The sequence below is a fragment of the Oreochromis niloticus genome, linkage group LG12 (assembly GCF_001858045.2).
Source record: "Oreochromis niloticus isolate F11D_XX linkage group LG12, O_niloticus_UMD_NMBU, whole genome shotgun sequence".
NCBI lineage: Eukaryota > Metazoa > Chordata > Actinopteri > Cichliformes > Cichlidae > Oreochromis > Oreochromis niloticus.
The window spans coordinates 36,912,465-36,984,553 of record NC_031977.2 but is presented as its reverse complement, the minus strand read 5'-3'; the positions used below and the strand labels follow the sequence as shown (position 1 = coordinate 36,984,553).

The 72,089-nt window shown below is 42.0% G+C and overlaps 1 protein-coding gene across 1 annotated transcript; it reads left to right on the top strand.

Moving 5' to 3' along the window:
- The first annotated feature begins 18,512 nt into the window (after positions 1–18,512).
- Positions 18,513–38,507, top strand: LOC100712315 (rap guanine nucleotide exchange factor 1). Its single transcript, XM_005460144.4, has 23 exons — positions 18,513–19,173; positions 19,330–19,457; positions 20,731–20,942; positions 21,018–21,174; positions 26,304–26,548; positions 27,954–28,068; positions 28,359–28,425; positions 30,187–30,309; positions 30,388–30,549; positions 30,648–30,871; positions 30,950–30,993; positions 31,251–31,368; positions 31,475–31,550; positions 31,936–32,020; positions 32,330–32,422; positions 33,226–33,414; positions 33,497–33,581; positions 33,909–34,003; positions 34,456–34,534; positions 34,787–34,888; positions 34,967–35,064; positions 35,491–35,631; positions 35,720–38,507. Exons 1-23 carry the CDS (start codon positions 19,146–19,148, stop codon positions 35,853–35,855), a joined length of 2,802 nt encoding a protein of 933 aa, XP_005460201.1. The 5' UTR covers positions 18,513–19,145; the 3' UTR covers positions 35,856–38,507.
- Positions 38,508–72,089: the final 33,582 nt, after the last annotated feature.

Below are 72,089 nucleotides of genomic sequence, written 5' to 3'. Positions count from 1 at the left end.
TTGTTAGGGTCGGTTTCGACCCAGGTATAATATTATGAGTATAATGCAATAATTAAAGCCAAAACTGAAATCATAAGTGAACTGTCAGCTAAAACACTGACACCAAGCTCCTCTCCTAATCATATGAGCTTTAGGGGATTCTTATTTTGCGTGTTTTTCCAGTACACCTGCACAAAAATAAAACAAAATAAAGACGGGCATGTCAAGACATGTGAGGTGAATTCACTCATTTGAGTGGCCATTTGACTTCCAGAGGGCACATTTACAAATTCCAGCATACAAAAATGAGAAGAAGATTCACAGTGAGCCAAGTTCTGGATCATATTTTTGGTGAAAATGAAGGAGAGGACACAAAGCAGCACAGCGATTCAGATCGGCAGGTTTCTAAGGAGGAAGACAATGTGGAGTATCATCCAGAAGACACAGACACATCTGATCAGAGGTGGAGGTCGCTGGTGCTGAAGCTACTCCTGCTGAAAGATACAAGTCCAAAAATGGTACGATCTTTTGGAGCTCAGTACCTCATGATGTACATAGCAGGGCAGCTGCTGCAAATGTAATCAAAATGACCCCTGGAATCACAAGGTTTACTCTGACCAAAGTCAGTGACATCAAGAGATGTTTTGAGCCATTTATGCCATTGTCACTAAAAAGAATCATCATTACTATGATAAACCTTTGAAGGAAAAAAAGTCCATGGCGACATGTGGAAAGATATTGATGAGGAATACCTGGATGTGTTCTTCTTCTTGCTGGAGTGTACAGATACTGCAATGAGACCACTGATAGTTTATGGGACGCATCGACAGGCAGAAATATTTTCTGGGCAACGATGTCACTTCACACATTTGATATCATTTTGATTCAAGAGACCTCAGATTTGACAACAGAGAGACCAGACCGAGGTCTGACAAGCTTGCTCCCATCAGAGATGTCTGGGTGAGATGGGTGCAGCTTCTTCCGCTGATGTTCATCCCAGGGCTAGAGGTGACAGTGGATGAACGTCTTGTCCACTTTTAGAGGAAAATGCCCCTTCCGGCAATACATACCCAGTAAGCCAGGGAAATACGGCAGAAAAATCTGGGAACCCTGTGATGCAAAAACCAACTATGCCTGGAATGTACAGATTTTCAGAGTCAAAGCTGCGAGTGGCATCCCTGAGAAGAACCAATGAAAATGTGTGGTCCTTGATATGACCACTGGACTGCAGGGTCACAATATCAGCTGTGATATTTTATTTTAATTTTAATTTTTTTTTTTACCAGATATGACCTCGGACAAGAACTTCACAAAGGAAACTTCACAAAGGTGTAGCTGTATCACTGGGAAGTGATAAAAAGCCCACAATTACCCATGACTATAACCAAAACAAAGGAGGAGTGGACTTTTTCTTTTTTTTCAGTTTATATTAAAGGTCTACTGCTGAAAAAAAAAACATTTTTTTGTCTTTTCTTGATGTAAATATCTATGGGTCGAAATTGACCCGTAACACCATAGATGTCATTTTAGTTATTAATCTTAAAATGAAAAAATCTATAAAACAGATTTATTTAAGAGATGTGTCCTATACCCCTCAGTAATAGTCAGGTAACACAAAAACCTTTTATTTATTATTATGATTCACTTCAGGTTAATTTTACTATTTTTTTTAATTGAAATCGAGGGGTATTGTGACAAAAAAAGACCCAGAGGCCCACACCAAAGGTATTAAAACCAACATTTTCATGGATGAGGAAGCCTAACAAGGTAACCAAGAGATGAGAAACAAATTGGATGATAACTTATTGTTTTTAGTGTATTTTATAGCTGATTTAATTCACGGGTCAAAACCGACCCGTTAACATAAGAGATGATAACAGAAAGCTAACACAAGAGGAAGGGTAAACCTAATAACTGAATTTGCTTTTGACTCTTATTAGAATGAGGTTTTAACCACTACGGTGCAAAGTTTTTAGATACTGCCCTGATAATGTACAAGAGATACAATCAGTGCTTTGTCAGTGTTTACTCAGCATTCAAGGACAGCAATATTTGCATAGTATTTTTACTGACATATGGTGCACATATGTTTTGGGCAAAAACATTTTTGAATATTAAAATACAAACATTTTTAACATACAATTGCCAAATTAGCCAATGCAAAACTTTATCTGCCTATTAAAAAAAGAAGATGATCTTCTTACAAACTGGTGTTTGATTTTAAAACAGGGAAAAAGTGGGGAAACAAATGAAAAGACTAACATTTGAATGAAACCTGAAAGCAAGTAAATACTTTCTATGCTGCCTTATGGTAAACTTTGGTAATATTGATGTATAAAGAACAACACTGGCTGATGATGAAATACAGTCAACTGGCATGGTGACACTGCCAGTATTAACCTGCAGGGCTGGACTGGTACAAAAAATTGGGCATTTTGACTACAGACCGGCCAACCAGGTATTAAAGCCATAAAGCCTTTGAATGAAAACAAACGCTGTTGTGACAGTGATGTACACGGTCTTTTTGGTATATGTATGATTTCTATCAATTTTACGTCAGATAAAAACTTTGTTCGCAAGATTCAGATAATTGTTTAATAAAAGCTAGATATTTTAAATGAGAATAAGTAAGAAAAGTATTTCTTTGTGCCCCCCTTTCCCTGTTAATGCCCTACCTGGCCCCCTGGCAACACTTTGCTAGACCCGCCCCTGCACAGTTACCAGCTGTCAGCTACATAGAAAAGGATCCTGGTGTTATTTGTCTCTCAGAAACAGTTCATAACTTCCCTTCAACTCATCCATGTCACCTAAAAGGTAAACCTGTTTCTCCATCACCTGTTCAGCTGTGATGATTCAGTAAGGACATCTCCTGGTTTCATCTTCATGTTTCCCTCTCACCACATATCCAAACCGATATCATGACCAGCAGCTTTTACAGCTGTGGCTCCAGCAAACATCAGCTGATACTAGAAATTAATATTAAATAAATTCTAACAACAGCTGATCAAGCTTAAAGGTGCTGCTGTTGTTTAGCGCGACATCCACTGGTTTCCTCTTTCTGGCGCAAAGTGGGCGATAAACTGTCGGGGGAAAATCCCAAACAGAAGGCTGCCAAAGTAAAACAGAGACACAGTGAGACAATATAATCAATCACATGTACATGGGTGAACGTCTCGAGAGAGAGTCACACCAGTACACTTCTTTATTACAGGTTATATAGGCATGTAGGTTACTGAACAGGGCGGAGGCAGTCTCCGCCTGTTCTCAGAATATAGATTGCAAATGCATATCTTGCTAAAGAATATAGATTGCTTAACAGACAAATGCATATCTTGCTAAAACGTTCTGTTCATACTTAGACTAAACATCTGCTTAAGTGGAACTTTCCGTTCCTCTTTACACAGAACCTTGTCTTCACAGGCATATGATAAGCATAGGCAAGGCTTCATGTTTATCAGGGTGAATCGTCATTCAGAGTTTTACACAGTTACAAGCAAAGCATATTTGAATAATAAACAAAATCTTTTCACATTTCCCTCCTGTTGTTTAACTTTCACACTAGTTAAAACACCATTGGTTTATTATCTGTGCATGATTTCTTGCAGCGCATTTTTAATCAGCACGTCATACATTGGTGTATCACAGCATTTCAGTGTCAGGTGGATCATCATCATCTTCGTCCATGGGCAGTGTCAGGTATGCCTGCACATGAACTGCAACAACTTTATTAATCATTGATTGTACACATGGCAAAATACAAGAAGTAAAACAACAGAGTAGGAGTAGAAGAACTCCTACAAAAACCAGTCCTTTTATTAAAAGAGATTTCCAGGAACCACTCAACAGCCAGGTAAGCCAATCTTCAGTGTTCGTGACATAGTCCTGTTGCTGAGCGTCCCTGAGTTGTTTCAGCATGCGTAAGGCGTCGGTCATGTTGGAAGAGTGAACATTATCTGGAATGTACGTACAGCATGTGTTGTTAAAGAGTATACAGAGTCCTCCTTTTTCAGCCAGAATCATGTCCAGTGCGACTCGGTGTTGCATCACAGTTATGCGCAGGGCATCAATCTCTTCATTTTGTTGATTGTTGATTTTGCACGAGGCATTCAGGAACAGTCCAAAGCGGTAGTCCAAAGTTTCAATTCTTAACATGTTCTTTCCGGTGCCCACCCATGGAAACAGTGAGTGGAGGACCTTTTGTCCAGTGGTCCAAAGCTTAAATTCCTCTGGCACATCACTGCCATAGATGGGGTCATGTGGTTGCACTGCGGAGACGTCTCGTCGTCGTCTTGTAGTCTGAGAGCTATTTACAGCTGACATCCTGAAGGTGTGGTCTGAAATGAAGATTGGGGCACAGGTGCCCGTCCATCCGGGTGGTAGTATGAAGTAGGCACGTTGTCCACACAGCCAGGCCATTCCCTGCACCCAGTAGGTGCTGTTGCTGGGCGCGGACATGTTTACAGGTGCGCCCTCTCCGTTGGCTGCGGTTTGGTTACAGTTGGTGGTGTTGCCTAGGGGTCTGTTACCGTTGTCTTGTCGGTAGCACATGGAGTGGTTCTTCCCTGGGGTTTGGTCCAAGAACACTGGGAAGTGAATGGACGTGTTCCGATTCGTCACGTTGAAGTTTATCCAGAAGAGCCGGTCACACGTTCCGTTGTCAAGTCCAGCGTTTTCGACGGTGATTACCTCGTATCGGGGTGGTCCCTGAAAGATACTAAGAAGGTTAAGCGAATAGATGATAGAGCTTGTCTCATCAATGATGATTTTCTTATGTTGATAGCCAATGCCCGCGAAGCTGGCAGCGCACTTGGCTTGTGTTTTATTCATGTAGTTTCCATAAAAAGTGGGATGTGTTGAAGTGCATGGCATGTGGGAGCAGACGTAACATGCAGTGTTATTAGGCTCTCCCTTAGTTCTGTCATGTACGTAGCGGTACCATGCGTTATTCATCCATGGGTGAATGTGGTCTTGTGTCATGTCACGGAGGTGTGAATTGTCATGCGTCCATCTCGTCCGTAGATGGTGCTGTTCGTCTTCTGTACCATCCTCTAGAAACATGAGGAGTCCTGCTGAGAGTAGGAGGACAGCCACGAGGACAACAAGCGTCTTCATGGCGACCAAACACACCTAGGTCCTCAGGTGAGTAGACTACTGGCAAGAAGCAGAGGGCGGGATATACCCAATCAGCCCTCCCTTCACCAGTCAGATCACCTGAGGGTAGGGGTGCCGGCGTCTATGAGTCTGGGCTGTCACTCACTTTCTTGCAGTGGCTTTGGTGAATCCAAGATGGTCTCTCTGCTATCTTACAGGCGGTTGGTGTGGTGATAAGCACTTGGTATGGGCCTTCCCAGCGGGGCGAGCTCCAATTCTTTCTCTGGAGAACTCGAATCAGGACCCAATCACCTGGCTTCAACCTGCAAGATACCGGAGAAGATTCAGAAGGCAATTTATTGTTTAAAACAATATCTTTGTTTTCCAGCAGTTTTGACATCCATTCTGCTAGTGTAGTTTCTCTGATTGATTTATCTAAAGGTTCACTTGTGATTGGCAGTGGAAATGGTCTGCCATGAATGATTTCAAAAGGCGTAAGTTTTTGTGAACCTTGTGTTAATCTCATCCACATTTTTACTAGGCCTATGCACTCTGGCCACGGCCTTCCTGTTTCTTCCATACGTTTTCTAAGTCTCTGTTTTATTGTGCCGTTAGTTCTTTCCGCTAATCCTGCACTTTGCGGGTGATAAGCACAGTGATTTTTGATGCTGAATCCTAGTGCTTCAGAGACTTTGCTGATTACCTCATTGACAAAGTGTGTCCCATTATCTGATCTTATCAGAGTGGGGATGCCATATGTTGGAATAAAATGGTTACATAAGCATTTTGCTGAAGTTTCGAAATTTAGAGTGTAAAAGTGTTTTGGAGATTATATCTCCTATCCCTCCTGTTGACGCATGGAGAGTAACTCCATGTGTCACTAAGGCTGCTGTTTTGTGTAGAGATTTTGGAAGTATTGGTTTTCCTTCACAAATCATCAAGTCATCTCTTAGTTGCGCTCCGCATTTCAGCTTATAATGCACTAAATTGACAGGTCAACAGAAATGCACGTTCAAAAGATTATCACAAAAGAGAATTTCCTCCATACAGTAAATTACTTGTGTTGCATCAATCAAGGAGAAAGCATCTCACAATTTATTGTATTACCAACTAAATTTATTGTCTGATCACTGCTTGGTCATACCAGACACTCTCTGTGTCTGTATTTTTCCTTCTCTGTTTTCACAAACGTTTCACCTATTGTCCTGCAAGCTGGAGAGTTAAATGTCAGTAGTGGGTAAATTCAGCAGTTGATAACAAAACTATTAAGTTTTTCCTGTTTTAACACCAATGTGAGATATAGAGGCGCACATATAGTGTGTGCTCTAGTGTAAGCTGCTCTTCATTGCATGTATGTGTGTTAGTACGCTTGCATGCAGGGCCTCTGGGCCTGTCTCACCCAAAAGGGCATTTTCTTAACAGTTGCCTTTCACTCGCGTGTGTTAAGAAAGGCAAATGTGCTTGTAGCAGTTGTGAGATTATTATGCTGTCATATATTACATTATACCTGTAATCAAAATGAGTGAATCATGATACTGCTGTAGGCCACATCATACTTCTTGTGTAATCAGTATGTAGTTTTAGTTTGCATCACACTTCTTAGTTAAAAGAATTTGAAAATCATTAGATTTATTAGATAGGTTTGTATTATCCTATACTGCTGATTCACTGCTGATTTACTGTGAGTGAGTTACACTGTTTCATGACATTTCATACTGCCGAGTTATGAAGAGAATATTGTATTCATTTCAGAGAGTAGGGGCCTCTCTCCTTTTTTTTCTTCTTTTTTTTTTCAAAACAAGAAACTAAGTTTTAATTTCTCAGCCTTGTCACATAAAACAAAGCAGATAACCCAGCTCTCAGCTGGCTCTGGACTTATCATCATCAAGGACACAAAAAGAAAAAGAAAAAGCTGCTGCCAGAAACAAAGCAGAAGTGTGAGGAAAAAACTGAGCTCACAGACAGCTGCATGTGTGACCTTTAATATGCAGCTTCTGCTCTAAAAAACAAATAAAAATAAAAAAATGTGTAACTTGCTCATCAGCTTGGTAGTGTCCACATATTTAATTCATTTTATTCAGCTTCTCAAACCTGTAGCTTTAGCTGTTGTATACAGGGTTTGGCTTATTAGTTGTTAGTATAGGTTTGCTCTTCATCTCAACAAGGTCTCATCTAGGATGACAGGTTTACAACCAGGTCAAGTGTCTATATGCACCTGATTAGTGTAGTTATTTCCTTATTTTCTTCATCTCCTATATCATTGTACTGAGTTTGAGCAAACCTTAAGCTTGAATCAGACTACTTTTAACAATCTTCCACCTCGCATCATAACTGACTGAGGTGCCTCTTCCTATTAATAGTATGTCATTATTAATGTTATCATTGTATTGTTTTTCCTTTTTTATAACAGCAATAGTATATCACAATACACTACTTTACTACTAATATACAATAGTATATTAGTTTATATTTTATTATGTATCCATCACGGGTCTGTGTGAACCTGCAGCTTCACACCTTCCCAAGCTGGAGACATTTTCCTTGGCTGAACAATGACACAGCCTTAATATGCCTTATGCATCTCTCTTTTTTTATTTGATATATTTTGTGGGAATTATCTGGTTTCACGCATTCTGTTCATTCAGCTTGGTTGTCTTCCCAATTTTGTTTCATTGCTTTAATTTAAGTTAACCTTAATTTAACCTTTTGTTTATTCCACTTCATTCCTCTTTCCATGCTTTAAAATATTACAACTCTTGTGTATGCTTTGATTTCTTTTTAGCTTCCTTTTCAGTATTTATTTCTGCTTGGAGGGTTTCTTTTAATTTAGTCAATGCGGAGGGGCTACATTTTCCCTCTCATGTGGGACATTTAGTTTTCTTTGGATTTCTCCATCTATATGCACTAATTTGTCCGGCGCCTGGACATTTCTTTTCTAGCCACTGCTCGTCAGCAGTGAGTTTTGTTGCTTTATTTCCCATTTTCTTATTTGTTTTATATGTTTATTTCTACTTATTTTATTTCTTTCTTTATGTATTTAGCGCTTAGTAATACACACACACACACCTACGGCGCTTTCACTGGCACGAGAACAGAGAGAGGTGGCTGACACGCCCTTCTACTTTTGAGCTATTCTCAAAAGCGGTGTCGGCTTTATGTGATAAAACACGACCTTCCTCTCAGTTCACCAGTACTTCAGCGACCAACAGTAAACAAATCAGTGGAATAGTTCAGCCTCCTTATTGTGCTGTAAAAATCAACTTATTCCACCACAAAAATAGACAATAAAAGACAGACAGTTTCAACGCGCGTTCACGCTACCAGCTTCCTTAAAGCGAGCGTAGTGCTTCCAGCCTCTCTTGGGCGAGCTTATAGGCCTATTTTTACCCTTTCGGGGAGCTACCAATCATTCTTAGACGAGCTCAATATTTATTTTACTGCTTCCAACCCTCTTAGGGCGAGCTGACTACCAGTCCTCAAGACGAGCTTAATGCTTCCAGTCTCTCTTGGACGAGTCTATTTTCTTTTAAGTTTCGTTTTCGTTTTTGCGCGAACCTTTATTATCTCAAAGTAGTCTGTCTTACCTTGGCGCTGGTTTCTTCAGATGCACCTGATCAGCCCCCGACGGTGCGGACCGCTTGTAAAACGTTGACCAAGACCCGAATTCACGCTCTTGGGTTTTATCACGCACCTAGTGCGTGAGCTGCCGGCAGACTTCAACGTGGGCTTCTCGCACCGACGGGACCTGGTGAGGTGCCTTCTGTGAGAGCTGCTTTAAATAGGCTGTCTCATCCGGCTTCGAAGGACCAAGAAATGTCGGGGGAAAATCCCAAACAGAAGGCTGCCAAAGTAAAACAGAGACACAGTGAGACAATATAATCAATCACATGTACATGGGTGAATGTCTCGAGAGAGAGTCACACCAGTACACTTCTTTATTACAGGTTATATAGGCATGTAGGTTACTGAACAGGGCGGAGGCAGTCTCCGCCTGTTCTCAGAATATAGATTGCAAATGCATATCTTGCTAAAGAATATAGATTGCTTAACAGACAAATGCATATCTTGCTAAAACGTTCTGTTCATACTTAGACTAAACATCTGCTTAAGTGGAACTTTCCGTTCCTCTTTACACAGAACCTTGTCTTCACAGGCATATGATAAGCATAGGCAAGGCTTCATGTTTATCAGGGTGAATCGTCATTCAGAGTTTTACACAGTTACAAGCAAAGCATATTTGAATAATAAACAAAATCTTTTCACATAAACAAACAAAAAAGAAAAGCTGATCAGCTGATCATTGATCAGTTTCATGATTGAAGTAGCAACAGGAGAGAGAGGGGAGAGAATGAGAGAAGAAGTGGCAGCTGTGCAGCAAAGACACAGAATAACTCCAGCTTTGTGTCTTTTTTTCATTATAGCGAAAGTACGGGACAAACTGCGTCTCTTCTCAGCTCAACACAAAACCTGTAATATTTTCTCTGAATGAGGGAGCATTTCATTTTTAAGGAGCCGTTGGCAACTCTACTAACTAACCTTATGAATAAAATAAAGTTCACTATCAGTAACATCACAGCACCCACCCAGCTGTATAGAAACTCTGTCATGCTAGCTAACATGATGCTCATAGCGCAGAAGCCGATGCTGCATTCACTTACACTCGGATATCTGAGCTTCACTGTGAAAACATAATCGTACATTTGATATTTCATTGGATTTTATTGTTTTGCCTTCGGGGTGGCACCTGGGGTGGCCAGTCTGGTTGGGGGGGTGGCCTGTGCCCCCCAGGCCACCCCGCTGGACACGCCACAGCATTACGGCAAGGCTGGGATGGTCCATTTGGTAAAGTAAATCCATTGGGCATCTTTCTTTCCCTTTAGACAATAATTCTGATGGCAAAAGAGCCAAACGGGACAGGCAAAAAAAAAAAGAAAAAAAAAAAGAACAAAAGTGTCAGGCAGGCAGTGGTGCACGGGGCCAGGAACAGAAAAGGAATCTCTTGGGGGACGAAGAGGAAGCACAGAGGTATCGAAACACGGGGCAGGGCTGTCAGGTAAGAAACCTGGCGCAGATGGGACTCGTGCTGGCTCACCGAGCAGCTGGCCACCAATATATCATCCAGGTACACGAAAACGAAAGGCAGCCCACGCAAGACATAGTCCATCAGCCGCTGAAAGGTCTGGGCGGCACCTTTCAGGCCAAACGGCATGCGCAAAAACCCGAACAAGCCAAAGGGGGTAATGACAGCGGTTTTAGGAACGTCTTCGGCGCACCCATGAACCTGGTGATACCCCCGCACCAAGTCAATTTTAGAAAAAATTGAGGTCCCGGCGAGATGGGGCGAAAAATCCTGAATGTAAGGGATGGGGTAACGATTGTTCTCCTTGGCGTTATTTAAACGGCGAAAATCTCCGCATGGCCGCCACTGACCATTCGATTTGGGCACCATGTGAAGCGGAGAGGCCCAGGCACTGTTTGAGCGCTGTACAATGCCAAGCCGCTCCATGGCTACAAACTCTTCCCGAGCGCGCACGAACACTGGGGGCCTGACTGTGGGAATATAATGCTCAATCCTGTTGGCGAGCCCAGCTCTCGCGGGAGCCGGCAGCTGTCGGAGGAAGAGGTGTGCGAAGAGGAATCCTCCATCATCTGGTCCGAGTAAGGACAACATGTTTTCCATGAGCTCCAGGGCTGTGTCACCACCCAGGCCTGAGCGAGAGAGAAGCTTTTCGGCTCGCTCCACGTCAGAGAGGGCATAGCGCCGAAGAAGCAGCCCCTTAAGGGTGGCGTATTTCTCTTGGGTGGGTGGGTCCTGGAGGAGGGTCATCGCGCGACGGGTGGCTAGCGGGTCAAGCGAGGCCACCACATAGTGATACTTTGTGTTGTCAGCCGAGATGCCGTGAAGGGCGAACTGAGCCCCCACTTGCAAGAACCACGACGGGGGATCGTGGAGCCAAAAGTCCGGCAGCTTCAGCGCCACAGCAAACGCAGCTGCAGCAAGAGGTGGAAGACCGGCGGCCGCTGCTGCATCCAGAGCGGAGCCGGCATCATCCTCGACCTGTAGCATGTTCGAGTCTGGGGTCACCAATGTGGAGGTAAACAGACGACACGGAGCTCTTAGTTTTCACTTCTGCTTTATTCCTCTTCTCACATCAACTGAACACATCACGCCACAAAACACATCAACACATTTCCTCAACAGTGGGTGTGAGTGGAGCCCTCTAGTGGTCCGCCAGAATCTCATGAAACACTTCTGCAAACTTCACTGAAACAGATTAAACTGAAACACGATACTTAAACACGTTGTGACCCTACACAAAACTCAGACCACCAGTGTGTTCTTGTTTTTGGTTTCTTTTCCATTATTGCACTTGCACAGTGTTTTCGGTTTCGTACCAACCTTCTGTTCAACTCCTCAGCTTTTCAGCTGACTCTCGCATCACTCCTGGCGTCACTAAAAAGGGAGAGACCTGATTACGTAAGTAGTAGATGCTGGTCTGGACAGATTTAATACTCAGTAATTCATACAGCTCTTTTAGTGTGCGAGACATAAACAACGTGCCCTGGTCAGTCAGTGGCTGTGTCCCAATTCAGGGTATGCATGCTTGAAGTACGCATTTCAAGTGCGAGTACATCACCGCCACGCGACGATGGCTGTCCCAATTCAAAGTGCACTTCAAATGCATACTCCAAATGCGCCGTCGATTTCCCCAAATATCAAGCGTGGTCCAGTGCACGCTTCGTGGCCCCATATATCCCACAATCCATAGCGCGGTGGTGGGTGTGGATAATTTTGCCGCAAAATACGGCAGAAGGGAGCGGCCGAAGAGTGAACTGTCAAAAGTAAGTACTGAATATCATGTCACTTATTTATGTGCGAATGTTTAAGAACATTAAAACATTACTGTTGGCCACATGTCAGCAAAGTTATGTGACATTAGTGATGTTTGTACTTTCAGCGGTAACTTGGTTTTAAAGCCTCTACTTCTAAATATATATATATATGGTTGACTTTAATATTACAGAGAATGTGATGATTTTATGGATAATTAAAGTCAGTCATATATCCACAAACACAACAAGCTGAAAGTCAGTGATGCTGCTCGGTTTGCAGTCCTGAATATGACGGCACAAGCAGGATTCACTGCACTGTTAATGTTAGCTATGTTATATTGCTGCCTCTGTTCGGTGGTGTCGAGTCAAACGGACTTTAACGTGTGTTTGAACGAGCTGACGGTTCACTCGTTAAGCTGAAAGAAAGATGCTTTAATCACAGGAGTCACACATGTGTCCACTGGACCATCTGGGAACTCTTCTTGTTTAGCACTCGTAATAACACAAACACTAAATCCTCCTTCTCTTGTGCTGTTTTGTAGCAGTGTGTACACCTGAGACTGTCACCTGTCTGTCTGTCCTGCACTCTCTCTCTGTTTCTTTCTCTCTGATTGTGGAATAAAAGTATGAACATGTATTTATAAGTTACACTTGTATTTGAATCCTGCAGCTTATCACACATTTGATTTCCATGTGTGACAACTGCAAGTGTCCAGAGTGAGGACAGACTGAGGGACCCACTGCTGCACATCATCTGTGAGGCTTTGCACCCCTGATGATCCACCAGGACAAACTCAGCAGTGTGTGAGGAAGAGGAGGAGGAAGAGCCAGCAGCAGCTGACAGATGGAGAGAATAGACAGACTGTTCCCTGTTTGTGAAGGACTGCTAGGAAAGTTTAACATAACTAATTGTCTGTCCTGAATCAGTCTTATTAGGTAATGTTCAAATAATGTTATCATCCCAGTGTTTTCAGTGTGGGAGAAAGTACTCAGGGCCTTCAAGTTACACACTATGAAAGGCAGCAACAAGTTTAATATTCAGAAACCTAAAGTATGTATCAGCAGCAGAATGGAGCTAACAATAAATGTTTGTTTCAGTTCTATGAAGCTTTGAGTATTTTGGATTAGTAGCACTGCTGTGTTTGTTGCATCATATTGCTGTAATTGTTTATATGCTTTATATATTCTGAGGTAAGTTGATCTATAGTGTTACATCATATTCTATAAGGATGTTATGTGTTTGTATACTTTCTGCCCAGTTTGACCCATTTAGCAGAAGTCGGCCTGTTTAAGGCTCTGATATCTATTCTGTATGACTTAAAGCAGTTATGACATGGTCTGCTTTTATCACCCAATAAATGAATATTTAATATATCAGTCTGCTCTTCATTCTATCAGAAACAGTTATCACAGCTCGTACATTTTCTTTTTCCACATGTATGTAAGCATTGAGCCAAATTTAGTAATGCCAACATATTGAAAGAACAATATTTGTCTCTTATATATAATACATCTGTATATACACTGTCAGAGATACTTGTCTTTGAGTGAAGATTTAAGGTGATAGGAAATATAATTAACTGCTACTTGCATCTTTGACCCAGAGTTCAAGCTCATATATATATATATATATATTTGAATTGAAATTTATTTCAGTCAACAACAACACAACAAATTATAATTTTACATAAAAGTACTCAAATAGTAACCGAAAAAGGAATAGGCTGAAGCCTTGTGGCTTATACTTATCCTATCCCTTACCCCCATAGAAATAATCAAATCCTTAACCAAGAAAATAAATAGCATTGATAAATAAGTTGTATAACAGTTTGAAAAGAAAACAATGATAAATCAAAAAATTTTTCAAACCATCACAAAAAATTTTTAACAAACCAAATTTCTATAACCTTGTGTAATACAAATTTTTAAAATCCTCCTGAAGAATGACAAAGAAAAACACATCTTCAGTTCATCATTAAGTCCATTCCATAATTTAACTCCCAAAACTGACACACATCTATACTTAACATTGGTTCTCACTTTAGGTATTTCAAACTTATAAGACCCCCTCAAATCGTATTTTCCATCTCTTAGTTGAAACATACTTAAAATACAAATGGGAACATTCTTTTTCATCACACGATATATCATTTCTAAAGTTTTAGAATATATAATGTCCATGAATTTTAACATAGATGATCCTACAAAAAACTGGTTGGTGGACTCCCTATATCCAACTTTATTTATTATTCTAATAGCTCTTTTTTGCAATTTAAATATTGAATCCAAATATGTTTTGTAAGTGTTCCCCCAAATTTCTACACAGTAGGTCATATAAGGCAAACAAAGGGAATTATACAATAAATAAAGATAGTTCTTATTCAAAAAATCTTTTGTTTTATAAAGAATAGAAATAGACTTGGATAATTTCCGTTTCACATATTCTATGTGGGGCTTCCAACAAAGTTTATCATCAATAATTACTCCTAAAAATTTTGTCTCATATACTCTTTCAATTTCAACATTATTTAAATTCAATTTTACTTTAATATTACTTTTACTACCTCCAAACAACATAAATTTTGTTTTACTTTCATTCAATGATAGTTTATTAAATACAAACCATCTATTTAACTTCATGAGTTCTGTTTCCACTGTTTTCAGTAATTTCTTTATGTCTTTTCCAGAGCAAAATAAGTTTGTATCATCAGCAAACATCACATATTTTAAAATATCACTAGCTGTACAAATATCATTTATATAAAGTAAAAATAACTTAGGTCCCAAAACAGATCCTTGCGGAACTCCACAAGTTACTTTTCTAAGTTTAGATTTCATGTTATTAATACTCACATATTGGAACCTATTATTCAAGTAACTATTTAACCAAAACTGTACAACACCTCTTAAACCATACCTTTCACACTTCTGTAAAAGTAAAGAATGATCTATCGTATCAAAAGCTTTACGTAAATCAATAAACACACCTATTCCAAACTGTTTTTCATCCACAGCCGTTGCAATATTTTCAATAAATTCCATCACAGCTAGAGATGTTGAGCGATTTCTTCTGAACCCATACTGATGATCATTCAATAAATCATATTTATCAATAAAAGAATCTAATTTGTTTGCAAATAGTTTTTCAAGAATCTTTGAAAACTGAGGCAGTAAAGATACCGGTCTATAGTTTGACACAATCTGTTTATCACCAGTTTTATATAGTGGGATCACTTTGGCAATTTTCATTTTATCTGGAAAAATTCCAGTTTGAAATGATTTATTACAAATATATGTTAAAGGTTGAAGGACACTATGAAGAACTTCTTTAATTAGCGACATGTCAAGGTCATCACAATCCATGGATTTTTTACTCTTGAATTTGCTCACCACTTCTACAATGTCACTCTCACAGACTCCACCAAGAAACATTGAGTTACATTTACAAGAAGTAGAATCTACTTCATCATTTCCTCCTGGTACAGAAATCTCTTTTGCCAAGTTGGGACCTACATTAACAAAGTAATCATTAAATTCATTAACTATGCTCTCAATATTCTCAATCACTACATTACCTCTTTTTACAATACGTGTTGGAGAACATATATTATGTTGATTTTTTATTATCCTATTTAATACACTCCAGGTAGCCTTAATATTATTTTTATGTTTTTGAAGCAGCTGTTCATAATATCTTTTCTTTTCATATCGCATAATAGATGTTAATTTATTTCGATATTTTTTATATTTGTCTTCATTTTCCTTTGTTCTGTGTGTCAACAAAATCCTGTATAACCTATTTTTCTTTTTACAGGCTCTTTCCAGACCTTGTGTAAACCATGGTTTTTTCTTTTTAGAATTTTTGGAAAACTTTTTAATTGGACAATGGCTGTCATAGATTGACAAAAATATATCCAAAAATGCATTGTATGCATCATTAGTGTCTTCCACATAAACTTTTTGCCAGTCATAATTTTCTAAGTCTGTTTTAAAAGCCGCAATTTGTTCTGGTGTTTTTATTCTACCACTGTAATCAATTTGCTTTTCCTCTTGAAAATGAAGTTGATTGTTCATTTCAAACACTGAAAAGACAGGCAAGTGATCACTTACATCTGTGACTAACAGTCCACTAAGTATCTTGCCGTCGATCTTATTAACAAAAATATTGTCGATCAAAGTAGCACTATCCATCATTATTCTGCTCGGCTTTAGAATCAACGGATGGAATCCAAAACTAAACATTGTATCAATAAATTCTGAAGTCTTATTATGGTCGTTTGCCTTCAATAAATCAATGTTAAAATCACCACAAAAAAAAGTCACCTTCTCTTTGTGTTTTTCTAATATTACAGAAATTTCTTTGGTAAACTGATCTATACAGGATGCAGGTGTACGATAAATGCAGCTAACTAATATGTTTTTCGATCTTTCACACTGAATTTCAATGGTTAAACATTCCATCAAGTTATCAATCACAGCAGTCATATTATTAACAACTTTACATTTAAGATACGAAAAAACAAACATAGCAACACCTCCTCCTCTTCTATTCTTCCTATTTTGCCAAAACATTTCATAGCCCTCTAGTCCATCTTGCAATTCTTTGTCGTCATTCAACCATGTTTCTGAAATTGCTACCACTGCAAACTTATTTTGGAATTGATCAAGATACGCTTTAATTTTAGAAAAATTACTGTAAAGACTCCGACTGTTAAAGTGGATTAATGAAAAACCTTTTATCTTGGGATCCAACTCTTCCCCATTATAATATTCACATGTCATATCAACATTCTGATAGAGGTGGATATCTGGATCAATACTACTGTCCAACTCATAAAATTTATAATCATGAGATCCAAAATATATATATATTATATATATATATTCTGACAATACATATAATATTGTCCATATTATATTAACATTACCACAGTGAGATGACTTTAGTCTCATGAATAACATTAGCTAATTATTATTTACTAACTAATCTTGAAATGACTGTTCAGTACAGAAATGAAGCCCAACTATCATGTTTTACAGTCCTGTGGTCTCAACTAATCAAAGTGATGTCATGACAAAAATGAATGAACAACAAAACATTTTTTCTCCTTCATTTCTGTCACACAATGCTGTATGAAATATTTCTCGCGGTTAGTATCATGGTTGCTAGGCAACCTGAACAGCGCGACGAAGGCTAGACCGTCCCATTTCACAAGCCTCTCACTTCCGCACTTCCCGTACTTGTAGTACGCACCGTACGTGTGCGTACTTCAAGCGTGCATACCCTGAATTGGGACACAGCCAGTATCTCTTTCAGAATACCAACTTTGATCATGAACTGAAACATTGCCTGTGCCACACTCTTTGCTGAAATACTGCACAGTGGCACTGCTTCGAGATATCTCATTGCAAAAATCACTGGAACTAATACAAAGTGATATCTATTTGCACTCTGGTGAACAGGCCCAATGGGGTCCATGCCAATGCGCTCAAATGGGTCATCCATTAATGGTAATGGGCAGAAAGGCGTGTTTTTCATGAAACGTGCTTTTACTGAAACATGTATTTACCGAAACAGGTTTGTTACTGAAACACGTTTTTATTGAAACATGTTTTTCCTTAAACATGTTTTTCCTGAAATGCGTTTTTCCTGAAACACATTTTTACTGAAACACATTTTTACTGAAACACATTTTTCCTGAAATACGTTTTTACTGAAACAGGTTTGTTACTGAAACGCATTTTTACTTAAAAACATTTTTTACTGAAACATGTTTTTACTGAAACATGTTTTCACTCAAACATGTTGGTTACTGAAACATGTTTTTAACTTAAACATGTTTGTTACTTACAGGCTAGTTACTGAAACACGTTTTTACTGAAACATATTTTAGTGTAACAGGTTTGTTACTCAATCATGTTTATTACTGAAACATGTTTTTAGTGAAACAGGTTTGTTATTGAAACATGTTTTTAGTGAAACATGTTTCTTACTAAAACAGGTTTGTTACTGAAACACATTTTTGCTGAAACATGTTTTTAGTGAAACATATTTTCAGTGAAAAAGGTTGGTTACTGAAAACATGTTTTTAGTGAAAAAGGTTTGTTATTGAATCACTTTTTTAATGAAACAGGTTTGTTACTGAAACATGTTTTTACCAAAACACGTTTTTACTGAAACATGTTTTTAGTGAAACAGTTTGGTTACTGAAACATGTTTTTACCGAAACACGTTTTTACTGAAACATGGTTTTAGTAAAACAGATTTGTTACTGAAACAGATTTTTACTGAAACAGGTTGGCTACTGAAACAGGTTGGCTACTGAAACAGGTTTGTTACTGAAAGATATTTTTACTGAAAGATGTTTTTTGTGAAACAGGTTTGTTATTGAAACACGTTCTAACTGAAACATGTTTTTAGAGAAACAGGTTTGTTACTGAAACACATTTTTACTGAAACATGTTTTTTACTTAAAAAGGTTTGTTACTAAAACAGGTTTATTACTGAAATACATTTTTACTGAAAAATGTTTGTACTGAAACAGGCTTTTTATTGAAACACATTTTTACTGAAACATTTGTTACTTAAACAGGTTTGTTATAGAAACACGTTTTTTACTGAAACATGTTTGTTACTTAAATAGGTTTGTTACTGAAACACATTTTTACTGAAATACGTTTTTACTGAAACACGTTTTTACTCAGCTCCTGCACTCCGAGGCCCACACAGTAACTGAAGATCAGTTATTATAAACTTATAATAAATGTAACGTGACAGTTCTGTAAAAATACTGCCATAAAGGACAGGAATGATTATAGTGTTGGTACAATAACACAGTCATGAAAACAGTCGTAAAACAGCTCATTTCTTTACTTTATATTTAACACCTTTATAAATCCTGATGAATGCAGTCTGTTTACTAACATAAGCATGCATACTGCCTCTGATATGCTCAGCTCCATCAACAGGCTCAGCTGTGCCATCTGCTCACCACCACCAGGTGGAGGTGCAGGACTACAGAGCTCTGTGACCTCACAGGAACATTATCATCCTCACTGAGAGGTTGAGTTTCATTTAAATGAGGCGAAAGTAGGAAGAAGCAACGAGGAAGGAAGACACACTGAAGCAGAGACAGAGGAAGAGAGAGCAGCCGAGCGGAGGGCTAGCGACAGAAGAGAAACAAACACAGAAGAAGAGCAAGGGTCTGACATGAGAGCAGAGGAGTAAACTGTCTGCAGACATGTCCTCCCGGGCTGAGAGTAAGACAGGTGAGCGTCCTCCTCTTCCTCTTCTGCTCTTTCTCTTCTCACAGGCTAACTGTTAGCCACCGCAGACTAACGGCACTTCCTGCCAGACTTTGTTAGGACTCTTTTTTTCTTTTAATGTAAAGATAATGATGATGATGATGGGGTCCTCTTCCTCAGCCTCCCAGATTGCATATCTCACCATGAGGTTGAAGGATAAGCTCCACCCACAGCGGACGAGACGTCCTGTCAGACTCACCCCATCATTGAGAGTCAAACCACCTGACCTGAACCTGCAGCAGCCCCAGGTACGTACACACACACACACACACACACACACACACACGTCTTTGTGTCTCTGTGAGGACCCGCAGTCACATCAGCACCTTGAACCCCAAACCGTCCTCAGACGTCAGCTGAGGTGACATCGCGTGACGTCAGAATTTATATGTGCACTGCAGGACCTGGACGAACCTGCTGCCAGTTGCTCAAAAACCAACCAGCTGATCGATTGATTGGTTGAGAACATTTTCCAAACAGGACATTAGAATAAAGTTTTTGTAGCTGCAGGCTTCTTTCTGAGCTCCTCTGTAACGCTGTCAAAGCTGAGCAGACCAGCTGCTTCTGGTGTGTTTTTGGTTTCACGAAGCTCCAGTTGTTCCCGTGGGTGGAGGTCCGGCCTGCATTCAGGGCAGGCTGCTGGAGTCTGACCTCAGCAAGGTTTGTTTAAAGATCCGGGTGGATGTCTGGGTGGAGCAGACGTCCTTCAGCATTAATGGTGTTCATAGAGGTCACAGTTACCCATGAATGTGCGCTAATGCCCATCATACCATCATGCTGCTTCGACCTGAGCTCTGAGGACGAGCCAAATGGTCCGTCTCCTCTACAGCTCTCCAAACAGAATGTCAGCTTCTGATTGGTCAGACCACAGGAAGGAAGTCTGAAGACCTCAGAGGAGGTGTGTTTTTAGCTCAGGTCAGCTGACCGCATCTCCTGCACACGCTCAGAAGAGCCTTCTAATGGCAGCAGAAAGGATCAGTGGCTGCTCTCTCTGAGGACGCCTCGGCACAACTGCTGACATCATCACACACTGTAACACTGTAACACACAATAACAATCACAAGCTTATTTATAGCGCACATTTCATCACACGCACCTCTGTGGACTCCACACATAAGATAAAAACATAAAATCATGAAACCCTGTGGAGAGCAAGGGAGTGACAGTAGAACGACAGCACCTGCAGAGTGCACACCTGTGTCTGAGTCTGCATGTTCGCACCTATGTAACTGATCTCAGGTCAGCTCGTTCCAAAGAACAGACCACAGTAACTGAGATCAGCTCCAGTACTGAGATCTGATATTGGAACAGCTCAAAGATCTGCAGCTGATGAAGTTCAACAGATGCTCTTCATCAACTTCCTCTTTAAACAGAGTCCCCTGTGTAAGGTTAACTCCTAACGCCTAACGCCCAACTCCTAACCCTACTTCTCTCAAATTTATCAGCTGATGCTGAAGAACAGTGTTTTTGTGTGTGTGTGTGTGTGTGTGTGTGTGTGTGTGTGTGTGTGCGCATGTGCAGTCGTCAGGTGTGTTCGCGGACCAGCAGCGGGCCGTGGTCAGCTCCCTGCAGTACTTTAAGGCTCTGGTGGACCGACTGGGTGTTGACAAACCTGGCGTGGACAAACCGGTTCTGAACCAGTCTGTGGTCGGTGGTCTGCTGGGTGGGGCTTCTGGGGGGGTCCTGGAGGCGGTCCAGACTCTGGTCCAGCTGGAGCCTCGCCTACACAGCAGGTAGGTGTCACTGACATGGCAGTTTCTGAACAGTTTCTGAACTGTCCTCCATCCGACCCGTGTGTGTCCCTGCAGTAAGACGGTCGCTGCCTGTCTTGCTCGCCTCTACCGCTCTCTGGGTCAGCTGATTCACTGGACTGATCAGGTGATGTTGCAGAGTGTCTCCCACGACAACAAGGAGTCGACAGAGAGTGTTACCAAAGTGATCAGGACCTTGCTGGACAACGTCAAGGTGAGAACCAATCACAGACTAGATTCAGTTTAGCTTTATTTATACAGCATCAAACAGCAGCACCTTGCCCCGAGGTGCTTCACTGCTGTGAGGCTGTAGAACAATACAAACAAACAAACAAAAAGCAAAGATAAAGACAAACAAATGCAAACAAAAACAAACAATAAACCACATCAGTCAATCAAACAACAAAAGAGAAAACAAAACAAACACATACAACAAGAAAGAAAAACAAAAACTAATAAATAAAAACAAACAAATAAACAAACACACACAAACACATACAACAAGAAAGAAAACAGACAAACAAAGAAACTCTCACGGGACATTTGTTAGACTTTTGGTGTTTTGGGTGTTTTTTATGCCAGATTTTTATTTTCACATTCACTGGACGTCTAATTTCGTTTTTTCCAGCTTCTCGAATTCTCAAATCATGAGCCAAAATTGCTCAGTCAGCTGAGAAAGTGAAGGCAGCGGGTTCTGAGAGTCGTCTTTTGACGGCGTGGACCCGGGTCTGTGGGTTCAGACCGAGCAGCAGTGAGGAGCTTGGTGACCTGCCTCTGATCGTCTGTGATCTCACAGAGTGTAATGGTCACCAGCTGTCTGAAATGTGTTTGAAGCTCCTGGAATGTCGTCATGTGTCTCGATGGGCTCGTGTTCGCTGAGTCCGCAGAAATACATTCTCAGTATTCAAACAGATCTTGTGACAAACGGGAACAGAAATCATCTGCGAGGGAAACGTCCTTCTAAAAACAGCTTCTGGTTAGACTCGTCCGCTCGTCATTAAATATTCCTGAGTGCCATTCAGGAGCCCGATGATGACGAACCTCACACCTCTGAACTCTTTTTATTCTTTTTAAGCCAGACTGACCTTGACCTCTGATGACAATCCCACACAGGCATGTCAGCCTGAAGCTCTTTGGCCCAAAAATACACAAACATGAACAACAGCTCTTTATTACGTTTCCACTGAGTTTTGATTATTTTAAATGATTCTTTAATTCTCTGCGTCTAACAAGTTTGAGGTTTGTGGCTCATAAACTGTTTCATGAAGTAAACTGTGCTAAGCCTCGGCAGTGGCTATTTGATGCTGTGTCACAGTTTCAGACGCTCAGAAGTAAGGGGACAAACAAACACCATTTTAAATATGAAGGGTGTTTTTAGTACTTTGATGAAACCTCTGATTGGCTGAACCCAGGTCCACGTGGTGTGTTGGTCCTCCTCCCATCGTCGTTTCGGCCTTCCTGTTCAAGCTTCAGCTGCTCTAGTCTGAAACTCTCCTTTTTTCCTTAATTGTTTCGTTTCTCAGCTGCAGTTTGTTCTATTTATTATTTATTTATTCATAGTCAAAGTTGAGTACTTGAGTCGTGATTTGCACAAACATGCTCAATATTAAATGTGCTAATCGTGTTCTTTTCCCTCCATATTAAAACTTTTGGCTATAAAAATCATGTTATAAATAAAGATGATTCGTTTTAGTGAATGTAAAGCTAAAGCACACGTGTGAGAGTTTTCACTGACGCTGACACACAGAAAACAAAGAGTGAGACGGTCGATAACCGAGACGAGGACGACAGAGGCGTCACATGAGCTTCAGTCAGATGTTTGTGAGGCTTCAGAGTTTGAACTTCTTGAAATATGCACGATGAATAGTGAAACTCATGAAAACTGAAACTAAACATTTTTCAGCATTAAAACCTGAAGTGAAACCAGTGAACTCGCTGTGGGAACCTGAACTCAAACTGCACTGGAAGCACAACGAACCATTTAAATGTTAATTTTCCTTTAATAATCAATTCATATTTCTGATCATTTATCTGGTCCGATGTCACCCAATGGATTCAGATCTCAGTATCTCCACTCAGAGTTGTTCTCATCAACGCTCACATTAAAAATAATGAAGACTTTATGGTAATGGCCTGTATTTGTATAGCACTTTACTAGTCCCGCCTAGGGACCCCAAAGGGCTTTACACATCCAGTCATCCACCCATTCACACACTGGTGGAGGCAAGCTACAGTTGTAGCCACAGCTGCCCTGGGGCAGGCTGACAGAAGCGAGGCTGCCATATTGCGCCATCGGCCCTTCTGGCCAACACCAGTAGGCGACGGGTGAAGTGTCTTGCCCAAGGACACAACGACCGAGACTTTCCGAGCCGGGGCTCGAACTGGCAACCTTCCGATTACAAGGCGAACTCCCAACTCTTCACACTACAACACTTTGCACTTTAACGTGCAGCAACTTATCAATACTAAATGTTTCTGTCCATCTTCTAAATGCTTTTCATTGTTTTGCTCCTGAGCAGCACTAAATAGACCTGATCACTGTTAAAGCTGACTTCCCCCTCTGGATCCTTCTTTCTTCAGCACAGTCGGCTCGTTTCTCCAACATTTCTACTACAGTCAGGTTCAAAAGCTTCTGGACAGCGACTCGGTTTTGATTTTGCCTTGGTACAACAGCTTAGAGGAACTTAAATCATAACATGAGCTTTAATTTAAGCAGTTTAACAAGAGTAATAGTTCAATAATTACAGACATTTTATACACAGTCCACATTTTCAGAAGCTCAAAAGTAATTGGACAACAGTTTCATGATTAGGTGAGGATTATCCCCTCATCATGACTAATGAAGCTGATAAAAGATCTGAAGTTGATTCAAAGCGTTGAACTTCATCATCAACATGAAAGATGTTCGTCCATCCATCTTCTTCCGCTTATCCGGGGCCGGGTAGCAGGGGCAGCAGCCCAAGAAGAGACGCCCAGACCTCCCTCTCCTTGGCCACCTCCTCCCGTTTGTCCGGGGGAACACCAAGGCATTCCCAGGCCATCTCTCCAGTGTGCCCTGGGTCTGCCCCAGGGCCTCCTCCCAGTGGGACTTGCCAGAAACACCTCCCTCAGGACACATCCTTATCAGACACCCGAATCATCTCAACTGGCTCCTTTCGATGTGGAGGAGCAGCAGCTCTACGCTGAGCCCCTCCAGAAACACAGACGATGACGACGACGACGACGACTACTACAACAACAACAACAACAACAACAACAACAACAACAACAAACTTTATTTATATAGCACATTTAAAAACCAGTGGTGTACCAAAGTGCTTAACATGCAAGAGGGTAAGATGAAGTAACAGGGAAGGATGAGGGCTATGGCAAGGTACCAAAACGTGCTAGCAGGTTGAATGGCATTAAAACACACGAAGGCAAAAGAATTGCATATAAAAGCATAAAAGAAAGCTAAGTGTAGAGGATAAAACAATCAAAAAAATTTAAAATGAATTAAAAGTAATTAAGAATAAGCCGAAGATAAGAATAAGCGTTAAGCTAACTATCAAGCAAGCGTTAACTGGTAGAAAAGGCGAGGCTAAATAAGTGGGTTTTTAACTGCGATTTGAAGGAATGGATGGAATCAGACTCGCCTATAGCGATGGGGAGGTTATTCCATAAATCGGGTGCAGCCAAGGCAAACGCGCGGACACCTCTAGTCTTCAGCCGAGATCTCGGCAGTACCAAGAGTGACTCGGAAGATGATCTTAATGCTCTAGTAGGGGTGTATGATCTAAGTAGCTCAATGAGGTAGCTTGGCGCTATATTGTTAATAATTCCGAAGGTAAGCAGCAGGATTTTGAATTGAATGCGGTACTTAACAGGAAGCCAATGCAGATCAGCAAGGACAGGGGTAATAGAGACACGCCGCCCACTACCAGTAAGGAGACGAGCAGCTGCATTCTGAACAATTTGGAGTCTATGGAGGAGAGTAGAGTTAAGACCGAAGTAAAGTGAGTTGCAATAATCCAACCTAGATGTCACAAAGGCGTGGATAAGACCAAATCCAGACCAAATGACTGAAAGATGTCAGCAGAGATGAGGGAGTGCGTCATTATGCTGAAAAACCAAAATTACCAATCAGAGAGCAGAAACTTTAGAACTGACCCAATCAGCAGTCTGATTCATTGTTAGAATGAACGAATGCTGTGAGCAACACAGAGTCCACAGAAGACACTAAAGTGCATGAAGACAGAATTATGGTTACATAAACCATCGACCCAAGTCAGGAACACTTCGAGGAAGAAGCTGTAGCAGTGTTCAGGTCCACAGTCAAAGCTGCTTTCACAGGTGCAAACCTCTGGGTATACTCAGGAACAGGACCATTAGACTTTAGCTGCACAGGTCTGTAAAATCTGTTCTTGAAGACTTCAGGCAGACTTCCACCCGTGTATTAAAAAGAGTCTTTATATTTAAACGTATGTTAGTTTGTCCTGCTAGTTTTCAATGAAGACTGTGGGTAAAATGTTTGTAACTCATAAACAGTTAAAGCAAAGCTTTAGTTAAACTCTCCAAATCAAAGCTGAACGTCTGCAGACACGTCCTGATTGTTTGGTTTAAAATCCACTGATGAGGCAGAACTACAAAAATTGTGTCATTGTCCAAAAATGTATGGACTCAACTGTGAATCGCATTTATGCAGTTGTTCATATTCCAGCCTAAAGTTAATCTCATATCTGCATATGTCAGCATCACATTAGCACGTCTAAGGTTGTGAATTCATTTGCAGCAGATATTTAATCATATCTCCACCACTTTACCCTGAGAGTATATATAGTGAAACCATCACAGCAGTCATTATACATGATGCCATGACTTCCTGCCACTGCGTGTTCACAGCTTGCAGACTTTACCCCTGCAGGCAGACTCATAAGCACTGCGGAGCGATTGAACCATCTGCAAACATGATGACTAAGCTGGTGTTGTGGTTGGTGTGCAGTTGTGGGTGTACAGAGAGGTGGGCTCTGCACGCAGCCCTGAGGGACTCCTGTACAGAGCGGGGGAAATCCATCCAGCCACTTCCAGAAACCCCAGTCATACTTATCTGTTAATGCCATAATGAAGGTTACGTGATTCCTTTGGCCATCCATCTTTCCATCTTTGCTGAGACTCCCCCAGTGTTGGAGAGATCAGCTGCAGACATGTGGCTTCTCTTCACTGTTCTGTTTGTTCTGCGTCATGTTATGGTTATCACACTGCACTCTACTCTGTGTCTCAGTGGAGACGAGCCAGTGAATGGACATTATATTTTTATCTGTCTGAAACAGCTTTTACTCAGTTCTGTTCTCATGGATTCTTCAGGATCTGGTTCGATTGGTTGCAGAGAGACAAGAAGGCTCCGCCCCCCTGTCACCTGTCCAGCCAGAGTCATCAGGGTTTGATGAGCAGGCAATATCGTCCTGCAGGAATCCTGCTGATGAGAAGGAGAAGAACATGGGGGTGGAGCCAACAAAGAGAGGGGAGGTGCAAATACTTTCAGCTCCTCCCAAACCTCCTATGCCCATCCCAGAGTCGCTCACTCAGGTGACCCCCCAGCTGGGACAGAGGTGAGTCTTAAATTACACACAACAGATAAACTTGAGTCCAGTCTGGTTCGGTCTGGATCAGTCTGGTTCGGTCTGGATCAGTCTGGAACAGTCTAGCTGAGTCATTCAGGCAGACAGAAAATGGTTTGCTGAGTGCAAGAACAGAAATAGATCCGTGGAAGAAACAGGAAGTAGAGCAAACGAACACATCACACATACCCCTTCCCCCCACACACCCACACTTCCTGTCTCCGCATGATACCAAGTAGAAGAAGAAGAAGAAGTGGGGGTGATAAAGAGGCGGCAGCAGGCAGTTTCGTGGTCTTTTAATAGAACTGTGAGGTTTGGGCTGTCTGAGGCTGAGTGTGCAGCAGCTGATCGATAAAGAGGCGCTGCTGTGTATGATCAATAATAATTAGTTGGAGCTAATTCATGATGATGTTTTTAGACTTTAGTATCTCATTTGTTTTTTTAATTTCAGTTTGTTTCCAGAGTGAATTTTCGGATTTCAGTTTGTCCTGATTAGTTTGAGTCTTTATTAATTATTGCTGTGTGGAGGGCGAGGGCTGCATGCACGATGCTGTGAGCTCAGCTCCTGGGCCGGAGCAGTGTGACCCACCGGAGCTCCTGTTGCCGCTCTGGCAGCACTGCTGCTGGGTACCGGCTCTCCTCGTCTAGTGCCCATCTCCTGGTGTCCTCCACCCTCCTGAGCCTGTGCTGGGAGCAACAAACCTCATGGAGCTACCGTGCGTAAAGAGCTCGACTCCCTGTGACAGTGAGGAGCTGCAGGAGCAGAGAGGACATCACAACCACATCACCTCCAGCTGCTTCAAAGTACACCACCTACAGGTGGTCTCCCCTCCACGGATCAACCGGGCGCTTAGGCTCTGAGGTCAGAGGTCGGACGTGTTCAGTGTGGCATTACTGCTGCCTCTCCAGAGCACCTGTTGTCTCCCTGATCTGCACCTGTGCAGGCTGATGTCACTGACGTTCAGCTGACTGTGACGCTGTGATGTCATCAACAGGTATAAACCCAGTGGATTAAAGTGTAACGTCTCTTGCTCAGAGGGAGAACGCACCTTTTCCTGTCAGGATCTCATCCTGCCAGGTGTGAGGCTGGCTCTGCGCGTCACCCTGGTTTTAATGTTTTTTCTGTCGGGATTGTGATGAGCCAGCAGAAAGTGGGGCACTGGCAGCGGCGCTTCACCTGCCAGATTTTGGGAATTTATGCTGTAAATTGTTGTGTCACCTGGTGATAACACACACGAAACAACTGCCACCTGTGCTGCACAGGCTCAGTTTCAGCCTCTCCCAACACAAACTGCTTCAGCTTGTGACCTGGCTGCGTGCATGCAAAGGTGTACTACGCAATTTTGACATCACTGGTGGGTGCGGTTTTAACTACTTTAACTACTGTCTGTTTCAGTCCTCCAGCTCTGCCTCCCAAAAAGCGCCAATCAACATTAAGCCCCACCCCCTGCAGGGTTGCCATAGTAGCGCCAATGAGAAGAGAGACTGAAATAGAAACACCGGCTGAACAGGTATGCTCACCTGGTTCACACATTCACACGTAACCGTGTATATTTACATGGATATGTACTTTATCTGTTTTATGGTCTTTTATTTTGAAAATCTTTATTTGAAGCTGAAATTAGACAGAAACGAGCTGCAGTCCAGGTTTAATCCAGATTTATTCTGTGTGTGTGTGTGTGTGTGTGTGTGTGTGTGTGTGAGTGTGTGTGTGGGTGTGGAAACCACAGAATAAAAGCATGTCTTTAGCTCCGTCTGTTTCTAACATTTAATAACGTTTGAATCTTCCTGCGTGTGTCAGGACGACGACTGTTTGAAGAGATGCTCCATTTCCTCTGCCGACTGTTTTCCTCAGAATGAACACACTGGTAACACACATGCGCACACATACACACACACACACACACACACACACACACACACACACAAAGACAGACAGACACACACACACACACACACACACACACAAAGACAGACAGACACACACACACACACACACACACACACAAAGACACACACACAGACACACACACTGTGGTGCTTGTTTCCCGTCAGCAGTAGGCGGTATCAGTGACATCACTTCCTGTGCGTTGACAGAAATAGGAAGCTGTGTTGGCTGGTGCTTCCTCTCTGCAGCGAGGCGTTGGCCTGAGGCTCACTGCTGCCTCCTGCCTGACTCACAGGTTTCTGCACCTGTGTGTGTGTGTGTGTGTGTGTGAGACACTCAGATCGTGACACCTGAAGTATGTCAGAGTCACCTGCAGAGGAAGTCTCTCACGTAGTTCTTCTCTTGTTACGCCTGAGGAGAAAGAAAGGAATGACATCACAGCACTGTGATGCGCCGTGCATGTTATCTACATTTCCCCAATATCCTATTAACTGCTCTGTCCTTGTTTTTACAGAATAGATGTAAAATAAATCAGCGAGCTGTACGTTGCTCACGCCTGAAGCTGATGAAACAGACACAGACTAAACATTTAAACTGAAAAAATAAACACATCAATGAGCTTGAAGTTGTTTTAGACCTCAAGCGGTCAGGGCACTTCATCAAATAGTCACCACATTTAACAGTTTTTTTGACTGTCCATGAACGTATCTTTTCATCTCATAGAATAAAATAGAAAAGCCCTTTACTGTCATTGCACATGTACAACACTCCACGCCGACTCTGCCGGAATAAAATATACATCTAAAAACAGCAGGAATATGTCTGAAACAATAAAAAGACACTCAGTGTCCTGAGTGATGTGGGTTACTCAGACCATGGCTAAGATTGGTGAGCTGTGTGGGCAGGGGTGGGGTTTGGGGTGATATTGTTTGTATATGTGTTGATTAGTCTCCGTGTGCACAAAATGGGTGTAGAGGGTTATGCTACAGTCACACTGCACAAAGACAACGAGATGACCAAAATTATAGTGAGCATGCGCAGTGAGGTTGCAGTCTTGTTGCCTTTGAGTAGCTGCTTTGAAGATGGAGAACTGGTCTGTGATCACTCAGTCAGCTCAGAGTGACTTTGGTGCATGAAGACAGCAATAAAAGTGCAGTTCAGTCAATCTGCTTCCAGTCTGCAACTGAAAGGAGTCAAGTCTCCAAGTATGTGGAATCTATCTGTCATAATACTGTGATTATGGGTGATAAGTGTGCAAAATGGCAATCTGTTGCCGTGTGCAGACACAGAAACTCACATTAACTTCTTACATTCAGACCTCAGAGATCTGAAACTGAAATTTCGTCTACAAATAGTGACGTAGCCGCTGCGGGACAGCAATTCAACTGCAAAATGACCCAGGCGCACAGCAACCTCGCTTTTTATAGGAATATAACCCCAACCAGCTGAGTGGAGTCCCTGCTGCAGCTCCATTCATCAGAGCAGACTGACTCAGATCGATTTCAGCCTGTTCAATCCGTGTTGATAAATCAGACGTCAGTTATCTGCACACCCTCACCAGTCTGTCTGAGACTGACTGCGATTGTTTGGAGACAGGTTGTCTCCCACCACACAGCTCGGCCGATCAGAATGGAGAGGTGGTTGTACAGGTGATATTCTGAACTGGCTCTGACCTGTGATTTTCTGGTTTTGATGGACCTGGTGGTCTGTGATGATCTGACTTTCTGTTTCTTGTCTTCAGAGGACGATCCAGACTATGCCTTCCTCGACACAGATCAGTCCTCCTCGGAGACGCTCCCCCCTCTCCCTGGTTCCTCCTGTCTCCCTCCTGCCCTGCCGGAGAAGAGGCGACGCAGCACCACAGGTGAGGACACACCTGAGTGACTTGTCTGTCCCCCTCTCTGTCTGTCAGCCTGACTTGCTGCCTGTCTGTGAACTTTAGGTAACACAAGCTCCCAGACTCAGCCATGCTTTGGGTTTGATTCTGCCCCTGAGGACCAGAGCAATGCCAAGTGTGATGACAACACAGGCCCAGATGAACCTGTCTCCTCCCCTTTGTCCCCCAGCAAGACACCCCCTCCCCTCCCTGAGAAGAAACGACACAGTGAGTGAACAGGGAGAGAACAGCTGACCCATAATTAGTACGACTGGAAAATCCATTAAACCGCCTCTCTCACCTGTCTCTCACCTGCCTGTCTGCAGTCCACGAGTACCTTCAGTTCTGTTCGTCCTACAGCGATCAGTCTCCACTCATGTTCTATCAGAGGCCTCCAGGTTTCAGTCAGAGATACAACAGCCGATATCGAGAGCTCGACGCCTCCTACCAGCTCTCTCACGCACACCTGGACACACAGCTGGACGCAGACTTCACTCCCTCACCTGAGCTGATTCCTGCTCCGATTCTACCACCGAAGAAGAAGCAGCAGGTCAGTGAGGTCTGAAAATGTTTGGACGGTTTTGACTTTATGGTGTCACCAAAGTTTTCTTGTTTCTAACATTGCCAGGACTCAGCTGACAGGCCGACTGAAGAGGGCCAGGGCGGAGACAGGTGAGAGGCCGCACACACACACACCTTCACACAGACACACACACACGCACCTTCCCACACGCACACACACACAAATACACACAAACACGCACACACACACACAAACACACGCACACACACACACATGCACACAAACAGACACACACATGCACACACAAACACGCACGCACACACACACACGCACGCGCACACAAACAGACACATGCACACACAAACACACACCCACAGTCCTTCAGAGTGAGCTGTCTGTCCTTCAGTACCCAGAGTGTCCAGCAGGAGGTGGAGCGTGACAGGAGAAGCAGCACGGAGGAGCAGGAGGAGGTGTTACTGACTGACAAGAAGAAGATTCTCAGCAGAATCACCATGAAGTCTGAGGTGCTGCTCTGACCTTTCACCCCCCCCCCCCCCCCCCCCCCGCACACACACGCACACTTTAAATCTTTCACTTAACCTGTTTGCTGACCTTTGACCTGTGTCTCAGGAGGAGGAGGGTCCTGATGTAAAGGCAGCCTCACCTGATGTCCTATTGGTCTATGCTACGGGGACCAGCAGCAGAGGTGAGTGTTGGTAGACACCTGGCTGGGGAAGATGCTGAATCATATGTGAGACACCACCTGTGTCATACCTGTGCAGACACTCCACAGAGCGTCAGATCCAACAAACACATGAGCACGAGCAAATCATTTACAGCCCGTAGTTAACAGGAAACAGTCCAAAAATGACTTCAGAGGCAGCAGGTGATCTCCTCAGCTCTTCTTTAATGTTGTGACGAGGTGATGCAGCTCAGAAGGAAACGCTGCTGGAAAAACTTTATTCGGGGAGCTTTGGGGTTTACAACAGTCCAGCTTAGAAGTAAAGAACTAATGCATGAACCTATTTTTCAGCTTCACTCAGAGTGTTTCTATGTTAGATGATCAGATCTGTTTGAATGTGTGTTTGTAGACCAGGACCTGTACCGTGAAGCCTTCCTCTGCACCTACAGGAGCTTCATCAGCCCAAACGATGTCATCAGCAAACTCCAGCACAGATATCCTCAAACACACTTTGAGGCTGGGCCCACCGGCTTTGCAGCTTCAGCAACAGGACAGCATTAAGAAGAAGCACACAGTGTTATTAAAACAAATGGCTGCTTCTCTGAAGTATTGTTTCTCTCACACTGCTGTGAGTGGAGGCTGGACAGAACCAGCAGGAACATGTTTGTCTGTGCAGACGATGTGATTCTCTGCTCTGTGTTAGTTCAACACCTCCTCGTTGTTCATGTGCTTTCCCACAGTCCCCGTGATTATCTGTCTGTTCATCCACACTCTGTTTACTGTGACTCTTTAACTGCCAACACGTACAGACACCTGTGTGGCAGACGGGAACATGCAGACCTGACAGCTGCCAAAAACACTTTCCACCTGCTGGTTGGCGTGGTGGACGAACTATGGTGAGAAAGACACACTCATCTACTCACACAGTGTATGAGGTGGTGTTCTTCATTAAGACTGTTCAGAGTGCAGAGGCCTCTGAACCTTGGCTGTGATTAAAGGAGACCATCTCTCATATTCACACGTCGGCAGGAAAGTCTTATGTAGGCACTCACATGGACTCTACCTGCTTATTACCTGGAAGTGTGAGTTAGGATTTATGAATAAAAGCATTAGAAACAAAGGTAAGATCTCCTGTTTCCAGAGCCCCTCTTTCTGATAGACTTATGAGCAGTTTTTAACATGAAACCTAACATGAAGGCCTCTATGTCTCCAGTTAATCCAAAATGCTGCAGCAAGAGTCCTGACAGGGACTAGAAAGAGAGAGCAGATTTCTCCTGTTTTGGCTTCCCTTCATTGGCTTCCTGTTAAATCCAGAATTGAATTCAAACTCCTGCTCCTCACATACAAGGTCTTAAATAATCAGGCCCCATCTTATCTTAGTGACCTTGTAGTACCATATCACCCTATTAGAGCACTTCGCTCTCACACTGCAGGCCTACTTGTTGTTCCTAGAGTATTTAAAAGTAGAATGGGAGGCAGAGCCTTCAGTTTTCAGGCCCCTCTTCTGTGGAACCAGCTTCCAGTTTGGATTCAGGAGACAGACACTATCTCTACAGCCAACTGGATTGGCTGATAAGAAACCGTGTGGGCCACGGGATGCTTTTTAATGCCACACTTGATGTTTTCAAATCTATCGAGTATGATCAGCTGTCCACATACTTTTGGCCGTGTGTCATCAGTGTGAATACTGTGTGTGCAGTGCGATAGAGCTCGACTCTGATGTGCTTCTGCTACTGATGGACTTGGTGTTCAGCCTTCTGATTGGTGGAGAGCTGGGACCGGCCCACCAGCTGCGCTCCAACATCCTGTCAAAGATGGAGAAGAGGTGGAAGCTAATTGGCTCACCTCAGTCACTCCGTCCACTTGCTGCCAAGGGTGTGGCTGCCAGGTAAGCCTTCACACCTGACAGGTTGAAAGCACACCGAGCTGTCATTGGTCAAGTTTAAATGTTTCTGTTCCCTCTGCCTCAGACCAGGAACTCTGCTGGACTTCAGGAGTCAGGATTTAGCTGAACAGTTGACTCTGCTGGATGCTGAACTCTTCACAAAGATCGAGGTATAAACCCGCTTCTCTCACGCCTGGTTCTCCAGCTGTTCTCATGAACCTGCTTGACAACACAAAGTATTCGTACCTGGTTTATGGTAAACAGGTAAATGATGCTTTGGGGCACAAAGAGCCGTCTCCTTGTTGAGTTTTCCACCAGCACACCTTCTGAACGTGCAGCGGTACTTCTTGGTTTACAGTGTGGCTGCATCACGATCTGCTGCCACAGAAAAACCTTTTCTCTATGTTTACATGATTTAGTCTGTTTATTTCATCAACCTGCCAGAGCCTGCAGGTTTGGTGCACTGGGGTGACAGTTGGTTGTTCTCACCTGTCCAGCTTCCAGAGGTGTTGCTGTGGTCAAAGGAGCAGAATGAGGAGAAGAGTCCCAACCTGACAGAGTTCACTCAACACTTTAACAACGTCTCCTTCTGGTAAAACATCAACACAACCGGCAGATACACAACTTCCTTCTGTCAAAGAAACACAATCTGTGACTCTATCAGGTTATTGTTTCCATCAGAATTGTGCTGGAGAAAGAGCATCAAAAGCCCACAAACCCCTCAGAAAATGCCTTTATGATGTTATTCTTGATGTTATTCTTTTATGCCACAATCACAATCGGCTTTCTGAAACCTTTTTTTCCTGTCCGGCAGTGTAGCAATCAGAATTACTGTCTGAAGGCAAGAGAAATACCCAACACATTTACTTTCCCAGGTGGATCATTACGGTTTGTGCCATACTGGTTGTCATAGTTTGTTTTACCTTTATTATTCATTTATTTTACTTTTAAGTTATTTCAATGGAAACAGACAGGACTGGAGGACGGGACAGACAGAGAAGGAGAAGCTTCTGAAACTAATGAACCTTCTTTTTGTGATTTCAGGGTTCGTTCCGTCATCATCCTTCAGGACAAACCTCAGGACAGAGAGAGGCTGCTGCTGAAGTTCCTGAAGATCATGAAGGTCGTTAGAGTCTGCAGTAGAAAAAGTCCTTTTGTCTCTTCAATTGTATTCAAAGCTGGTTTCAGTCTTGGACCTCCAGTCAGGGAGGACAGCAGCTACATCAGAATTTATTAGACTGACAAACTGGAATAAAAGATTTATTTTTACAAATTCACTGCATCATTACAAAATCTGTGTGTCAATCTGTGGTTCCAGACTGTGGTCTGTTGTCATGTCATCGTGTCAAACCGCACATGTTCTTTTTTCCTGCAGCACCTGAGGAAGCTCAATAACTTTAACTCGTACCTGTCAATCCTGTCAGCGCTGGACTCTGCCCCTCTGCGACGCCTGGACTGGCAGAAAAGCACCTCAGAGGTCAGATTGAGTTCATTGGGATTATTTCATCCGTTCACCTCAGTGCATTAACAGTGTTTTATGTCTGTTTGGCTTCAGGCTTTGGAGGAGTTCAGCACCTTGATCGACAGTTCATCCTCTTTCAGAGCCTACAGAGCAGCGCTGGCTGAAGTGGAGCCTCCCTGTATACCCTACCTGTACGTAAAACCCTACCTGTTGGGCAGTAACCCTAATGTAGAACATTCCTATGTGATCAACCTCACAGCAGCCACGTTATTGCTTAGATAAAAGGCTCCAACAGCACAAACACAGACCAAGAGGTCCAGTTCAGGGTCTCCAATTGGCTGAGGTTTAGTCTAGCTGGCAGCTACGACCACCTGTGTCACCATTCACCTGTCAGTCAAACAATACAATGTAAGCAGGCATTATGAAGGAGGAAACTATCCACAGACCAAACAGTTTGTGTATCCGGATGTAAACATGTTTGTTTCTGCTGTAAAGTTTTAACACTGGAGTCTATGGGGACTGCTGCCTCTGCTGGACGTCAGAGGAACTGCAGCTTCATGTTTCAGGTCTGAAGGTGATGCTTTGTCCGCCCGTCTCTCTCTCTCTCTCTCTCTCAGGGGTTTGATTCTGCAGGACTTGACTTTTGTCCACCTTGGGAATCCCGACACCTTGATGACATCACAGGGTTCAAAGGTTAACTTTTCCAAACGCTGGCAGCAGTTTAACATCCTGGACACCCTGAGGAGCTACCAGCAAGTGTCAGTTACCTACAGAGCAGTTCCGCCTCTATCATTAGGAATACCTCGTGGTTGTATTGTTGTATGCTGAAGCTGTTTCTCTCTGCAGGAGCTACACTCTGCTGCCTGATGATGACATCATTTCCTTCTTTAACGACTTCAGCGATCATCTGGCTGAGGAGGCGCTGTGGGAGCTCTCTCTCAAGATCCGCCCAAAGAACACTCCTCGAGCCAATCAGAGATGAGCTTTGGTATAGGCGCAGCGGGTCATGCAGCTAATCGGCTGCACCTGTTCTGATGCTAATACGCTGTAACACAGAGAACTGACCCGGTGCCAAACCGGGGAGTGAGTGCCGAGAGTGAGACATTACAGGCACAGACACATGCAGGGTAAAACCTACAGACATTTTACTACCAGAGGTTTCCTTCCCTCCCTCGCTCCTGTTAACAGAAACATATTCAGATTCTGGTCCGGTACCCACAGATGGATCAGAGAGACTTCCAGATTTTGTTGAAGGACGAAAAACTGCTTCCAAACATCCATGAAACATCACTGCTTGCCTGCCTGTCAACTCACCTGCCCTTACCTGATGGTGGAAACCTCACCTCATCACCGTGTCTTTAAGGCCACAAAAATTAGTTAATGATTAAAGCTGATCCCACCTGACCATCTTGGGATTTCCAGTGGAAAGATTCCCTGCTTAGTAGGAATGATGCAAAATTTCAGCTCCCTTTAAGGGATGAAGGTCCGACTGTTTTAGATGTTTTTCTAGCACCGGTTTTGATCTGTATTTAAATGCATCACGCTCGGTCCAGTTACTCTGAGGGTAACTGGACTGGTTCTCATGTAGTCCTCTAATTTTTAATTCAGTTTTATTTATAAGGAGCGTCGTACTGTAAGGCAGACCCTACAATAATGCAGAGAAAACCCTACAATCAGACGCCTCCCTATGAGCAAGCACTTGATGACAGTGGGAAGGAAAAGCTCCCTTCTAACAGGAAGAGTCCTCAGGCCCAGGGTGGAGCAGTTGGAGTTGATGAGCACTCAAAGCACTTTATATGCTTTTTTCACTCATTCTTACTCACTCACACTTCATTTCTACATCTGTGTGTTTCCTGTCTGAAGGTCCTTTCACATCGGATGCCGCGCTGACCACTAGCCAGAGCGAACGACCCAAAATTTGCGTTGTGCTGGCTGCTGCGCTCTGCTTGTACGAGATGTGCCCACTTCCTGTCATTTCAAAACACGTATCTTTGCCATTGGATCCTCTACCAGAGCTTGTGTTCAAATGTTTAATTAAAACATGTATGGCCCATTCGTAAAGAAGAAAGCTTTGTAACTAGTGAAAGTGTATCGTTTCCACAGCACAGCTGTCCTCCCACAGAGCTGCTGAAAAGGCTCAGGAGGTCCCCACAGATGCATGTAAACCTGTATCAGTTCATCGAACTCAGACACACACCGTGTGGTTGAACTGAAGGCTTTGTTTCTATTGACCACGTGAAGGTACGTCACAGCGTGCAGGGGTCAAAGTTCAAGTCTGCGGCATGCGCGAGTACTCTGCTGGCGTGCTTGGCGCTTTCCTTGCCATAGCGGTAAACCATTATTGCATGGGAAAAACAGAGACAAATGTGTTTGAGCGCGCAGCGCTACATCCTGTGTGAAAGCGCCTTAACGTTCACACTCCGATGAACGCATCGAGAACAACCTTCAGTATCTTAGCATGCCGACTGCAGCAGCCAGGGATCAAACCATCAACCTTATGATTAGCAGATGACGTGCTCCCCCTCCTGAGTTATGCCACCACCATTATGGACGGATGATGATGGAGGTGAGATCCTGTTGCTGGACTGAGGTGGAGCATGAAGGCGATCCATGAACTCGTGATGGTGGTTCATGGTGTCGTAGCTGGGGAACATCAGCCTGCAGCTGGATGCTGACGTGTTTGTAATGCGTGACAGTTTCAGCTGCTTTTAGAGAAGATTTAGTCGTGCTTTCTACAGACGTCCAGACCTGCTGCTGCAGATCACACATCCTCCATCATCATCATCGTCAGTCTGAGCTCACATGAGCTCCACATCCTCAGAGTCACAACAGCCAATTTACCCTTCAACACCTGAGCAGTGATGCTAAAACTTCCCGACCTTCATCCCTCAAAGTGTGAGTTTAATGTCCCGCTGAGGCCAGGACACCAACCAGCCCACCTGAGTGTCAGACCACAGAGGCCCCGAGAAGCTCAGCATATACTGAGGCTACAAAATCATTTCTCTAAACATACATGAATATGGGAAATCACCAGCTCACACAGTAATGAACACTGTGGGGGTGTCACAGCTGGTCACATGATCTGTTTCCAACTCACAGCCACGGAGACGCCGTTCATCGTCCCACATCAAACACACCTGTGCAGGAAACAGGATGCATCATACAGACACACCTGTATGAATATTACACATGACTGATAAATATGTTCTATCTTTATTTATTCTCCCCCCGTGTACATAACCAGCAGCACCAGTGCGTCTGATCACCCCGTTCACTTTAAATAACACAATCTTATTATAGCGCCGACCTGCCGGCAGCTGATTATGGATTATTTTCTCTGAATGACCAACTGATCAGTGGTGAGCTGAACAAGCGCCGATCAGAGCCACCGATGAATGAAACATTCATCTATAAGATGTGGTCCAGCGCTAACTTCATGGACTGTGGAGACTTTCTGTTTACATGTAATTTTAACAGAAATGAATAGTTGGTGTATTAAACAGCTGCATCAGATTCTGCTCATCATCAGTGCCTCCACACGACAACAAAATACGGACGTGGGCAGGATCGAGAAACCCTCATTCACCTGGAAGCTGGCCCAAGAGGTCAAAGTCCACATTTCTACACACCGCGATCGTTGCGACACCTCAGGTTCATCTGATTGACACGTGGTTGAGCAGGGGTTGAAGTCTGCAGCAGCGGCTCTCACCTTTTGGCTCAGAGAGCTGCAGGTGAGGTCGGCCGGGCGGCGGCACTGAACACTGACCGCGACAACATCTCCAAGACTCTGGACTGAAGGTCACTGAGGTCAAACTTTCAGAAAAAAGACTGATGAGATACGTCTACATTAATCTGCATGATGAACAAAGTCACGAGATGGAAACAACGCCGTGATGAAAGCATGCTCACGTGGACACTGCGCTCTTGTCACTGATGCTACGAACATAGTTGCTGTTTGAATAAATGAGCTGTTTGTGCTGCGGCAGAGCCAGGCTCAGGGAGGAAGACAGGATAAAGACATGCTGTGGAAGAGAGACAGAGATTAATAACAGGTATGATTCAGTGCAGAGAGGTCTGTTAACACATAGTGAGTGAAGAAGAAACACCCAGTGCATCATGGGAATCCCCCAGCAGCCTACACCTATTGCAGCATAATGAAGGGAGGATTCAGGGTCACCTGGTCCAGCCCTAACTATATGCTTTAGCAAAAAGGAAAGTTTGAAGCCTAATCCTGGATTATTGTAACGGTATTTTTACTTGTCTCAATAAATCAGCTGTGGATTGCCTTCAGACTATAAGGACTTTTAACTGTCACAAACAAGAGGTCACACATTACTCCAGTTTTGGCTTCTCTTCATTGGTTGCCAGGAAATTTTAGGGTTCATTTGTAAATTTTAGTCATAAGTTTTCGAGCTCTGCTTGGTGAAGCTCCCCAGTGTATCTCTGACCTGCTGAAGCCTCTTGCTTCAACTCGGGTCTTCAGGTCAGAGGTCACTGTTCGTCCCATGTACTGGGTTCAAACCCCATGTGGGGATCGTGCTCCTCAGGCACCGAGGCTGTCGTCTTTATGCTATGCAGACTCCACTGAACCCTTTAAAAAGCAGCTGAAGACATTTTTATACAAACAAGCTTTTAATTAATTTTTTCACTGTTTTATATTATTTTATTTCTATTTCTGGATTTATTGTGAAGCACTTTGTGATTTTAATCTGTGAAATGTGCTATATAAATAAATTTTAATTACTTACTAATCTTAAAAGTAGAGATAGTGTCTGTCTCCTGAATCCAAACTGGAAGCTGGTTCCACACTCTAAAAAATATTCGTTGTGTTTGTCGGTAGAACTTAACAAAAAAACACTTTTCTGCTAAAAAAAAGTAAGTTGTCTACATGTACACGTTTCAGTGAGTTGACTAATCAATGTTAAAAGTCAGTGCAACACAAAATTAAAAACAGCACCTTAACTTAAATGTTTGAGTATATTGAATAAAATACTTTTGTCATCAATCAACAACAGAAAATATTAAGTTTGTGTAACATGTAAAAATGAGTTTCAACATCCTTCCTGTTTGAAGTGAGACCATTCAGACAGCAGAGGGCAACCCCTTAGCAACAGTTTCTGGATTCTTGTGGCCTCGTGGGAGAAGAGGTGTGTTTGCCCTAGACTGTGTTCAGTGAGTTAAGTAAGTACTGAATTCTAAATGGATGAATTACAAGTTATATTTGTACACTTTAAAATGTCATCTTTAAAAAACTGAAATTTGATGGTTTTAATCGTAATTTAGCAGAGTAGATTTGTTGTTGTTTTTTTAAGTTTAGCTAGCCGTTTCTTTTAGCTAGCAAACGTTCCTCACAAATAAAAGAGTACAGATACAATTAAAATATGTCACTTATTAGGGTACATTTGGTTAGCTGATAGACCATGCCGACAGCAGAGCATGTTCAATTTGAACCCGTATATGTTCAAATTAACCGGTCAGCAGCTGCCTACATTTTTATCATGGTGTCAGAGTAAATTCGTGTTTCCACAAGATGGTCTCGGGTGAGGTAACTAATTACTGACAGAGTAAAATGTGGTGAATTTATCCTTGACTAAAAGTATTAATATCAATTGTGTTGATGTTCTAAGCTCGACTGGGAACTCTGCCTGAGGTTAAAGTTGGTTGACCTAGCAAAAAACCCCCCAAAACAATATTGTGTGTGTGTTTGCATACGACTTGCATTTGCTTTCTGTAATTGTAAGCATAATGTAAAGTGTGGGATTGTGGCATTTCCACAGTGGTATCTAAATAGTTTAAAATAAATTTCTCTTACACATTTGGATTTGACACCTTATTACAAGTTTAAACTGAAGTCTGTAGATGTAAATTTAAAAATTCAATTTTGTTCAGTCTTTATGACTCCTTTTTTTCAGTGTTTCATTGTAGTGTTTTAGAGAAGGTTTTATACTTACTTGAACTCAAAAGCTTCAATAATTCTTTGCATTACAAAAGGTTGCAGTAAATTTCAAAATGCATTGGACTTGCAAAATTTTCAAATTTGAAACATCAAGAAGGAATGAGCTCTTAAAGCATTACAGGCTTAGACATAGCCATGGTGGACTGTTTATGCCTTGCCTGTATTGGGATTGTTACTGCTCATTTGAACATATGCTTCTCATAGGAACCGAAAACACACTCCTCAGTCATTGGATGACTTCAAGCCTGAGCTGATATAGAGGTGTGTCAGTCATTTGAATGCAGGAGATGATCCTCCTGAGGAACATAATGAAAATCCATTGTGTGAAGATGTGGCAAATGCAGAGGATGAAGAAATTGCCTAATTTAATTGAGAAACATTAGGGTTATTTATGTGGAATTGAGTCCGGTCCCTGAAGGGTCCAGACGGTGCTCTGTCCATCCCTCTGCCTCTGCCGCTTGTCCCCTGCTGGACACGTCTACGGGAAGGCAGCCGCCCTCTTCCGTGACGCACCACCGTCCAGCCCTCCAAGTCCATCCGGGACCCCATGTTCTGAATTTTTAATTTTGTGTGTTTCTTGATGTCGCCTTTGTTATCTTTATTTAATAATTGTTTTGATGTGCTATTTATTTCAGTTAGATATGTAAAATATGTGTATATGAATTTACAATCACAAACAAAGGCGAGAAAAAAAAGAAGAAAAAACGTAAATGAAATTTGTGTTTTTAAAGAAAAATAATAAATGAAATTAATAAAGTATTTTAATTTTTAATATTTGAAAATCAATGAATTAATGTGCCCACTGCCGCGACGTTTCTACCCAAGATAGGTCTTCCTCAGGCTGGGGCACAATGAATTTTAAGCTGGGAATACACAGAGAGAGAGAGATGTTGTCTCTTCAACGGTCAGCTCCCAAATGAGCTCCTCTCTGCTGTGCAGCCTTTTATAGGCTTGGTTTCGTGTACGTGAGTTTTTGAATTTTGGATGTGTCAATGTGTTTTCAAATGTCTGTGATGGTTTTAGACTACAGTGAATGTGTGTTTTTTAACCTTTGTAATGAAATTATATTTTATGAAATGTATTTTGTAAATTATGTGAATTTTTAAGAATTTTATGTTTTTGAAGTGATGTATATAAGATTTAGAAATTTGTAGTTGGGGGTGAAAAACTGACTCCTCCCCCCCTCTCTCGAGGGCAGAAGGAAATGCACGGTCCATCCCCCAGGTGACCCGTTGCTGTTGAAAGTTGGACCGCCCGGGACGACGCTGGCGTCTCCCACGGCAGACCACTGTCCACCCATCATCCTCAAATCCAGCCATCTGGCTGTATGATTTTTTAATTGTGTGTAATGTCGCCTTTGCTATATATGTAATAAAGAAAACCTGGTTGTGTATTTATTAATGTAGGTATTTATTTATTTATCTAGGTATTTATTATCGTTAATAGAAAAATAAAATCAAAGAAAAACAAATGAAAACTTAAATTAAAGTAATGTAATTTTTAAAGTGTGCCGCCGCGACGTTTCGGCCCTGAAAAGGGCCTTCTTCAGGCTATGGCACAAAAACAATGAAAACTGTAAGCTGTACTGTCTATGTGTCAGAGATGTTGCTCTGTCAGTGTCTCAAGGCGAAATGCCCTCTCTCGCTGTAGCCACTCCTTTTATACCCTCTGTTCAGTTCCAAATTCCATTCGCTTTTTCCAATCAATTTTCCTTTCTATGTATTTTGCCCTTTCATTTTAATTCTCAAAAATACCATTTCCATGGATTATGATATCACCCTGTTGGTACTACATTATTATAGGCCCCAATATATTTATTTATCCTATTTTACCGTACCATTTTTTAAGGAAGTTTTTAATTATAGAATTTTAATCCCAAATTAGATTCAATGAATTTTCAACATGAATTTTGTATGTGTAAATTTTTAAAGTGTTTAAATTTTAATTGTTAAATCCCGAACCCCCATGTGCCCATTGTGTTTATGATCAAAATATGAAACCTTTACCCTGTACCCATGTTTTTAATTTGTAAATACGTTTTTAGTGAATTCCCAATTAAGTTTTAAGCATGTAAATGTGTACTTCCCCCATTAATTTTATCCCATCATCCCCCATTTGTATCAACCCATATTATATTATTAATTAATTATTTAGGGGTGAAGAAAAGAACCTGTCCCTCCCGAAGGAGGAACAGAGCGTGCACGGGCCATCGACCCCTGATGGTCCGCAGCCTCACATCCCTCTACCTCCATGATTGTTTTTTAATTTTCAGGTAAGTATTTCTTTTGCAGGTATTTTTCTTCCAGGTAAGTATTTTTTTACTTTTTTTAACAGGTAAGTATATCTTTTTTGCAGGTTGTCATTATTCGTGTCCGTTACTTTGGCTCAATTCCAATAAAGATTTTTAATTCCAATTTGTTTTCTGTGTTTTCTTTCAAATTTAGTTTTAATTAATCTCCAATTTGAGTTTTTAAGGAAAATCAATAAAACACGAATTAAAATATGAAATAAAATCCCCCAAAATAACAAACTAAAATAACAAACTAACATAAAGTGGAAAAATTAAATGAGTATGCCCTTGTCGGACGTTTCGAAGATGTTACTCCTTCCTCAGGCGAGGGCATACTGAAGAGCTGTGTTTGAAGCTCCTATTTATACTCTCTCCTCTGATCCCGCCTCCTTTGGCTTTTTTTCGGCTTTCTTTTAAATTTCCTTTTAGCTTTTTGCTTTTTTCCAATTCCGCCAGACTTTTTGGCTCTAATCTTTCCCTTTCTTCTTCCTCTCTTCATTTTCAGTCTTTTCCTCTTTTCCCTTTGACTTTTCCCTTTTCATCATCCTTTTCTTCCCTTCTCTTGACCTCTGCCCTTTACCCTTCCTTTTGGCCTACATCTGTCCCTTTCTCTTCCAATTGTTTAGGCTACTATGAATGCCAACTTGGCTTTCTACGAAACTCTCAACCCTGCTTGGGGAGGACTCAACCCTACTTGGGGAGTAAATAATTTAGAAAGGCGATGTGACTGTGGGTTAGGCTTTAGGTTTCAGCTAAGGTTAGGATTACTTGGGCTTCAGAGCTAGTACTGGGTTAAGGTTTAAGATTTAATTTCCAAAAATGAAGTGGGAGTGGGACTTTCCAAAATAGTAAAATTGTTTAGGGCCAGATTAGATCAGGGGGTAGGTATACAATAGGGCTAGGGTTAGGGTAGGGTTAGGGGAAATCAAGTTTGGGAGCACGGTCCCCCAAGGGGGCCGGGCTCCAATGCACAGACCATACCTGCTCCCGCCTCAGGTCTCCCGAGACCCCCAGCGAAGCTCCAGGCGGGGTCCCATGGATGGGGTTGGAGAAGCGAGGGGTAAGGGAGGAGGGGTGAAGAGGAGAGGGGGGAGGGGTTAAGGTTAGGGCCCATCCCAGGGGTGGGGGTATGCCCCGTCCTCATCTCCAACTAGGTGTCCGAGTGGTTAGGTTTAGGGCCGGAGTTAGGGGGAACAAAGTGGAAGGGTTAGGTAAGGGGAATGAAGCTCCTCCCTGCACGAGGAGGGCAGGAGCGGTGCACGGGCCATACCGTGACCCTTCCCGAGACCCACCACGTTATCGCCACCCCGTCTTCCGTGTCCGTTACTCTCCGGTTCCAAATCAGGTAAGTACCTTCCTAAATTAGGCTTCCAGGTAAGTACCATAGTTTTATTATTATTGTTATTTTTAATCAAATTGTATTAATTTTGCTTCTCTTACAGGTTTTTTAATTGTTTTTTTTAATTGCTTTTAAAGAATTTAATCAACTGTTTTTTAATTGTGCTGTTAATAAAGTTTGTATTTTTCCAATGAATTTTTAGTCTCCGTGTTGTTTTTTATGAATTCCAAATTTTAGGTTTACAATTAGTTTTTTAGGCCATAAATAAACAGGAAAATGAAAAAACAGTAAATAAACATCCCCCAAAAATAACAAACTAAAATAACAAACTAAAATAACAAACAAAACATTTTTATTGATGATGCATGGCTTGCGCTAGCTTTCGGCGGTGTTGTGCCTTCTTCAGGCTATGCTCATGCATCCGTGGCCAAATTCAAATAAAGGAGACTTCTCTCTGCCCCTCCTTTTATAGGCTTTTTTGACTCCTCCCTATGTTGCTTTGTGTTTTTCCTTTTTGGTTTTCTTTGTAGTTTTCTTGCTCTGCTTTCTTTGGCTTAACCCTATCCTTTTCCTTTCCTTTCTCCTTTCCTACCCTTTCTTTGCCTTCTGTTTCCTTTCGCTCCTAATTCCTGCTTCCTTTCCTTTGGCTTATATACCCTCCTTTCCTAATTATATCTATGGCCTTCATTTTTGTTTATCCTTTGTCTTTGTGGCCTTTATTTTGAGTTTTTTACTTGGGTTTCTTTCTTACTGGGGTTAAGGTCAGGGCTTCACCATGGATGGGGCTAGGGGTTCAGGCCAGGATAGTGGCTGGTTAGGGTTAGGATCAGGATTCTGGGATGGGATAGTGTAATTAGGGCCGAATTGGCATAGGGGATAAATTTGGGGTCCAAATTAGGGGTCAGAGGTAATAGAGGGTGGGGGGCAACCAAGCAGGGCTCGTAAGTGGCTTCGGCAGTAGGCCTCGGTCAATCTGGTGAACCAGCGGGTACATGGCAGGCACTGGCCGGTTAGGTAAGGGGAATGAAGCTCCTCCCTGCACGAGGAGGGCAGGAGCGGTGCACGGGCCATACCGTGACCCTTCCCGAGACCCACCACGTTATCGCCACCCGTCTTCCGTGTCCGTTACTCTCCGGTTCCAAATCAGGTAAGTACCTTCCTAAATTAGGCTTCCAGGTAAGTACCATAGTTTTATTATTATTGTTATTTTTAATCAAATTGTATTAATTTTGCTTCTCTTACAGGTTTTTAATTGTTTTTTTTAATTGCTTTTAAAGAATTTAATCAACTGTTTTTTAATTGTGCTGTTAATAAAGTTTGTATTTTTCCAATGAATTTTTAGTCTCCGTGTTGTTTTTTATGAATTCCAAATTTTAGGTTTACAATTAGTTTTTTAGGCCATAAATAAACAGGAAAATGAAAAAACAGTAAATAAACATCCCCCAAAAATAACAAACTAAAATAACAAACTAAAATAACAAACAAAACATTTTTATTGATGATGCATGGCTTGCGCTAGCTTTCGGCGGTGTTGTGCCTTCTTCAGGCTATGCTCATGCATCCGTGGCCAAATTCAAATAAAGGAGACTTCTCTCTGCCCCTCCTTTTATAGGCTTTTTTGACTCCTCCCTATGTTGCTTTGTGTTTTTCCTTTTTGGTTTTCTTTGTAGTTTTCTTGCTCTGCTTTCTTTGGCTTAACCCTATCCTTTTCCTTTCCTTTCTCCTTTCCTACCCTTTCTTTGCCTTCTGTTTCCTTTCGCTCCTAATTCCTGCTTCCTTTCCTTTGGCTTATATACCCTCCTTTCCTAATTATATCTATGGCCTTCATTTTTGTTTATCCTTTGTCTTTGTGGCCTTTATTTTGAGTTTTTTACTTGGGTTTCTTTCTTACTGGGGTTAAGGTCAGGGCTTCACCATGGATGGGGCTAGGGGTTCAGGCCAGGATAGTGGCTGGTTAGGGTTAGGATCAGGATTCTGGGATGGGATAGTGTAATTAGGGCCGAATTGGCATAGGGGATAAATTTGGGGTCCAAATTAGGGGTCAGAGGTCATAGAGGGTGGGGGGCAACCAAGCAGGGCTCGTAAGTGGCTTCGGCAGTAGGCCTCGGTCAATCTGGTGAACCAGCGGGTACATGGCAGGCACTGGCCGGTTAGGTAAGGGGAATGAAGCTCCTCCCTGCACGAGGAGGGCAGGAGCGGTGCACGGGCCATACCGTGACCCTTCCCGAGACCCACCACGTTATCGCCACCCCGTCTTCCGTGTCCGTTACTCTCCGGTTCCAAATCAGGTAAGTACCTTCCTAAATTAGGCTTCCAGGTAAGTACCATAGTTTTATTATTATTGTTATTTTTAATCAAATTGTATTAATTTTGCTTCTCTTACAGGTTTTTAATTGTTTTTTTAATTGCTTTTAAAGAATTTAATCAACTGTTTTTTAATTGTGCTGTTAATAAAGTTTGTATTTTTCCAATGAATTTTTAGTCTCCGTGTTGTTTTTTATGAATTCCAAATTTTAGGTTTACAATTAGTTTTTTAGGCCATAAATAAACAGGAAAATGAAAAAACAGTAAATAAACATCCCCCAAAAATAACAAACTAAAATAACAAACTAAAATAACAAACAAAACATTTTTATTGATGATGCATGGCTTGCGCTAGCTTTCGGCGGTGTTGTGCCTTCTTCAGGCTATGCTCATGCATCCGTGGCCAAATTCAAATAAAGGAGACTTCTCTCTGCCCCTCCTTTTATAGGCTTTTTGACTCCTCCCTATGTTGCTTTGTGTTTTTCCTTTTTGGTTTTCTTTGTAGTTTTCTTGCTCTGCTTTCTTTGGCTTAACCCTATCCTTTTCCTTTCCTTTCTCCTTTCCTACCCTTTCTTTGCCTTCTGTTTCCTTTCGCTCCTAATTCCTGCTTCCTTTCCTTTGGCTTATATACCCTCCTTTCCTAATTATATCTATGGCCTTCTTTGTCTTTGTGGCCTTTATTTTGAGTTTTTTACTTGGGTTTCTTTCTTACTGGGGTTAAGGTCAGGGCTTCACCATGGATGGGGCTAGGGGTTCAGGCCAGGATAGTGGCTGGTTAGGGTTAGGATCAGGATTCTGGGATGGGGATAGTGTAATTAGGGCCGAATTGGCATAGGGGATAAATTTGGGGTCCAAATTAGGGGTCAGAGGTAATAGAGGGTGGGGGGCAACCAAGCAGGGCTCGTAAGTGGCTTCGGCAGTAGGCCTCGGTCAATCTGGTGAACCAGCGGGTACATGGCAGGCACTGGCCGGTTAGGTAAGGGGAATGAAGCTCCTCCCTGCACGAGGAGGGCAGGAGCGGTGCACGGGCCATACCGTGACCCTTCCCGAGACCCACCACGTTATCGCCACCCCGTCTTCCGTGTCCGTTACTCTCCGGTTCCAAATCAGGTAAGTACCTTCCTAAATTAGGCTTCCAGGTAAGTACCATAGTTTTATTATTATTGTTATTTTTAATCAAATTGTATTAATTTTGCTTCTCTTACAGGTTTTTAATTGTTTTTTTAATTGCTTTTAAAGAATTTAATCAACTGTTTTTTAATTGTGCTGTTAATAAAGTTTGTATTTTTCCAATGAATTTTTAGTCTCCGTGTTGTTTTTTATGAATTCCAAATTTTAGGTTTACAATTAGTTTTTTAGGCCATAAATAAACAGGAAAATGAAAAAACAGTAAATAAACATCCCCAAAAATAACAAACTAAAATAACAAACTAAAATAACAAACAAAACATTTTTATTGATGATGCATGGCTTGCGCTAGCTTTCGGCGGTGTTGTGCCTTCTTCAGGCTATGCTCATGCATCCGTGGCCAAATTCAAATAAAGGAGACTTCTCTCTGCCCCTCCTTTTATAGGCTTTTTTGACTCCTCCCTATGTTGCTTTGTGTTTTTCCTTTTTGGTTTTCTTTGTAGTTTTCTTGCTCTGCTTTCTTTGGCTTAACCCTATCCTTTTCCTTTCCTTTCTCCTTTCCTACCCTTTCTTTGCCTTCTGTTTCCTTTCGCTCCTAATTCCTGCTTCCTTTCCTTTGGCTTATATACCCTCCTTTCCTAATTATATCTATGGCCTTCATTTTTGTTTATCCTTTGTCTTTGTGGCCTTTATTTTGAGTTTTTTACTTGGGTTTCTTTCTTACTGGGGTTAAGGTCAGGGCTTCACCATGGATGGGGCTAGGGGTTCAGGCCAGGATAGTGGCTGGTTAGGGTTAGGATCAGGATTCTGGGATGGGGATAGTGTAATTAGGGCCGAATTGGCATAGGGGATAAATTTGGGGTCCAAATTAGGGGTCAGAGGTAATAGAGGGTGGGGGGCAACCAAGCAGGGCTCGTAAGTGGCTTCGGCAGTAGGCCTCGGTCAATCTGGTGAACCAGCGGGTACATGGCAGGCACTGGCCGGTTAGGTAAGGGGAATGAAGCTCCTCCCTGCACGAGGAGGGCAGGAGCGGTGCACGGGCCATACCGTGACCCTTCCCGAGACCCACCACGTTATCGCCACCCCGTCTTCCGTGTCCGTTACTCTCCGGTTCCAAATCAGGTAAGTACCTTCCTAAATTAGGCTTCCAGGTAAGTACCATAGTTTTATTATTATTGTTATTTTTAATCAAATTGTATTAATTTTGCTTCTCTTACAGGTTTTTTAATTGTTTTTTTTAATTGCTTTTAAAGAATTTAATCAACTGTTTTTTAATTGTGCTGTTAATAAAGTTTGTATTTTTCCAATGAATTTTTAGTCTCCGTGTTGTTTTTTATGAATTCCAAATTTTAGGTTTACAATTAGTTTTTTAGGCCATAAATAAACAGGAAAATGAAAAAACAGTAAATAAACATCCCCCAAAAATAACAAACTAAAATAACAAACTAAAATAACAAACAAAACATTTTTATTGATGATGCATGGCTTGCGCTAGCTTTCGGCGGTGTTGTGCCTTCTTCAGGCTATGCTCATGCATCCGTGGCCAAATTCAAATAAAGGAGACTTCTCTCTGCCCCTCCTTTTATAGGCTTTTTTGACTCCTCCCTATGTTGCTTTGTGTTTTTCCTTTTTGGTTTTCTTTGTAGTTTTCTTGCTCTGCTTTCTTTGGCTTAACCCTATCCTTTTCCTTTCCTTTCTCCTTTCCTACCCTTTCTTTGCCTTCTGTTTCCTTTCGCTCCTAATTCCTGCTTCCTTTCCTTTGGCTTATATACCCTCCTTTCCTAATTATATCTATGGCCTTCATTTTTGTTTATCCTTTGTCTTTGTGGCCTTTATTTTGAGTTTTTTACTTGGGTTTCTTTCTTACTGGGGTTAAGGTCAGGGCTTCACCATGGATGGGGCTAGGGGTTCAGGCCAGGATAGTGGCTGGTTAGGGTTAGGATCAGGATTCTGGGATGGGGATAGTGTAATTAGGGCCGAATTGGCATAGGGGATAAATTTGGGGTCCAAATTAGGGGTCAGAGGTAATAGAGGGTGGGGGGCAACCAAGCAGGGCTCGTAAGTGGCTTCGGCAGTAGGCCTCGGTCAATCTGGTGAACCAGCGGGTACATGGCAGGCACTGGCCGGTTAGGTAAGGGGAATGAAGCTCCTCCCTGCACGAGGAGGGCAGGAGCGGTGCACGGGCCATACCGTGACCCTTCCCGAGACCCACCACGTTATCGCCACCCCGTCTTCCGTGTCCGTTACTCTCCGGTTCCAAATCAGGTAAGTACCTTCCTAAATTAGGCTTCCAGGTAAGTACCATAGTTTATTATTATTGTTATTTTTAATCAAATTGTATTAATTTTGCTTCTCTTACAGGTTTTTAATTGTTTTTTTAATTGCTTTTAAAGAATTTAATCAACTGTTTTTTAATTGTGCTGTTAATAAAGTTTGTATTTTTCCAATGAATTTTTAGTCTCCGTGTTGTTTTTATGAATTCCAAATTTTAGGTTTACAATTAGTTTTTTAGGCCATAAATAAACAGGAAAATGAAAAAACAGTAAATAAACATCCCCAAAAATAACAAACTAAAATAACAAACTAAAATAACAAACAAAACATTTTTATTGATGATGCATGGCTTGCGCTAGCTTTCGGCGGTGTTGTGCCTTCTTCAGGCTATGCTCATGCATCCGTGGCCAAATTCAAATAAAGGAGACTTCTCTCTGCCCTCCTTTTATAGGCTTTTTGACTCCTCCCTATGTTGCTTTGTGTTTTTCCTTTTTGGTTTTCTTTGTAGTTTTCTTGCTCTGCTTTCTTTGGCTTAACCCTATCCTTTTCCTTTCCTTTCTCCTTTCCTACCCTTTCTTTGCCTTCTGTTTCCTTTCGCTCCTAATTCCTGCTTCCTTTCCTTTGGCTTATATACCCTCCTTTCCTAATTATATCTATGGCCTTCTTTGTCTTTGTGGCCTTTATTTTGAGTTTTTTACTTGGGTTTCTTTCTTACTGGGGTTAAGGTCAGGGCTTCACCATGGATGGGGCTAGGGTTCAGGCCAGGATAGTGGCTGGTTAGGGTTAGGATCAGGATTCTGGGATGGGGATAGTGTAATTAGGGCCGAATTGGCATAGGGGATAAATTTGGGGTCCAAATTAGGGGTCAGAGGTAATAGAGGGTGGGGGGCAACCAAGCAGGGCTCGTAAGTGGCTTCGGCAGTAGGCCTCGGTCAATCTGGTGAACCAGCGGGTACATGGCAGGCACTGGCCGGTTAGGTAAGGGGAATGAAGCTCCTCCCTGCACGAGGAGGGCAGGAGCGGTGCACGGGCCATACCGTGACCCTTCCCGAGACCCACCACGTTATCGCCACCCCGTCTTCCGTGTCCGTTACTCTCCGGTTCCAAATCAGGTAAGTACCTTCCTAAATTAGGCTTCCAGGTAAGTACCATAGTTTTATTATTATTGTTATTTTTAATCAAATTGTATTAATTTTGCTTCTCTTACAGGTTTTTTAATTGTTTTTTTAATTGCTTTTAAAGAATTTAATCAACTGTTTTTTAATTGTGCTGTTAATAAAGTTTGTATTTTTCCAATGAATTTTTAGTCTCCGTGTTGTTTTTTATGAATTCCAAATTTTAGGTTTACAATTAGTTTTTTAGGCCATAAATAAACAGGAAAATGAAAAAACAGTAAATAAACATCCCCCAAAAATAACAAACTAAAATAACAAACTAAAATAACAAACAAAACATTTTTATTGATGATGCATGGCTTGCGCTAGCTTTCGGCGGTGTTGTGCCTTCTTCAGGCTATGCTCATGCATCCGTGGCCAAATTCAAATAAAGGAGACTTCTCTCTGCCCTCCTTTTATAGGCTTTTTTGACTCCTCCCTATGTTGCTTTGTGTTTTTCCTTTTGGTTTTCTTTGTAGTTTTCTTGCTCTGCTTTCTTTGGCTTAACCCTATCCTTTTCCTTTCCTTTCTCCTTTCCTACCCTTTCTTTGCCTTCTGTTTCCTTTCGCTCCTAATTCCTGCTTCCTTTCCTTTGGCTTATATACCCTCCTTTCCTAATTATATCTATGGCCTTCATTTTTGTTTATCCTTTGTCTTTGTGGCCTTTATTTTGAGTTTTTTACTTGGGTTTCTTTCTTACTGGGGTTAAGGTCAGGGCTTCACCATGGATGGGGCTAGGGGTTCAGGCCAGGATAGTGGCTGGTTAGGGTTAGGATCAGGATTCTGGGATGGGGATAGTGTAATTAGGGCCGAATTGGCATAGGGGATAAATTTGGGGTCCAATTAGGGGTCAGAGGTAATAGAGGGTGGGGGGCAACCAAGCAGGGCTCGTAAGTGGCTTCGGCAGTAGGCCTCGGTCAATCTGGTGAACCAGCGGGTACATGGCAGGCACTGGCCGGTTAGGTAAGGGGAATGAAGCTCCTCCCTGCACGAGGAGGGCAGGAGCGGTGCACGGGCCATACCGTGACCCTTCCCGAGACCCACCACGTTATCGCCACCCCGTCTTCCGTGTCCGTTACTCTCCGGTTCCAAATCAGGTAAGTACCTTCCTAAATTAGGCTTCCAGGTAAGTACCATAGTTTTATTATTATTGTTATTTTTAATCAAATTGTATTAATTTTGCTTCTCTTACAGGTTTTTTAATTGTTTTTTTTAATTGCTTTTAAAGAATTTAATCAACTGTTTTTTAATTGTGCTGTTAATAAAGTTTGTATTTTTCCAATGAATTTTTAGTCTCCGTGTTGTTTTTTATGAATTCCAAATTTTAGGTTTACAATTAGTTTTTTAGGCCATAAATAAACAGGAAAATGAAAAAACAGTAAATAAACATCCCCCAAAAATAACAAACTAAAATAACAAACTAAAATAACAAACAAAACATTTTTATTGATGATGCATGGCTTGCGCTAGCTTTCGGCGGTGTTGTGCCTTCTTCAGGCTATGCTCATGCATCCGTGGCCAAATTCAAATAAAGGAGACTTCTCTCTGCCCCTCCTTTTATAGGCTTTTTTGACTCCTCCCTATGTTGCTTTGTGTTTTTCCTTTTGGTTTTCTTTGTAGTTTTCTTGCTCTGCTTTCTTTGGCTTAACCCTATCCTTTTCCTTTCCTTTCTCCTTTCCTACCCTTTCTTTGCCTTCTGTTTCCTTTCGCTCCTAATTCCTGCTTCCTTTCCTTTGGCTTATATACCCTCCTTTCCTAATTATATCTATGGCCTTCATTTTTGTTTATCCTTTGTCTTTGTGGCCTTTATTTTGAGTTTTTTACTTGGGTTTCTTCTTACTGGGGTTAAGGTCAGGGCTTCACCATGGATGGGGCTAGGGGTTCAGGCCAGGATAGTGGCTGGTTAGGGTTAGGATCAGGATTCTGGGATGGGGATAGTGTAATTAGGGCCGAATTGGCATAGGGGATAAATTTGGGGTCCAAATTAGGGGTCAGAGGTAATAGAGGGTGGGGGGCAACCAAGCAGGGCTCGTAAGTGGCTTCGGCAGTAGGCCTCGGTCAATCTGGTGAACCAGCGGGTACATGGCAGGCACTGGCCGGTTAGGTAAGGGGAATGAAGCTCCTCCCTGCACGAGGAGGGCAGGAGCGGTGCACGGCCATACCGTGACCCTTCCCGAGACCCACCACGTTATCGCCACCCCGTCTTCCGTGTCCGTTACTCTCCGGTTCCAAATCAGGTAAGTACCTTCCTAAATTAGGCTTCCAGGTAAGTACCATAGTTTTATTATTATTGTTATTTTTAATCAAATTGTATTAATTTTGCTTCTCTTACAGGTTTTTTAATTGTTTTTTTAATTGCTTTTAAAGAATTTAATCAACTGTTTTTTAATTGTGCTGTTAATAAAGTTTGTATTTTTCCAATGAATTTTAGTCTCCGTGTTGTTTTTTATGAATTCCAAATTTAGGTTTACAATTAGTTTTTTAGGCCATAAATAAACAGGAAAATGAAAAAACAGTAAATAAACATCCCCCAAAAATAACAAACTAAAATAACAAACTAAAATAACAAACAAAACATTTTTATTGATGATGCATGGCTTGCGCTAGCTTTCGGCGGTGTTGTGCCTTCTTCAGGCTATGCTCATGCATCCGTGGCCAAATTCAAATAAAGGAGACTTCTCTCTGCCCCTCCTTTTATAGGCTTTTTTGACTCCTCCCTATGTTGCTTTGTGTTTTTCCTTTTTGGTTTTCTTTGTAGTTTTCTTGCTCTGCTTTCTTTGGCTTAACCCTATCCTTTTCCTTTCCTTTCTCCTTTCCTACCCTTTCTTTGCCTTCTGTTCCTTTCGCTCCTAATTCCTGCTTCCTTTCCTTTGGCTTATATACCCTCCTTTCCTAATTATATCTATGGCCTTCATTTTTGTTTATCCTTTGTCTTTGTGGCCTTTATTTTGAGTTTTTTACTTGGGTTTCTTTCTTACTGGGGTTAAGGTCAGGGCTTCACCATGGATGGGGCTAGGGGTTCAGGCCAGGATAGTGGCTGGTTAGGGTTAGGATCAGGATTCTGGGATGGGGATAGTGTAATTAGGCCGAATTGGCATAGGGGATAAATTTGGGGTCCAAATTAGGGGTCAGAGGTAATAGAGGGTGGGGGGCAACCAAGCAGGGCTCGTAAGTGGCTTCGGCAGTAGGCCTCGTCAATCTGGTGAACCAGCGGGTACATGGCAGGCACTGGCCGGTTAGGTAAGGGAATGAAGCTCCTCCCTGCACGAGGAGGGCAGGAGCGGTGCACGGGCCATACCGTGACCCTTCCCGAGACCCACCACGTATCGCCACCCCGTCTTCCGTGTCCGTTACTCTCCGGTTCCAATCAGGTAAGTACCTTCCTAAATTAGGCTTCCAGGTAAGTACCATAGTTTTATTATTATTGTTATTTTTAATCAAATTGTATTAATTTTGCTTCTCTTACAGGTTTTTTAATTGTTTTTTTTAATTGCTTTAAAGAATTTAATCAACTGTTTTTTAATTGTGCTGTTAATAAAGTTTGTATTTTTCCAATGAATTTTAGTCTCCGTGTTGTTTTTTATGAATTCCAAATTTTAGGTTTACAATTAGTTTTTAGGCCATAAATAAACAGGAAAATGAAAAAACAGTAAATAAACATCCCCCAAAAATAACAAACTAAATAACAAACTAAAATAACAAACAAAACATTTTATTGATGATGCATGGCTTGCGCTAGCTTTCGGCGGTGTTGTGCCTTCTTCAGGCTATGCTCATGCATCCGTGGCCAAATTCAAATAAAGGAGACTTCTCTCTGCCCCTCCTTTATAGGCTTTTTTGACTCCTCCCTATGTTGCTTGTGTTTTTCCTTTTTGGTTTCTTTGTAGTTTCTTGCTCTGCTTTCTTTGGCTTAACCCTATCCTTTTCCTTCCTTTCTCCTTTCCTACCCTTTCTTTGCCTTCTGTTTCCTTTCGCTCCTAATTCCTGCTTCCTTTCCTTTGGCTTATATACCCTCCTTTCCTAATTATATCTATGGCCTTCATTTTGTTTATCCTTTGTCTTTGTGGCCTTTATTTTGAGTTTTTACTTGGGTTTCTTCTTACTGGGTTAAGGTCAGGGCTTCACCATGGATGGGGCTAGGGTTCAGGCCAGGATAGTGGCTGGTTAGGGTTAGGATCAGGATTCTGGGATGGGGATAGTGTAATTAGGGCCGAATTGGCATAGGGGATAAATTTGGGGTCCAAATTAGGGGTCAGAGGTAATAGAGGGTGGGGGGCAACCAAGCAGGGCTCGTAAGTGGCTTCGGCAGTAGGCCTCGGTCAATCTGGTGAACCAGCGGGTACATGGCAGGCACTGGCCGTTAGGTAAGGGGAATGAAGCTCCTCCCTGCACGAGGAGGGCAGGAGCGGTGCACGGGCCATACCGTGACCCTTCCCGAGACCCACCACGTTATCGCCACCCCGTCTTCCGTGTCCGTTACTCTCCGGTTCCAATCAGGTAAGTACCTTCCTAAATTAGGCTTCCAGGTAAGTACCATAGTTTTATTATTATTGTTATTTTAATCAAATTGTATTAATTTTGCTTCTCTTACAGGTTTTTTAATTGTTTTTTTAATTGCTTTTAAAGAATTTAATCAACTGTTTTTTAATTGTGCTGTTAATAAAGTTTGTATTTTTCCAATGAATTTTAGTCTCCGTGTTGTTTTTTATGAATTCCAAATTTTAGGTTTACAATTAGTTTTTTAGGCCATAAATAAACAGGAAAATGAAAAACAGTAAATAAACATCCCCCAAAATAACAAACTAAAATAACAAACTAAAATAACAAACAAAACATTTTATTGATGATGCATGGCTTGCGCTAGCTTTCGGCGGTGTTGTGCCTTCTTCAGGCTATGCTCATGCATCCGTGGCCAAATTCAAATAAAGGAGACTTCTCTCTGCCCTCCTTTTATAGCTTTTTGACTCCTCCCTATGTTGCTTTGTGTTTTTCCTTTTGGTTTTCTTGTAGTTTTCTTGCTCTGCTTTCTTTGCTTAACCCTATCCTTTTCCTTCCTTTCTCCTTTCCTACCCTTTCTTTGCCTTCTGTTTCCTTTCGCTCCTAATTCCTGCTTCCTTTCCTTTGGCTTATATACCCTCCTTTCCTAATTATATCTATGGCCTTCATTTTGTTTATCCTTTGTCTTTGTGGCTTTATTTGAGTTTTTACTTGGGTTTCTTTCTTACTGGGGTTAAGGTCAGGGCTTCACCATGGATGGGCTAGGGTTCAGGCCAGGATAGTGGCTGGTTAGGTTAGATCAGGATTCTGGGATGGGATAGTGTAATTAGGGCCGAATTGGCATAGGGGATAAATTTGGGGTCCAATTAGGGGTCAGAGGTAATAGAGGGTGGGGGCAACCAAGCAGGGCTCGTAAGTGGCTTCGGCAGTAGGCCCGGTCAATCTGGTGAACCAGCGGGTACATGGCAGGCACTGGCCGGTTAGGTAAGGGGAATGAAGCTCCTCCTGCACGAGGAGGGCAGGAGCGGTGCACGGCCATACCGTGACCCTTCCCGAGACCCACCACGTTATCGCCACCCCGTCTTCCGTGTCCGTACTCTCCGGTTCCAAATCAGGTAAGTACCTCCTAAATTAGGCTTCCAGGTAAGTACCATAGTTTTATTATTGTTATTTTTAATCAAATTGTATTAATTTTGCTTCTCTTACAGGTTTTTTAATTGTTTTTTTTAATTGCTTTTAAAGAATTTAATCAACTGTTTTTTAATTGTGCTGTTAATAAGTTTGTATTTTCCAATGAATTTTTAGTCTCCGTGTTGTTTTTTATGAATTCCAAATTTAGGTTTACAATTAGTTTTTTAGGCCATAAATAAACAGGAAAATGAAAAAACAGTAAATAAACATCCCCAAAATAACAAACTAAAATAACAAACTAAAATAACAAACAAAACATTTTATTGATGATGCATGGCTTGCGCTAGCTTTCGGCGGTGTTGTGCCTTCTTCAGGCTATGCTCATGCATCCGTGGCCAAATTCAAATAAAGGAGACTTCTCTCTGCCCCCCTTTTATAGCTTTTTTGACTCCTCCCTATTTGCTTTGTGTTTTCCTTTTTGGTTTTCTTTGTAGTTTTCTTGCTCTGCTTCTTTGGCTTAACCTATCCTTTCCTTCCTTTCTCCTTTCCTACCCTTTCTTTGCCTTCTGTTTCCTTTCGCTCCTAATTCCTGCTTCCTTTCCTTTGGCTTATATACCTCCTTTCCTAATTAATCTATGGCCTTCATTTTGTTTATCCTTTGTCTTGTGGCCTTTATTTTGAGTTTTTACTTGGGTTCTTTCTTACTGGGGTTAAGGTCAGGGCTTCACCATGGATGGGCTAGGGGTTCAGGCCAGATAGTGGCTGGTTAGGGTTAGGATCAGATTCTGGATGGGATAGTGTAATTAGGCCGAATTGGCATAGGGATAATTTGGGGTCCAAATTAGGGTCAGAGTAATAGAGGTGGGGGCAACCAAGCAGGGCTCGTAGTGGCTTCGGCAGTAGGCCTCGGTCAATCTGGTGAACCAGCGGGTACATGGCAGGCACTGGCCGGTTAGGTAAGGGGAATGAAGCTCCTCCCTGCACGAGGAGGCAGGAGCGGTGCACGGGCCATACCGTGACCCTTCCCGAGACCCACCACGTTATCGCCACCCCGTCTTCGTGTCCGTTACTCTCCGGTTCCAAATCAGGTAAGTACTTCCTAAATTAGGCTTCCAGGTAAGTACCATAGTTTTTATTATTGTTATTTTTATCAAATTGTATTAATTTGCTTCTCTACAGGTTTTTTAATTGTTTTTTTATTGCTTTTAAAGAATTTAATCAACTGTTTTTAATTGTGCTGTTAATAAGTTTGTATTTTCCAATGAATTTTAGTCTCCGTGTTGTTTTTTATGAATTCCAAATTTTAGGTTTACAATTAGTTTTTAGGCCATAAAAACAGGAAAATGAAAAAACAGTAAATAAACATCCCCCAAAAATAACAAACTAAAATAACAAACTAAATAACAAACAAAACATTTTTATGATGATGCATGGCTTGCGCTAGCTTTCGGCGTGTTGTGCCTTCTTCAGGCTATGCTCATGCATCCGTGGCCAATTCAAATAAAGGAGACTTCTCTCTGCCCTCCTTTTATAGGCTTTTGACTCCTCCCTATGTTGCTTTGTGTTTTTCCTTTTTGGTTTTCTTTGTAGTTTCTTGCTCTGCTTTCTTTGGCTTAACCTATCCTTTTCCTTTCCTTTCTCCTTTCCTACCTTTCTTGCCTTCTGTTTCCTTTCGCTCCTAATTCCTGCTTCCTTTCCTTGGCTTATATACCCTCCTTTCTAATTATATCTATGGCCTTCATTTTTGTTTATCCTTTGTCTTTGTGCCTTTATTTTGAGTTTTTTACTTGGGTTCTTTCTTACTGGGGTTAGGTCAGGGCTTCACCATGGATGGGGCTAGGGTTCAGGCCAGGATAGTGGTGGTTAGGGTTAGGATCAGGATTCTGGGATGGGGATAGTGTAATTAGGGCCGAATTGGCATAGGGGATAAATTTGGGGTCCAAATTAGGGGTCAGAGGTAATAGAGGGTGGGGGGCAACCAAGCAGGGCTCGTAAGTGGCTTCGGCAGTAGCCTCGGTCAATCTGGTGAACCAGCGGGTACATGGCAGGCACTGGCCGGTTAGGTAAGGGGAATGAAGCTCCTCCCTGCACGAGGAGGCAGGAGCGGTGCACGGCCATACCGTGACCCTTCCCGAGACCCACCACGTTATCGCCACCCCGTCTTCCGTGTCCGTTACTCTCCGGTTCCAAATCAGGTAAGTACTTCCTAAATTAGGCTTCCAGGTAAGTACCATAGTTTTATTATATTGTTATTTTTAATCAATTGTATTAATTTTGCTTCTCTTACAGGTTTTTTAATTGTTTTTTTTAATTGCTTTTAAAGAATTTAATCAACTGTTTTTTAATTGTGCTGTTAATAAGTTGTATTTTTCCAATGATTTTTAGTCTCCGTGTTGTTTTTTATGAATTCCAATTTTAGGTTTACAATTAGTTTTTAGGCCATAATAAACAGGAAAATGAAAAAAACAGTAAATAACATCCCCCAAAAATAACAAACTAAATAACAACTAAATAACAAACAAAACATTTTTATTGATGATGCATGGCTTGCGCTAGCTTTCGGCGGTGTTGTGCCTTCTTCAGGCTATGCTCATGCATCCGTGGCCAAATTCAAATAAAGGAGACTTCTCTCTGCCCTCCTTTTATAGGCTTTTTTGACTCCTCCTATGTTGCTTTGTGTTTTTCCTTTTTGGTTTTCTTTGTAGTTTTCTTGCTCTGCTTTCTTTGGCTTAACCCTATCCTTTTCCTTTCCTTTCTCCTTCCTACCCTTTCTTTGCCTTCTGTTTCCTTTCGCTCCTAATTCCTGCTTCCTTTCCTTTGGCTTATATACCCTCCTTTCCTAATTATATCTATGGCCTTCATTTTTGTTTATCCTTTGTCTTTGTGGCCTTTATTTTGAGTTTTTACTTGGGTTTCTTTCTTACTGGGTTAAGGTCAGGGCTTCACCATGGATGGGGCTAGGGTTCAGGCCAGGATAGTGGCTGGTTAGGGTTGGATCAGGATTCTGGGATGGGATAGTGTAATTAGGCCGAATTGGCATAGGGGATAAATTTGGGGTCCAATTAGGGGTCAGAGGTAATAGAGGGTGGGGGGCAACCAAGCAGGGCTCGTAAGTGGCTTCGGCAGTAGGCCTCGGTCAATCTGGTGAACCAGCGGGTAATGCAGGCACTGGCCGGTTAGGTAAGGGGAATGAAGCTCCTCCTGCACGAGGGGGCAGGAGCGGTGCACGGGCATACCTGACCCTTCCCGAGACCCACCACGTTATCGCCACCCCGTCTTCCGTGTCCGTTACTCTCCGGTTCCAAATCAGGTAAGTACCTTCCTAAATTAGGCTTCCAGGTAAGTACCATAGTTTTATTATTATGTTATTTTTAATCAATTGTATTAATTTTGCTTCTCTTACAGGTTTTTTAATTGTTTTTTTTAATTGCTTTTAAAGAATTTAATCAACTGTTTTTAATTGTGCTGTTAATAAAGTTTGTATTTTTCCAATGAATTTTTAGTCTCCGTGTTGTTTTTTATGAATTCCAAATTTTAGGTTTACAATTAGTTTTTTAGGCCATAAATAAACAGGAAAATGAAAAAACAGTAAATAAACATCCCCAAAAATAACAAACTAAATAACAAACTAAAATAACAAACAAAACATTTTTATTGATGATGCATGGCTTGCGCTAGCTTTCGGCGTGTTGTGCCTTCTTTCATATGCTTCATGATCCTGCCTCCTACTTTTCTTGCTCCTTTTATGGCTTTTTTTTTCCTTGTTGCTTTTTTTTTTTTTTTTGTGTTTCTTGCTCTGCTTTCTTTGGCTTACCCTATCCTTTCCTTTCCTTTCTCTTTCTACCTTTCTTTGCCTTCTGTTTCCTTCGCTCCTATTCCTGCTTCCTTTCCTTTGGCTTATATACCCTCCTTTCCTAATTATATCTTGGCCTTCATTTTTGTTTATCTTTGTCTTTGTGGCCTTTATTTTGAGTTTTTTACTTGGGTTTCTTTCTTACTGGGTTAAGGTCAGGGCTTCACCATGGATGGGGCTAGGGGTTCAGGCCAGGATAGTGGCTGGTTAGGGTTAGGATCAGGATTCTGGGATGGGGATAGTGTAATTAGGGCCGAATTGGCATAGGGGATAAATTTGGGGTCCAAATTAGGGTCAGAGGTAATAGAGGGTGGGGGGCAACCAAGCAGGGCTCGTAAGTGGCTTCGGCAGTAGGCCTCGGTCAATCTGGTGAACCAGCGGGTACATGGCAGGCACTGGCCGGTTAGGTAAGGGGAATGAAGCTCCTCCCTGCACGAGGAGGGCAGGAGCGGTGCACGGGCCATACCGTGACCCTTCCCGAGACCCACCACGTTATCGCCACCCCGTCTTCCGTGTCCGTTACTCTCCGGTTCCAAATCAGGTAAGTACCTTCCTAAATTAGGCTTCCAGGTAAGTACCATAGTTTTATTATTATTGTTATTTTAATCAATTGTATTAATTTTGCTTCTCTTACAGGTTTTTAATTGTTTTTTAATTGCTTTAAAGAATTTAATCAACTGTTTTTTAATTGTGCTGTTAATAAAGTTTGTATTTTTCCAATGAATTTTTAGTCTCCGTGTTGTTTTTATGAATTCCAAATTTTAGGTTTACAATTAGTTTTTTAGGCCATAAATAAACAGGAAAATGAAAAAACAGTAAATAAACATCCCCCAAAAATAACAAACTAAAATAACAAACTAAAATAACAAACAAAACATTTTTATTGATGATGCATGGCTTGCGCTAGCTTTCGGCGGTGTTGTGCCTTCTTCAGGCTATGCTCATGCATCCGTGGCCAAATTCAAATAAAGGAGACTTCTCTCTGCCCCTCCTTTTATAGGCTTTTTTGACTCCTCCCTATGTTGCTTTGTGTTTTTCCTTTTGGTTTTCTTTGTAGTTTTCTTGCTCTGCTTTCTTTGGCTTAACCCTATCCTTTTCCTTTCCTTTCTCCTTTCCTACCCTTTCTTTGCCTTCTGTTTCCTTTCGCTCCTAATTCCTGCTTCCTTTCCTTTGGCTTATATACCCTCCTTTCCTAATTATATCTATGGCCTTCATTTTTGTTTATCCTTTGTCTTTGTGGCCTTTATTTTGAGTTTTTTACTTGGGTTTCTTTCTTACTGGGGTTAAGGTCAGGGCTTCACCATGGATGGGGCTAGGGTTCAGGCCAGGATAGTGGCTGGTTAGGGTTAGGATCAGGATTCTGGGATGGGGATAGTGTAATTAGGGCCGAATTGGCATAGGGATAAATTTGGGGTCAAATTAGGGGTCAGAGGTAATAGAGGGTGGGGGCAACCAAGCAGGGCTCGTAAGTGGCTTCGGCAGTAGGCCTCGGTCAATCTGGTGAACCAGCGGGTACATGGCAGGCACTGGCCGGTTAGGTAAGGGGAATGAAGCTCCTCCCTGCACGAGGAGGGCAGGAGCGGTGCACGGGCCATACCGTGACCCTTCCCGAGACCCACCACGTTATCGCCACCCCGTCTTCCGTGTCCGTTACTCTCCGGTTCCAAATCAGGTAAGTACCTTCCTAAATTAGGCTTCCAGGTAAGTACCATAGTTTTATTATTATTGTTATTTTTAATCAAATTGTATTAATTTGCTTCTCTTACAGGTTTTTTAATTGTTTTTTTAATTGCTTTTAAAGAATTTAATCAACTGTTTTTTAATTGTGCTGTTAATAAAGTTTGTATTTTTCCAATGAATTTTTAGTCTCCGTGTTGTTTTTATGAATTCCAAATTTTAGGTTTACAATTAGTTTTTTAGGCCATAAATAAACAGGAAAATGAAAAAACAGTAAATAAACATCCCCCAAAAATAACAAACTAAAATAACAAACTAAAATAACAAACAAAACATTTTTATTGATGATGCATGGCTTGCGCTAGCTTTCGGCGGTGTTGTGCCTTCTTCAGGCTATGCTCATGCATCCGTGGCCAAATTCAAATAAAGGAGACTTCTCTCTGCCCCTCCTTTTATAGGCTTTTTGACTCCTCCCTATGTTGCTTTGTGTTTTTCCTTTTTGGTTTTCTTGTAGTTTTCTTGCTCTGCTTTCTTTGGCTTAACCCTATCCTTTTCCTTTCCTTTCTCCTTTCCTACCCTTCTTTGCCTTCTGTTTCCTTTCGCTCCTAATTCCTGCTTCCTTTCCTTTGGCTTATATACCCTCCTTTCCTAATTATATCTATGGCCTTCATTTTTGTTTATCCTTTGTCTTTGTGGCCTTTATTTTGAGTTTTTACTTGGGTTTCTTTCTTACTGGGGTTAAGGTCAGGGCTTCACCATGGATGGGGCTAGGGGTTCAGGCCAGGATAGTGGCTGGTTAGGGTTAGGATCAGGATTCTGGATGGGGATAGTGTAATTAGGGCCGAATTGGCATAGGGGATAAATTTGGGGTCCAAATTAGGGGTCAGAGGTAATAGAGGGTGGGGGCAACCAAGCAGGGCTCGTAAGTGGCTTCGGCAGTAGGCCTCGGTCAATCTGGTGAACCAGCGGGTACATGGCAGGCACTGGCCGGTTAGGTAAGGGGAATGAAGCTCCTCCCTGCACGAGGAGGGCAGGAGCGGTGCACGGGCCATACCGTGACCCTTCCCGAGACCCACCACGTTATCGCCACCCCGTCTTCCGTGTCCGTTACTCTCCGGTTCCAAATCAGGTAAGTACCTTCCTAAATTAGGCTTCCAGGTAAGTACCATAGTTTTATTATTATTGTTATTTTAATCAAATTGTATTAATTTTGCTTCTCTTACAGGTTTTTTAATTGTTTTTTTAATTGCTTTTAAAGAATTTAATCAACTGTTTTTTAATTGTGCTGTTAATAAAGTTTGTATTTTTCCAATGAATTTTTAGTCTCCGTGTTGTTTTTTATGAATTCCAAATTTTAGGTTTACAATTAGTTTTTTAGGCCATAAATAAACAGGAAAATGAAAAAACAGTAAATAAACATCCCCCAAAAATAACAAACTAAAATAACAAACTAAAATAACAAACAAAACATTTTTATTGATGATGCATGGCTTGCGCTAGCTTTCGGCGGTGTTGTGCCTTCTTCAGGCTATGCTCATGCATCCGTGGCCAATTCAAATAAAGGAGACTTCTCTCTGCCCCTCCTTTTATAGGCTTTTTTGACTCCTCCCTATGTTGCTTTGTGTTTTTCCTTTTTGGTTTTCTTTGTAGTTTTCTTGCTCTGCTTTCTTTGGCTTAACCCTATCCTTTTCCTTTCCTTTCTCCTTTCCTACCCTTTCTTTGCCTTCTGTTTCCTTTCGCTCCTAATTCCTGCTTCCTTTCCTTTGGCTTATATACCCTCCTTTCCTAATTATATCTATGGCCTTCATTTTTGTTTATCCTTTGTCTTTGTGGCCTTTATTTTGAGTTTTTTACTTGGGTTTCTTTCTTACTGGGGTTAAGGTCAGGGCTTCACCATGGATGGGGCTAGGGGTTCAGGCCAGGATAGTGGCTGGTTAGGGTTAGGATCAGGATTCTGGATGGGGATAGTGTAATTAGGGCCGAATTGGCATAGGGGATAAATTTGGGGTCCAAATTAGGGGTCAGAGGTAATAGAGGGTGGGGGGCAACCAAGCAGGGCTCGTAAGTGGCTTCGGCAGTAGGCCTCGGTCAATCTGGTGAACCAGCGGGTACATGGCAGGCACTGGCCGGTTAGGTAAGGGAATGAAGCTCCTCCCTGCACGAGGAGGGCAGGAGCGGTGCACGGGCCATACCGTGACCCTTCCCGAGACCCACCACGTTATCGCCACCCCGTCTTCCGTGTCCGTTACTCTCCGGTTCCAAATCAGGTAAGTACCTTCCTAAATTAGGCTTCCAGGTAAGTACCATAGTTTTATTATTATTGTTATTTTTAATCAATTGTATTAATTTTGCTTCTCTTACAGGTTTTTTAATTGTTTTTTTAATTGCTTTTAAAGAATTTAATCAACTGTTTTTTAATTGTGCTGTTAATAAAGTTTGTATTTTTCCAATGAATTTTTAGTCTCCGTGTTGTTTTTTATGAATTCCAAATTTTAGGTTTACAATTAGTTTTTTAGGCCATAAATAAACAGGAAAATGAAAAAACAGTAAATAAACATCCCCCAAAAATAACAAACTAAAATAACAAACTAAAATAACAAACAAAACATTTTTATTGATGATGCATGGCTTGCGCTAGCTTTCGGCGGTGTTGTGCCTTCTTCAGGCTATGCTCATGCATCCGTGGCCAAATTCAAATAAAGGAGACTTCTCTCTGCCCCTCCTTTTATAGGCTTTTTTGACTCCTCCCTATGTTGCTTTGTGTTTTTCCTTTTTGGTTTTCTTTGTAGTTTTCTTGCTCTGCTTTCTTTGGCTTAACCCTATCCTTTTCCTTTCCTTTCTCCTTTCCTACCCTTCTTTGCCTTCTGTTTCCTTTCGCTCCTAATTCCTGCTTCCTTTCCTTTGGCTTATATACCCTCCTTTCCTAATTATATCTATGGCCTTCATTTTTGTTTATCCTTTGTCTTTGTGGCCTTTATTTTGAGTTTTTTACTTGGGTTTCTTTCTTACTGGGGTTAAGGTCAGGGCTTCACCATGGATGGGGCTAGGGGTTCAGGCCAGGATAGTGGCTGGTTAGGGTTAGGATCAGGATTCTGGGATGGGGATAGTGTAATTAGGGCCGAATTGGCATAGGGGATAAATTTGGGGTCCAAATTAGGGGTCAGAGGTAATAGAGGGTGGGGGGCAACCAAGCAGGGCTCGTAAGTGGCTTCGGCAGTAGGCCTCGGTCAATCTGGTGAACCAGCGGGTACATGGCAGGCACTGGCCGGTTAGGTAAGGGGAATGAAGCTCCTCCCTGCACGAGGAGGGCAGGAGCGGTGCACGGGCCATACCGTGACCCTTCCCGAGACCCACCACGTTATCGCCACCCCGTCTTCCGTGTCCGTTACTCTCCGGTTCCAAATCAGGTAAGTACCTTCCTAAATTAGGCTTCCAGGTAAGTACCATAGTTTTATTATTATTGTTATTTTTAATCAAATTGTATTAATTTTGCTTCTCTTACAGGTTTTTTAATTGTTTTTTTAATTGCTTTTAAAGAATTTAATCAACTGTTTTTTAATTGTGCTTTAATAAAGTTTGTATTTTTCCAATGAATTTTTAGTCTCCGTGTTGTTTTTTATGAATTCCAAATTTTAGGTTTACAATTAGTTTTTTAGGCCATAAATAAACAGGAAAATGAAAAAACAGTAAATAAACATCCCCCAAAAATAACAAACTAAAATAACAAACTAAAATAACAAACAAAACATTTTTATTGATGATGCATGGCTTGCGCTAGCTTTCGGCGGTGTTGTGCCTTCTTCAGGCTATGCTCATGCATCCGTGGCCAAATTCAAATAAAGGAGACTTCTCTCTGCCCCTCCTTTTATAGGCTTTTTTGACTCCTCCCTATGTTGCTTTGTGTTTTTCCTTTTTGGTTTTCTTTGTAGTTTTCTTGCTCTGCTTTCTTTGGCTTAACCCTATCCTTTTCCTTTCCTTTCTCCTTTCCTACCCTTCTTTGCCTTCTGTTTCCTTTCGCTCCTAATTCCTGCTTCCTTTCCTTTGGCTTATATACCCTCCTTTCCTAATTATATCTATGGCCTTCATTTTTGTTTATCCTTTGTCTTTGTGGCCTTTATTTTGAGTTTTTTACTTGGGTTTCTTTCTTACTGGGGTTAAGGTCAGGGCTTCACCATGGATGGGGCTAGGGGTTCAGGCCAGGATAGTGGCTGGTTAGGGTTAGGATCAGGATTCTGGGATGGGGATAGTGTAATTAGGGCCGAATTGGCATAGGGGATAAATTTGGGGTCCAAATTAGGGGTCAGAGGTAATAGAGGGTGGGGGGCAACCAAGCAGGGCTCGTAAGTGGCTTCGGCAGTAGGCCTCGGTCAATCTGGTGAACCAGCGGGTACATGGCAGGCACTGGCCGGTTAGGTAAGGGGAATGAAGCTCCTCCCTGCACGAGGAGGGCAGGAGCGGTGCACGGGCCATACCGTGACCCTTCCCGAGACCCACCACGTTATCGCCACCCCGTCTTCCGTGTCCGTTACTCTCCGGTTCCAAATCAGGTAAGTACCTTCCTAAATTAGGCTTCCAGGTAAGTACCATAGTTTTATTATTATTGTTATTTTTAATCAAATTGTATTAATTTTGCTTCTCTTACAGGTTTTTTAATTGTTTTTTTAATTGCTTTTAAAGAATTTAATCAACTGTTTTTTAATTGTGCTGTTAATAAAGTTTGTATTTTTCCAATGAATTTTTAGTCTCCGTGTTGTTTTTTATGAATTCCAAATTTTAGGTTTACAATTAGTTTTTTAGGCCATAAATAAACAGGAAAATGAAAAAACAGTAAATAAACATCCCCCAAAAATAACAAACTAAAATAACAAACTAAAATAACAAACAAAACATTTTTATTGATGATGCATGGCTTGCGCTAGCTTTCGGCGGTGTTGTGCCTTCTTCAGGCTATGCTCATGCATCCGTGGCCAAATTCAAATAAAGGAGACTTCTCTCTGCCCCTCCTTTTATAGGCTTTTTTGACTCCTCCCTATGTTGCTTTGTGTTTTTCCTTTTTGGTTTTCTTTGTAGTTTTCTTGCTCTGCTTTCTTTGGCTTAACCCTATCCTTTTCCTTTCCTTTCTCCTTTCCTACCCTTTCTTTGCCTTCTGTTTCCTTTCGCTCCTAATTCCTGCTTCCTTTCCTTTGGCTTATATACCCTCCTTTCCTAATTATATCTATGGCCTTCATTTTTGTTTATCCTTTGTCTTTGTGGCCTTTATTTTGAGTTTTTTACTTGGGTTTCTTTCTTACTGGGGTTAAGGTCAGGGCTTCACCATGGATGGGGCTAGGGGTTCAGGCCAGGATAGTGGCTGGTTAGGGTTAGGATCAGGATTCTGGGATGGGGATAGTGTAATTAGGGCCGAATTGGCATAGGGGATAAATTTGGGGTCCAAATTAGGGGTCAGAGGTAATAGAGGGTGGGGGGCAACCAAGCAGGGCTCGTAAGTGGCTTCGGCAGTAGGCCTCGGTCAATCTGGTGAACCAGCGGGTACATGGCAGGCACTGGCCGGTTAGGTAAGGGGAATGAAGCTCCTCCCTGCACGAGGAGGGCAGGAGCGGTGCACGGGCCATACCGTGACCCTTCCCGAGACCCACCACGTTATCGCCACCCCGTCTTCCGTGTCCGTTACTCTCCGGTTCCAAATCAGGTAAGTACCTTCCTAAATTAGGCTTCCAGGTAAGTACCATAGTTTTATTATTATTGTTATTTTTAATCAAATTGTATTAATTTTGCTTCTCTTACAGGTTTTTTAATTGTTTTTTTTAATTGCTTTTAAAGAATTTAATCAACTGTTTTTTAATTGTGCTGTTAATAAAGTTTGTATTTTTCCAATGAATTTTTAGTCTCCGTGTTGTTTTTTATGAATTCCAAATTTTAGGTTTACAATTAGTTTTTTAGGCCATAAATAAACAGGAAAATGAAAAAACAGTAAATAAACATCCCCCAAAAATAACAAACTAAAATAACAAACTAAAATAACAAACAAAACATTTTTATTGATGATGCATGGCTTGCGCTAGCTTTCGGCGGTGTTGTGCCTTCTTCAGGCTATGCTCATGCATCCGTGGCCAAATTCAAATAAAGGAGACTTCTCTCTGCCCCTCCTTTTATAGGCTTTTTTGACTCCTCCCTATGTTGCTTTGTGTTTTTCCTTTTTGGTTTTCTTTGTAGTTTTCTTGCTCTGCTTTCTTTGGCTTAACCCTATCCTTTTCCTTTCCTTTCTCCTTTCCTACCCTTTCTTTGCCTTCTGTTTCCTTTCGCTCCTAATTCCTGCTTCCTTTCCTTTGGCTTATATACCCTCCTTTCCTAATTATATCTATGGCCTTCATTTTTGTTTATCCTTTGTCTTTGTGGCCTTTATTTTGAGTTTTTTACTTGGGTTTCTTTCTTACTGGGGTTAAGGTCAGGGCTTCACCATGGATGGGGCTAGGGGTTCAGGCCAGGATAGTGGCTGGTTAGGGTTAGGATCAGGATTCTGGGATGGGGATAGTGTAATTAGGGCCGAATTGGCATAGGGGATAAATTTGGGGTCCAAATTAGGGGTCAGAGGTAATAGAGGGTGGGGGCAACCAAGCAGGGCTCGTAAGTGGCTTCGGCAGTAGGCCTCGGTCAATCTGGTGAACCAGCGGGTACATGGCAGGCACTGGCCGGTTAGGTAAGGGGAATGAAGCTCCTCCCTGCACGAGGAGGGCAGGAGCGGTGCACGGGCCATACCGTGACCCTTCCCGAGACCCACCACGTTATCGCCACCCCGTCTTCCGTGTCCGTTACTCTCCGGTTCCAAATCAGGTAAGTACCTTCCTAAATTAGGCTTCCAGGTAAGTACCATAGTTTTATTATTATTGTTAGGGTTAGGGTTAGGATGAGAGTTTGGGCCCCTCCTCCAATTGGAGGCGGGCGGTGCACGGGCCATCCCTCGGTAAGGTGCCTGGACCCCGGCTTGTCCACGGCGTTTGCCATAACGCACCAGGGTCCAGTCTGAAGTCCATCCAACCATGGTGAGTTGGATGGAGGAGAGTGTTTTTTTAGATTGGTTTTTCTACCAAATTTTAAATTAAAATTTTTAACTTAAATTTGTAAGTTTTAACTTAAATTTTTAAAGAAATAAATAAAAGAAAAGAAAATGAATTGGTTTTGAAAAAAACCTTTTAGTTTTTAAAGAAAAAAGAAATTTTTTAAGAAAATAAAATAAATTGGTTTTGAAAAAAACCTTTTAGTTTTTAAAGAAAAATAAAATTACAAAAAGGCCAAATGAATATTAATTTGTGTGCCCGTGCGGCAACGTTTCGACCTGTAAAAGGTCTTCTTCAGGCCTAGGCACACACTAACAAAAGGAACAAACAGGCTTGCTCTCAGCGATCTGCTCTGTCCGGTGGTTTGGAGTGGAATGAGCAGAGAGTGCCTTCCCTTCTATTTATACCCTCCCACTTTTACATGTCAGGTTTGTTGATTTGAATTTAGTTTTAAAAATGTCAAATCAGTTTTTTGCGTTTTCGTTCTTACTTTTTTGAATAGAATTTTTGCCAATGTATTTTTTAATCACCCCCCAATGTCAATAATGTGTTTTTAGAAAAATTTAAATTTTTTAGCCATGTAAATAATTTATAATCATGTAAACAGTTTTTTAACCATGTAAGTCGTTTTTAATCACATGTATGATATTTTTTAATCGTGTACATTCTATTTTTAACCCCAACTGTATATGTAATGTATGTTTTCCAATTTTTTACTGTAATTAATGTAGATAATGAATTTTTTTAACTTTAAATTTATTATGAATTATTAATCCAATTAATTAGGTTTACTAAGTGGTTAGGGTTAGGGTTTGCCATGTGGGTTGGGGCTTAATTAAAGAATAGTGTTAGGGCCAGATTAGGGTTAAGTGGTTGGGGTTAGGGCCAGATTAGTGGAGTGGTTAGGGTTAGGGCCAGAACACGGGTTGGGGCTAAATTCTAAGGGGTCTGGGCCAAATTAGGTTTCAAGTGGGTGGGATTAGGGCCAAATTGGTTAGGGTTAGGGCCAGAAGGGTTAGGGTTAGGGTTAGGGTTAGGGTGTGGAAACTGACTGGGGCCCCAGCAAAGCTGGAAACCCACAAGTGCACGGTCCTTCGTGGAATGGGGGATGGTGCCCCCACCAACACAATTGTTCCAAAAATTGCCCATCACGGGGGTTAAATAGGCCATGAATTTGATGTTGAGCTCATCGCGACGTTTCGGCGTCTGGTGCGCCTTCCTCAGGCTGGAGCTCAAATGAATTTTAATTTTTAAATGTCCCTCTCTGGGTTTTATCTCTCTGTTTTTAATAAAGTTTTTATCCCTTGTCTTTGTGTCCCGTGTGGTCTTTTATCCCCTTGTAGGCAGGCTTTTTAAGTGGCATTTATTTATTTATTTATATCCTTTGTGGATTTTTAATTCTTTCCAAGTGCCAATGAATTTGGGGGGTTAAGTGTGGTTAGGGTTAGGCGAGAAGGGGGGAGTGGTTATGTTTAGGGCAAGACCCCTGGGCCACGTTCCTCTCCCTTCTGCCTACCCAACAAAAATTATTTTATAAAATTTAAAATGTACCCAATTGGGGTTTACGGTGTGGCCAACCGGCATCGTGGGGCCCCTTCGCTGAGGGGTTCAGCCCCAAGCAGGAAGAACCACCTTCTCACACACAGGCATCACGGATCCCTTCCAGGGACCAATTTCCAAATCTAGGTCTCGCCAATAGGCATCACGGGTCCCCTTCCAGGACCAATTTCCAGTACTAGGTCCCACCAATGTGTGCATTGGGGAACTCCCTAATCAAGAGACCGACCCCTGAGGGACCAGGGTCAGGGGGTTAGGGGGGGGGTTAGGGTTAGGGGTTAGGGGTTAGGGTTAGGGTTAGGGTAGGGGAATTGATTCCTCCTACGAGGGTAGAAGGAAGGTGCACGGGCCATCCCACGGGAGAACCCCCGATCCCTGCCAGGGTTCTCAAGGAAGAGACGCTGGCGTCGTCTTCCGTAACGGACTACTTGCCACTCGTCCGCCATGACGAGTGGGTTTTAATTCTTTATTTTAAATATAAATGAAATGAAATGAAATTGTTTTTAAACAACTAAAAGAGAGCCCAAAGGCTTAAGAATCCCTTAAAATAAAATACCGTAAATTCGGTTCCAAACAACTAAAAGAGAGCCCACAGGCTTAAAAATCCCTTAAAATAAAACACCGTAAATTCGGTCTCAAACAACTAAAAGAGAGCCTGAAGGCTTAAAAATCCCTTAAAAGAAAACCCGTGTATGCGGTTGTTTGGTGTAAACAAAAATAAAAAATCTGCAAACAACTAAAAAAGAGCACAGGGGCTTAAAAATCCCTAAAAACAAAAAAACGTGTTTTCCCGTTCAAAAAAAAAAAAAAAAAAAATTAAACGTGCCTCCGGCAACGTTTCGACCTTAAAAGGTCTTCCTCAGGCCTGTGAGGCACGAAAGAAAATAAAACAAACCAAAATCCAAGCGCTCAAAACAATGGCTGGCTGCTGGAGATGTGCACTGTTCGGCTGTCGAGAGCAGAATGAGCTCTCGCTCCTGGCTACACCCCTTTTATAACCT

Coding starts and splice junctions, on each gene's coding strand:
- LOC100712315 (XM_005460144.4), top strand. CDS start 19,146: ATGTCCTCCCGGGCTGAGAGTAAGACAG. Junction 30,310..30,387: donor GAGGCGACGCAGCACCACAG/GTGAGGACACAC, acceptor TGTGAACTTTAG/GTAACACAAGCTCCCAGACT. Junction 35,632..35,719: donor CTGAGGAGCTACCAGCAAGT/GTCAGTTACCTA, acceptor TTCTCTCTGCAG/GAGCTACACTCTGCTGCCTG.